We start from the raw sequence: 72,089 nt of genomic DNA on the forward strand, positions 1-72,089 counted from the left end.
TACTAAGAGTAGGCTTCATTGAGAAAGTGGCATTTGAGCAAAATTTGTAGGTAAGGAGGTAGTAAGCCATCAAAATATTTGGGGTAAAGCCTCTAGGCAGAGGGGAAAGTGATTGCCAAGACCCTAAGGTGATCGTGCAGCGGGCAAGTTAGACAACGGCAAGTAGGCCACAGAGATGAAGCAGAGGTGAAGGTTCATTTTACATGTTAATTTGAGTGGGCCGTAGGGCGGCCGATTAAATACTGTTTCTGGGTGTGACTGTGAGGGTGTTTCCGGATGCATTTGAATTGGTGGAGTCAGTAAAGTAGATTGCCCTCCCCAGTGTGGTTGGGCAACATCCAATCCATTGAAGGCCTGAATAAAATGAAAGGTGGAGAGAGAAGGAATTTGTCCATTTTTTCCCTGCCTCACTGCTTGAACTGGGGCATCTCATCTCATCTTCTCCTGCCGTTGGACTAGGATTGACATCGTCAGCTCCCTTTGTTCTCAGGCCTTTGGACTCAGTCTGAGTTATACCACCAGCTTTCCTGGACAGCAGATCATGGGACTTCTCAGGCTCCATAATTGAGTTAACCAATTCCTCCTAATAGTCTTCATATAATAGGATTTTATATACATACATTTCTCTGGTTCTCCAGAGAACTCTGACTAATACACAGAATGAGTGAAGGAAATAGGAATAAGATGTGAGGTCAGAGAAGTAATAGCCTTGTAGGTTATTGTAAAGTCTTCAGCTTTTCTTTCATGTGAGACAGGGAAACATTCAGAGGCTTTGAGCAGAGTTATGTGATGTGATTTGTTTTTAAAACGAACTTTTTAGCTGTTGGGTTTAGAACCAACTGTAGAGGGACAAGGTGTAGAAGCAGGGAGATAGTTAAGAGGCTATTGCAAAAATCTTCATAAAGACTAATAGTCATCTCTGGCTGCTATCATGTCAATTGCAATCTGAAATATGTTCTTTCTCTACTGTAGCTGGAAATGAAGATAGAAGGGGAAAGCTAAGTTAAAGATGAGTTCTTTGCAATTGTCCTGTCATAATACCTGATGTCATTTGTTGAGTGGTCACTACGTGCCAAGCATTCAGCTTGTCAGTTTTAATATTGGGAATTATCTTATTAAAATCTATAAGACACATATTTTTCACTATAATTTACAGAAAAGTCTGAGTCAGAACTCAAATCCAGATTAATCTGACCTCAAAACTCCTGCTTCTAACCACACCTCACACTTTCAGGAACTCTTCAAAACTCCTCAGCTCAAATTCTTTAAACATCCCAAATATACTCTTTTCTTAATTATTAAACAACCCATCCAAGCAAATCATGTAAATAAGACCCTTGAAGAAGTATAGCAGAAAGTGGCCAGGAATGATATATCCATGCTAGCCTCCTCTTGCCCTTGCTAATAAAAAATAGATTAATTACACACCAGATTTGTTTCATTTCCATTTCTTAAAAATTGGAAATATGACTTTTAGAAGAATATTCATTATAGTAAATGTCCAGTATGGCAAAACAATTTGGTAGTCTTCAAAAGGTGATGGGAACTTACACATAACTCAAAATACTCCTGGTTTAAAAGTTACCCTTGCCTAGGTCAACCAGTGTCACTAAAAGCTTTCTAAGTGGAGCTATGGCAATTACCTTCACTTCTCAGGTAATAAGGATGTCTCTACTTTAGCTTTCTATCTCACACATAGAAGGATAAAAGGAACAAGGTTAGGTTTGCTTATACAAGTGATAAATAGAAGGTATAGACTACTCAAACTGTTTTGTTTTTGGTGATTATGGCTGACCACGTGGCTTGGAGTGAGGACAATCTGGTTATATCTCAGTTTGTCTTATTAGTTTACAAGCTGTGAGTCCTTGGGCAAGATTCTCAATCACTGTAAGTTTCAGTTTTCTCATCTGTATTAGGGGCATAATATTCACCGTATATGATAGTTAAATGGGATAATATGAATGGCTCATGCAGGGGAGTATATAAATATATTGATGATAAGAGAACATTTTTTGCTTTGCATGGAGCAATATTATCTACAACAACAAAAGTAAGAAGCATCATTACACAAGGAAGAACATCTTAGTTGGCATGTTCTTGGCAGTATGATGATGATTCAAATGTTTCAGCTGATCTAAGTCCTTTCTCATGCTGGGAGCTTGTCCAAGCCAGTTGGAGTTGGCAGGGGCCACTTTAAGGAACACAGTTCCACTTCTCTCTGCAGCGTTGGCTCCATGGATAAACACTGAATATGGTATAATTCTGCAGAGCTATCAGCAAATTTGTGAACATTACTTTTCTCTGCATTTTCAGTAAAGTTTATTTTCTGTAATGGAATTTTTCATATCACACTGCCAAAAAGCCTCGTTGACAGCCATTATCAAAATTGAACAGTGTTTAACACCACATGACCATACTCTCCTGCCAAATTTTATACAAAATTAAAATTTAGGAGTATAATAATCCCATGAATTGCTGTCATACCTGTGGTCATTTTTTATTAGACCAAATTCATAATGAGGCTGCCGTGAGTCAGTAATAACTCATCATTTGTGTCTCAGTCTCTAGAAAGTGCTGGGATGTGGTCTTGGTCAGGATCTTGTGTACTCAGATATGGTCATGAGTTTTCTTATCAAAAATTAAATCATTAAATAAAAATCTTGGCTCTGATGACAAAACAAATAAACAAAAATAAAACAACAACAAAATAACTACTGTTTACAAAACAAAACCTGGCAGAATGACAAATTTAACCTTTGCCTAATTTTCAAAACAAATTATAAACTTTCTTAACATAAAAATAAATGTTTCCTTTTATTTTTTTGTTTGTTTCCCTGCAGAGTGTTTTCACGTATTTGCTGACAAAGGCTGAGAAAGAGGAGAAATGTAAAAGTTGGCTTGTAAAAGAAACTATGACCTTATCAATGGCCTTCTTATCTTTGGACAATGATGACCAGAACTATGAAATTACTGATAAATATTATCATTATAGAGAATTGTGGAATTTAATACATAAACATAATAGAGAGCAGAAAAGTAACTGCCTCATTAAAGAATAAACAACATAATATAATAATTTAGAGCTGGAAGGAATTTCAAACAGTACAGTCCGTTCTCCCATTTTCCAACTGAAAAAAATCGAAGATTCTTGTAAATGATTGCAAAGGTTCAAGCAAGCTCTTAATAGAGTAGATCTTAAAATAATCTATTCTGACATCAATACTATTGCTTCTTTAAAGTATAGGCTTGTTGTTTTTTCTTTTAAATTTCTTAGCAGTTGAGATATTTTTGTGTTTGGACTTCTTATTTATCTTTCACATTTGCTTCTTCAACTACAAAAATAATGAGATAAGACTAGCATATGCTGAAAAATATATATAATTTGTATTTTGCTGTTTAATTTTTGTCGTTTAAATGTCCTTCTATCTCCAGTTTGTTCTCCTTCCACAGCGCTTTAGGTGACATTTTCAAATGTGGAAAAGAACCAACTGTTCAAGGGTGTCCATTCCTCTAGACACCATAATTTATCTGAGTGATTTAAGCTCTGCAGCGCTCCAAAATATCTACGAGTGACTGATGTCTCATCGCTCCTATTTGGTGCCAAATCAATGTGTATTCTCACTGGAGAACTTTGTGAATGGTTTATAAAATCCAGGGAGAAGGCAAACTATTCAGATGATACTCTGTTGCTTTCCCATGATCATTTTCCATGAGTGGTATCCTTATACATAACCCACTAAGGAGAAATTCTTCACTCTGTTTAATTTAATCACTCTTTTCCCCACACGGAGCATCCAGGCTGGCGTGGTGCTGGGGCATATTTGTGCTGAAGACCTGATTGACTTGGCCTTTCCACATGGTGTAAGTAAGTGATTTAAAAGATGGAAGGAAAACGGCTGGTTTTACAGATCTATAGGTATCTCTGTGGTTCTCAACTAGGCATAAATAAGTCAAACATAGGTGAAGATAATTGAATCTCTCTGATAATTGAGAATCTAGTAGTACCTGGAGGGCTCTCATTCTGAAACTAAATTCTCAACATTGTATTGTCCTGGAGAGATAGATGGAAAGATTAACACAATTTGACTGACTCCAGGATTGAACCAGAAAGCTTCAAATTTTCATGAAACACACACACACATACCTTTCTCTATATTTTATGACATCCTTCTAAAGTTAAAGACAAGTCAAATAATTTTTTACTAGTTGAGGATTCAGTTTAATTGAATTCTGTTGATTCAAGGCCCTCTATTGAAAAAAAGAAGTTATTTTTCAAACTTGAATTTAAAAAATTCTTCCCAGTTTCCCAGGGTGATGAAAAGCCTTGAGACTGTTGAACACCTGATAGCTACACAGTGGTTATATAATTTGTTTGTTACAACTGGGAGGTGCTACTGGCATCTAGTGGGTAGTGGCCAGGGATGCTACTAAATGTTCTACAGTGCACAGAGCAACCCTCTTACAACAAAGAATTCTCCTACCCCAAATGTCAATAGTGCCGAGGTGGAGAAATCATTATTATAACTTCAAATTGGAAACTTCCTCATCTCTATTACACATAAAATTTTGGTCTTTCAGAAAGCAGCTTACAGAAAGAAGCTTATGGGAACAGTCTTGGACAATTCTCAACTTTGTGGTATCTCAATGAAGGAAACTTTAAAAAGTCACCTGATTTTTCAAAATGAGCTTGTGAGGCTCATTGTGAGCTCACAGAGCACACTAGGGTCCTTCTTAAAGTCTAAAATTTCTACCCTCTTGCATATGTCTATCACAGAGCTAGAGAAAAAATTTCTGGAGAGCCTAAAGTATGCTAGATTACTATGCAGGTTTTTAAATAATTACTTTTCAAAGAAGCTATGTTTTTTGCATCAGGACAAAGAGTGAGAAAAGTTGGATCCCCTTTCGGCTACCCAGAGTTAGAAGAGAATTGGGAAGGAAGCCTATGGAATGTGTGATATTCTACCTGACTGTGTGGGCAGCTTTGTTTTCTCCATGCCGTTGTGTCTCAAGAGGCTGCCCTCCAGACAGTCATCAAGATTTGAGTTAATGGTGGGTTGTGATGCCCTCCAGCCAGCTTGACTAATGTTGTTTAAAAGCTACCTCCCTGTAAGAGCTAGTGACATGGCTCTGGTGAGGCCATCACTGAATCCAATTAAAAATCTTATTTCTTCCACGCTGTGAGAGAAATCAGGAATCCAGCCCTTTGTTCTGGTGTCGCTACACCACGGGGTTCTGGGAAGGTGCCTTTGACACTGTCTAGTCCTCAGGCAGGCTTGTATGCAGAAATCCCTCAATCCCTAAGGCCGGACATCGGTTATTGTTTTCATTCCAGATTCATAGGTAGGTTTTTCTCCTCCTAACAAATAATCAGATAACAAGAAATGAAAATGAAGAAAAATAGCACAGGTATTCATATCCAATTGTAGACACAAAGCTTTTTCTGCAAAAAGATATGCTCTACGTTAGCAAGAAAAATGACTGGTAAAGTAGGTTCATGCAGGAGTGAGGCTGTACAAATTACAGGAATGCCACACTTTGCAGTAATGTTTCTGATTTTAAAAGTAACTTTTGAAGAAGGGTCAAAGCAGAATTCACTGTGATAATATAATTAAAGACATTTTCAATAAGTCCGCACTTCTTTTAGTTTCGTTTTCCCCTTGGAATGAAAACTGTGTAGGCAATTAGTTTAAATTAGGGTACGTGGGGATATTATTTGTATAACAAAAATAAGTTTCTCTTTGTAATTAAATTTAATGGTGTTGCACTGGAGGGAAACTGAACAAGTTTCTAAGACTTGCGTGGCCCCAGTCAACCCAGAGTTCTGAGATCATTGTTATAACAAGTTATTTGGCTACTTCTCTGACGTGGGCTGCATTTTTAACATGCTAAGTAGATATTTCTAGCTGCAGAGGAATTTAAGTAAATCATTTTTCTCTGAAGTTCAGTTAAGTCCGAATGCTTCTTAGGTTGTTTCGAAGTTGCTAAAATCTTGCTTTTGTTTTAATCCTCCTAAAGAATGTGAAGAACAGCTCCTAATTATCATGTTATCTGCATATGCACATGAATGTAAGATAGAAACTTTGAGACTATTCCTTTTAAGCCCTTGTTTATGAACTGATTATCTATTATCAGGGCCTAGATGTATAACATGTTTATACACGCACACACACACACACACGCGTATTTACAAAATATGTATTACATGTATAGTACATTATTTTAAATTTTCCTAGTATGTATAACTTTTATAATCAGAAAACATAATAAAGGAAAAAATACTTGCTATTCCTTACGGCATACAAAATCTAGATTTTGTTTACTTTTTCTAGATATTTTCCTTGGAAGCAGAGTGAGTTGTTTTTCTAATATCAAAATCTCTTTCTATTGACATGAATAGGAACAAGTGATTTTATATTAATGAAGGCAAGATTTTGTGGCAGCTAGACAGCTTTAGATTCCTATCCCATTTTCTCCTTCACTAGCTCAATACTTCAGGAAAGTTGTTCACGTCGCAGTTCTTTCATCTATAAATTGAGGTCAACAACACCTCCACAATTGCTGTTTCAAAGATCAAATGAATGAATACACTAAAAGTACTAAGCATAGTCATAACAAGCAGTTAACAACTAGTACTAATGGTTATAATCATTGTTACTATTTTTGCTATTAATGATAGGAAAACTGGAGAGATCAGGTAGAAAGATGCCATTTAAGTTTATAAGTTGATACTACCCTATCGACTACTCTGGTCTCCAAAGTAATGGAAGTAAGGTTCATAAAGCAGTTCCGAAATGGAAAAAGCTGTTCTATTTCTGCCATGCCTCTTTATCCTCCTGTCCCCTAGGCCTGGAATATCCTTTCCCACCTGCTGCCTAGTAAATGGCTATTCATTCTAAGACCCTAATTTACTCTGCAAAGCTAGGGCTGACCGTAGCAACTCCTCACTGCACTTGGTGCTTTAAAAACATCATCAATAGACTTTATAACTTTGTGAAAGCATTTAGCACATTTACTGCTTCATTACTTACATGTTTGTCTCCCATCACAGGTTTGTCAACTTGAAGGCCAAAAGTACTCATTTTTCCTTTCCTGGTGCATAGCAATTTCAGGCATATCAATGCATGAACACATGCTTGCTAGAAGTATGAATGACCAAGTGAGTGAATGAAAGAGTATAGTTTTCCAGCGGGATTTGTTTGTTCATGTTATTACAAATCAATAGCAACTATATTTTTCCATTACTTCTAGTCTTGTTTCTGAAAAATATACTTTAGTTGTGTTTGAGTGAAGATTGTCTCAGTTGCTATATTTATCAGATAATTGACAAAACTTTCTCCTGTAATTATTTTTCTTTTTATTTCTCAGCAAGGTATTTTCTTTGTTGATTAAAATTTAAGGAAAAAAAAAGAAAAGAAAAGGAAACCAACAAATGATTTGCCTTCTTTCTAACCTGCTCTCCTTGTTCTGTCCATTCCCTTGTCACCCCATCTCGCTTGATCATTTCCACTGGGACTGTCCCTCCCACCACTTTCTAGAATTTACCCTAAAAATTGTTGCCAGTGACTCCCCAGCTCTGAATCCAGAGCTGTTTGCTTTGCTCCTATTTTCACTTTTTTTGAGGTGTGTTTGACCTCTTTGATCCTTCTCTCCTTGCCTTTTTTAACAGTCTATTTCTTTTTCCCTCTCTCAAAATGTAAGCATTGCAAAGAAGAACATAGAAAAGTTCAAAAATATAGAGTAATTTGTTCATTATGAAATTTTTTTCCACAGAACAAGATAGAGGGGGCTGGTAGTGTTGGTGAGTATTGATATTAAGAAGGAGATTCTGGGATGGCTGCATTAATGGAAGCTAGGAAACATCTGGAGTATATATCCAGGGTAATGATGATAAATTTCACAATTGAAGGCAAAATTTTAGAAGGTTGTTTAGAAGTGTAAATCGGCACAAGTGGAGAAATTTTGAGAAGAATGTTAGGACATATATAACTAAAAAATTATAAGATTTTATTTGTAATTTGTATAAGACATTAAGTCCTAATATAGTTACAGCAAACCATGGATTATTGCCTAAAATCTAGATATTCTCGGAGAACTCAAAATATTTCTTTAATTTACAGTACCATGTCTGTTCAGGTGCTTAATGGGATTATAACATACTAATGAGACCAACTCCACCAACCATCCACAAACATTAACTCTATTTATTAACCACATCTTGTGTAATGTGTGATTCTGCATTTTTTTTTAATCCAAGAAAATATAACTGCTTTTTTGGGTATTCTAATTAACTCATATTTATATGACCATGAAGAGAGTAATCTGTGTCTCTGAAAATAATTGAAGAAAAAAGTATAGACGAAAGAGTTGATAAAAATATAAATGTGATTAATATTGATTAATCTGTTGATTAAGCTCAGTTGATTAAGCCATGAAGTTGAGAGGAAAAAATAAACGTTTCCTCAAAACTGTAAAATTTACAGATAAAGACTATGGAAGCAAGCAAGGTAGAAACAAACACACCCTCAGAAACTGTTTTAAAAAAGCAAATTAAAATACAAAGAGGAAAAGACACAAAGAGAGAAGGAGAGAGAAAGAGAGAGAGAAATATGTGATTTGAGGCAGTTCTGAAGCAAAGCAGGATTTAGGAAAGAACTCTTGGGGCACCAGCATATGAGACAATCCTGATAGAGACGCAAATTTGGAGGTGAGAGAAAAATGACTCAGCAAAACCGATTTCTACTGGTAGAGAAGGGAGTAAACATACAGGAAAGAAATAGAAAACTCCGGAAGTTCATGAGAAATGACAAGTACTCTGCAAATAAACCTGGAGCAAAAGAACACAGTTTGAAACATATTTCAGGTAGTGTTAGAATGGGCTACTGGAGGTATTTGTTAGTGCTCTCAGACTGTGGAAGGACACGCACCTTTAGGAATGCTAATCTGGGGTTTGCTTCATAGAGCTCTATTTAAAAGGATTTGTAATTTTTATAAAAATAAATGGTTTTCTCTTTCTTCTACCTCTGTGAGCAAGGTCCCTTTGGGATTCACCAAACACAGGTGCTTTTTTTTGTTTGTTTTTTTGTGAGGAAAATTGGCCCTGAGCTAACATCTGTGTCAATCTTCCTCTATTTTGTATGTGGGATGCTGCCACAACATGGTTTGATGAGTGGTGTGTAAATCTGCGACTGGGATCTGAACCTAGCTGGATCTGAAACCGCCAATCCAGGGCTGCCAAAATGGACCACGTGAACCCAACCACTACACCACCAGGCCGGCTCCTAAACACAGGTGCTTTTGAGCTCAGTTTTCCTTGAGCTGGAGAGGAATATTTGGGTAGTTCCGTGTGGGAAGCTAAGACTGGCAGTGATTGTGAAATTCTCAGAAAGGCTATGGACCTTAGATTTTTTGCAAGAATAATTACTGAATATTAAAAGAGAAAAGAAAAGGAAAACCAGGAAATGGTCTAAATCCTGAGAGTTTGTTACAACTTCAATGGGTTAGTTTAAATCTGGATAAAGGACATTCAGCCTTTCAAACTTTGGTTCATGTAATCTGAAAATTTTGGCAGATAGTTTTATCAATGACTGACATTTTGTATTTAGGATATAACTTGTTGAGTGTTTATTAGGGGAAGCTAGGACACAAGGTTATATTTAAAAGGAAGTATCATAAAGTTCATATGAACACAACAAACATGGAAAATGTTACTCTAGTTTGTTCATGACATGAAAAATAGCAGTTCATTTTCCAGTGTCCTATATATAAAACATCTTCCATTAGGAAATTTTTAAAAATTGTGTTATGTCAAACCCATTTATATTGATTTGCTGTTTGTCAGAAGCATAACAACCAGGAATCACAGCTCCTGCAATTGTTCAGAAAATAGTAAGTTGTACTATTATTTGCTATCATCCATAAACAAACAAACACACAAACAAATAATAAAATCCAAGTAGACTACATGTGAACCAACATACTTTCCTTAAGAGAACTAAAATTGAAAATTATGAAAATGCTAATATTTTATAGTAAAAAGTTTCATTTATTGAAACATTCATTTAACATACATTTTGTTTTATTCAATATTGATATATTTAATAGATAATGTATTTAATCCAAGCTGAGCATATAAATGTAGTGTCTTAATTAACAGATGGTAGATATTACTAAGTGAATAATGTATCCGATTTAATAGAGACTGAACTATATCTGGTTCTGAAAGTGGTTGGTCTTTTTATTGAGAGATTACTCCATATCAAAAGGTGATGCATCTCTTTCAGCATGAGCTAACTCAAATCTATAATGAACTTTTTAGTTTGCAAAAGTAAGACAAGGAACAAGTTTGCCCTCAAGTGGACTTCAAAGGCAGATCAGAGTTTCTAAAAAGGAAGAGAGGGAAAAAGTGTTGGGATCACTGATTTATGTATTCAGATTAATAGGCAGAAGGCTAAACAACATGCACCATTCCTTACAGAATCTTTTTCCCTTTGGGAGCATTTTATAGTTTTGTAGTGCTGTATTATGCATTGAATTACTGAAAAGCCATCCAATAATGTTAGTCATGCTTTAAAATATTCAAATGTTATTTAGCATCCATTAGTTATTTTGTTAAATTTTTTGATGTTTTAAGGCAGCAACTTCTGCCCTAAATTGAGATAAAACAAGTTTGAGAATCTTAATAGTTCCCTCTCCAATAGACATTCACTATGCCAAGAAATCTTCACCAAATCTATAAGTAAAGCTAGATGGCAGTGTCCTAAATTGGTTTTTGATTTTAAAATGCATCAAATTACATTATTCTTATAACTTCAGTAGCATTTGGCTTGTCTCCAGCAGATCAGTTTTAATTTCTCCTAACAGTACAAGTCCAGACCATGTGCTTAATAAATGTAGCCCAGGACTTAGTTTTATCAATAAATAATTTGTAACTGCAGTTAAACATTTGCAATTTATTCTGAAAGAACCCTAACTTTTAGGCTAAATTTTTTTCCTCAGTGTTAAGCAAATAAGCATAGCATCTGCAGTTTCTGGCAAATAGCACTTGTCCAATAAATTTGTAATGGATGAATATCTTTCCTTTGTTATGCTAATGATCTGGAATATTGTTTTTCTCATCCTCTGCGTTCTATGGTTTTCGTGTTGTGGAAAAAATAGTGAAAATTTAATAGAAATCAAATATCATATTCTTTATCAGAGAATCTATTTATGTGTTGACATAAAGTAAATTTTATTTTGATTATCAGTGGTTAAGAAATAGCTTTTGAAAATGTGTTCCCTCCCTATTTTAATGTAATTGGGGAAACTTGACTTCACAGGTATATACTAAATGAGTATAAATCATAAAAAAAAAAAAAGAAGATATGTTTACAGAGGATTTTTCTTAACTGAAATCAACATTCTTTAGAACTAAAAATAAACAATTTACATATTAGTACTGGCTAGCTTGTGCTGCAGTAAGAAACCATCTTAAAGATTTATCTGTCAGAGGTCATCAGAGGTTTTGATCCACCTCATTCTTATTCAGGAACCCAGGCAGCATAACCACCCTTCACTGTGGCAGGCAGAAGAAAAGATGGAGAATCATTCATTAAATTTTAATGCTTTCACCAAGAAGTGCGCATGTCACTTTCTGGTCAGCCCATGTCACATGGCAATACCTAAATTCAAGAGGGTGTCAAGTGTAAAACTCCCATACACTCAACAGTATGGGAAAACCAGAAATAGCAAAGGGTGGCAATGTCTATCATAGCTTGCAAGGAAATGATAACAATTTAAAGGATTCCGATTCTTTGTTTTTACGTGACGGAGTTAAATTAAAAATAAAAAGATCACAGCAGAAGAAACATGCAGTGAAAAAGTGTAGTTTTACTTAAGAAATGCATGTAACTGTAAGTGATTCACATGAAAGAGCTCACATACTAATTAGACTTCTGCTCTATCTTTTCTGGTTTATCTTTAAGGCATTTATCTGATTTATCTTTACAGATTCATAGCACTTAGTGAATATAGCATGAACAGTACTTATCACATAGTAGGTTTTCAGTACATGTTTGTTACACAAGAATGAGTCAGCAGTAATGACTGTAGCACCATGTCTAAAATCTCAGGAAGCTAACATTCTAAACTCTGTCGGACTGTGATAGGCAAGAGGAGGATAAGGTAGAGAGCAACCCTGAGGATGGATAATGAGGGTCTGACCTTCTGGAGTCTGGAATGTCCAGGGAATCAGTGTGAGTGCCGTGAGTCAACAGTGAGAACTCCGGAGAAGATGGTCACTGAATTGAAAGATGATAGAATTTGACCTAATAAGACAGAATTGAAATCTTCAGAGGAGTGTAAACACCTAGAAATCTGTATTTCATATAAACTAACAACAAACCAACACAAGACAGTTCTTATGCACAGCAAGATTTCAAAACGAATTGACTGAAATTTTCAGAGGTCTTCTAATCCTGGGAATCTAAGATCCACTTACAAATTTTCCCGCAGTTCTAATTCTCACTGATCTGTCTACTTCTCTGAATGTCTTGCTGCATTATACAACTAAGCACCTTAAATCTATGCTGACTGTTATTATTTCACTCCATAAGAAATTTGAGCTCAAAATCCATGGTCTACATTTTATAATGAATTTAGACATAATGGAATTTAACACAGGGTGTTATTACAGTGACACCCTGATTAACCAGAATTTGTTCTGGTTAATTGCATTTTCTAATAATTACATTTAACATGTGAATTCTACCCCTTTAAAATGTTGTCAAAATTCTTTTCTTTCTCAAATGCATTAGTTCATTTATTACTTTAATAAGTAAAACATAGGTGAAGATAACTGAATCTCTGTTATAATTGAGAATCTGGTAGTGCCTGGAAGGGTCTCATTCTGAAACTAAATTCTCAACATTGTATTGTCCTGAAGAGATACAGGTAAAGATCAACAAAATTTGACTGACTTCAGGATTGAGCCAGAAACCTTCAAATTTTCATGAAACACACACACACACACCTTTCCCTATATTTTATGATATCCTTCTAAAGTTCAAGACAAGCCAAATAATTTCTAACTAGTTGAGGATTCAGTTTAATTGAATTCTGTTGATTCAGGTCTTGTTATGTTGAAAAAAGGGTTATTTTTCAAACTTGAATTTAAAAAATTCTTCCCAATTTCCCAGGGTTAAGAAAAACCTTGAGACTATTGAACATCTGATAGCTACCTAAAAGTTACATAATTATGTATGTGTACATGCATGAAATTTATTTGTGCGATTATGGAATATTTCAAACACAGAAAAGTGTAGAGAAAAGTATAACAAACGCTAATTAATACATCCATCGCTCAGGATAAAATTTTACTTTTTGCCACATATGTTAAAGTTTTTAAAAAGAATATTACCTTCCCTCCCTGAAGATGTCTACACTAAATTTACTGTTAATCATTCTATGTTTTTATATATTTACTATACATATGTACTTTTCTAATTTTAGCATTTAATATATGCATTTTGTATTTTATATTTTATATACTTCCTATATTTACATACTTTCAGAAATACTTTCTATATATTCTTATGTATGTATATAAAAATATATACTTGTACCATATATAACCTATGTACTTTATATATGGAATATGCATATTTAATGCTATTTACATGATATCAAACTTTATGTACACTGTAAGTATTGATTTACAACTTTTTTATTTTTGCACAAAATTAGGATTTTATAATTTATTCATTTGATTCGTAGCTCATTTATTATGTTGCCAAATGATTTTTAATTATATGACTCTACAATTATTTATTCTCCAGTAGATAAACATTTTAATTACTAACAAATTCTTGCTATTGCAAACAATGATGTAGTAAATGTTCTTATACATGTCTCCTTGTATACATATAAGAAAGTTTCTCAAGGGGTTGGCCCAGTGGCGCAAGCAGTTAAGTGCACGCACTTGGCTTCACGGCCCGGGGTTCTCAGGTTCAGATCCCAGGCACACACCGACGCACTGTTTGTCAAGCCATGCTGTGGTGGGGTCCCATATAAAGTGGAGGAAGATGGGCAAGGATGTTAACTCGGCCAATCTTCCTCAGCAAAAAGAAAAAAAAAAAAGAGGAGTATTGGCATTGGATGTTAGCTCAGGGCTGATCCTCCTCACAGACACACACACAAAAAAATTTCGAGGCAAAAAGAAAAAGAAAGTCGCTAGAGGCATCTTCACTTGACTACATATGGCCAATAGTTCTTCAAGTGAACAGAAAATGTCTACACACGTAGCAACAAGGTTCTGTAGCCCCACAGCTTTGCAGTACTTGTTTTGGGGAGAATTGTAAATTTTGCTCATGTGATAAATTTATAAAAGTACTGCTTTGTAGTTGTGACATACATTTCTCTGTTTATTATTGATCAGCTTTTTAAATATTTGTTTCTCTATTTAGTGTTCCTGTTCTGTAAATTGTCTGTTCACATCTTTTCCCCAATTTTCTTGGGCAAAGACATTAATTAGTAGTTTGATGGCATATTCTATTAGCAAGTCTATTGGGGAATAGTCACTGTCATCCATTGCTGGTGGAAATGCAAAATGGCACAGCTTCAGTGGAGGAGAATTCACAATGAATACCAAAATCACATGTGTTTCTACCCTTTAACTGATCCCATTGCTAGGAGTCTATCCTGAAGATACACTGGTATAACTACAAAAAAGTGGTTCACGGTCTGTTTTTTATAGACTATTTTTGTAACAGATTTTGGAAATAATTCAAACATCCATCTGGCTGAATAAATGCCATCTACAGAATGGAGTACTGTGAAGCTACAAAAATAATAAGAAATAAACTTATATACTACTATGAAATTATTAGGTTAAAAAAAAGGTGAAGAAGAGTATATAACATGCTATCACATTATCATTTATACATCATTTAGATGTATGTGTATATGTATACATGTATATACTTCTTTCATATATATGTCTGTATATATATGTGTGTGTGTATATATATATGCTAAGCTTCTTTGAATATACCTTGTTTTATAGATTTGAGTTTATATTTATATTTCAAATAAAACATTTTCAAAATAATTCTTAAAAATTTAAAGCAGTAAAATAAAATACATTTAAACTATTAGCTTTACTATGTATTGAGTTGGTGGTATAACCAGAGTGAATGATTTCAAATACTTATAAATATAATAATTTGACTATATATGTCCCTAGCAATATAACCTAAGATTAAAAAGAAATCTGAAAAAATTAAGCTATTTTAATTAAGCTGTTGTTAGTAATAATATTGGTATTATTATGCTGAAAATTTGATATAATTTTATATAATTAAATATAAATTCAAATATATTTCTAAAAATACCTAAATATAAATAATATAAATATAAATTTATACAATTAATTATGCTATGTCGTTAGGTCACACTTTTTATTTGTTGTTTAATATTGTTCCAAGTAAAGAAAAACAAATTTTTGTAATTATTAGCATGGACTTTAACATCCATCTTTATATGTGTAATGTCAGTTTTAAATGCAAATGTAAAAGCACTTAACTTGTATGTTGAATCACCACAATTACACAATTTGTATTTTGTTGCTTGCACATGCCTGTGTGTTTCATTCTTAGCACAATAGTGGAAATGCTACACAAAAGGGTTCAACTGTTTTTATTTTATGTTTTGGTACATGTATAATGCATGTTCTATCAAAATCTTCTACCAGTGGCTTACTATTGAGTAATAAAGGAAGAAAAGGAAAAGGAAGTATTATTCTATCTTTCTCTTTCCTTCTCTCGCATCGATGTCAGTCTAAGCATTTGGCTAATACAGAGAAGTAACATGAGTAAGAAAGAATATGATAGAGTTCATTGGTCATGCATATTTCTTAGAATGCCTTTGCTGTCTTTCTGCATTTGAAGCAAATTCTTGTTCAAATGGAAAGTGTGACTTCTTGGGGCTGTTGTCTTTCCCACTTACCTAGTCACTTACCTAGTGTATTACCACTTACAAAGGTAACACACTTAATTTGTATTCATTTTCAGTCTTGCAGAACTTCCATGCATCATGGAGCCACCAGAATTCTTAGATCTTTGTGGGACATTGGAACCACTATATGCAAATGAGGTGACAAAGAATAGCAGTGGACAGGCATAGTACATATCTCCTTTGCTCAAATGCATGTTTCTTTGTCCCATCAGACTTCACTTACAAAACACAAATTCAAAGATAACTTTATTAAGAATTTTAAGGCAGTGACAATGAGGCATTACACTAAGCACAAAGCCCTTGTAAGCACAGAGCCCTGTGCAACTACCCAGGTTGGATGCCCATGAAGCCTGCTTGTGCACATTCTCATCCTGCCTGAGACCCAGAAATTCCACTGTAAAATGTGGTTAATGATTTTATCTACTTGTAAGAATTAAGTGAAAAACTGCTAAGAAAATTCTTATAAAATGCCTACAGATGTATCTTATTATTAGATTCTTTCTATAGCCAAAGAGGAAGCAATGTAGTATAAAATAGGGTCTCATGAGACTGACTTAGGTAGAGATTAAAAGTAGATTTCAATGAAAAATAAGAAATTGTAAGTAGTAAAAAGAAAGGCAGTGATTGATGGAGAAAGATTCAAGAAGATCAGAAGGGGTTGATTCCATGAAAATTAGTATGAGATTGGCCTTTGGAATGAGAAATGCCACATTGTCCTTCAAGAGGAATTACAGTGACCACTAGTGGCATCTGATCATTTTTTATTTCAATGTATCTTGCATTCTCCTCAATTGCTAAAAAAATTCTTACCAGTCAGGAGTCCAAGGATTATAAAAACCACCAAGGATTGAAGCCATGAAGATATTTAAAAAACAGATAAGACTTACTCAAATTTTGTAAGGTTAGATTTACACTTGATTTTAAGACTGATTTGTGGATTAAATTCCTAATGTATTTATTTTGTTTCTTACTAAATTGTATGTGTATATCCTCCTGTATAAACATCTCCTTTATAATTTTCTGCATTTTGCTGTCAAGAAAAGTTCTCCTATGTATATTGCAAGAGGTATTTAATTAAGATATTTTAGTATAAAACGGACCACTGCAAAATTTGGCATAATTTGATTACCAGATTGAGTAAATCTTAATATAACATATTGTAGGAGGACTTGCATGCCCCTAGAATCCTGGTAACAAGGAGAAAATAATTTATGAGAAAAACTGAAAAACATTCTAGCTCATTTGACATTTTTATTTCTGAAATTTGAGTCTTTTTTTTTCTTTATAACTCTTTTATGCCACGGTGGAATGATTAAGAAATAGTTGTCTTTCCCCCCATCCTTTGGATGTCAGTTATAAAATTGCCCGTATTCCCTGCATATTTGCCCTGTAGAACATCTAAAATGAGAAGATGATATTGTTTGAAGGCAGAGATACAGATGACTAAAGCATAATAGGGTTTAGAAGGCAGTGTAAGGGTACAATACGATAAGGGAGGAAGGCCTGTGGCAGCAGTTAGGAAAGAGCTGAAATGAGTCATGTCCAAAACAGAAAGCGTTGGGATGAAGCAATTGAAAGTGATATAAAATTGTAGCACTAATAGAAAAGAGAAAGTCATAGAACTAAGGAAATTAAAACAGGAAGGATTTTAGATGTTATTTCACACAAAGTCCTCGTGTCTCTAAAGATCTTAATCGGTCTTCTATGACAAAAAGTTGTTCCGTTGTGAAATAACGTTGCGTAAAGTTATTTTAAACAAAGTTGATCAGTTTACTGCAAGACTGGTAAGAGATTATAATACAAATGTGTATCAGGACTTTTCAAATATGGCAACAAGGAATATTTTCCACACTTGTTAGGCCTCCATGTCCCCTATATTTCTACTAGAAAGACACATTAAAATTTTGAAGAACCCCTCCTCCTTGATATATTTGGCAAAAACACTGACTATTGCATGTGATCTTGAGGTGAGTCAGTACTTTTCTAAAATCACACGAATGATTAAAGTCAGTGAGAGATGGGCAAAGAATGTTAATATTATAGGACACACCATCTATACTTTGAGCATTTGATGCACACCTTATTTAATCTTCATGACAACTCTAAATGGTGGGCTTTTTTGTCCCGATTATAGATGAAGAAAGAGGTTTCAAAAAGGGAAGTAATTTAGTCATAAGGCTACTAAAGAGAACAACCCTGATTTTAGGTCCAAAGCTGGTAACGTACCCTTTCCTCTATAAAACAAAAAACAAGGTTTTAATTCAACTTTTAATCTAAAAGGTATATTTGGATATGACTGAATAATGTTTATTGAAAAGCAATAGCTAATAATTAATAGTTATATAGTACTTACTAACTGCCGGGCACTATTCTAATAATTCTAATAATATATGTTCTATATGATTTAATACAACAACTCAGTGAAGTAAGTACTACAAAAGACAGGTTGAGTAACTTGTCCAAGGTTCACAGTTCATAAATTTTGGAGCTGTTATCTGAACCCAGATGTTGTGTTCCAAAATTCCAAATATATACTGTGTCCTAGGGAAACAAAACAAAAAAATTTTGAAAAATGAATTGGCATACTTTAAGTTAAATAACCAAAATAACTATTCCATAATTTTTTAGAGCACGTTGAAAATGCTAGAGATATAGTGCTGAACTCGACTAAGTTCCTTTTTCTCATAGAGACTACATTTTCATAAGGGAAAGACTAACTTTTAAACAAAATAAATATATTTTGAAATAGTAATAATGACTAAGAAAAATTAAAATAGGTCAATAGAATAAAAAGGGCATGTGCCAGTATGGAATTGGTGGCTCCTGTAGTTCATTAGGGTAGGTAGGAGATGCTTCACTGACAAAGTGTTATGGGAGCTGAGTCCTGAAGGATGAGGAGTCCTTGACGTAAAGGTCTGGAAGAAAAGCAAGGGCAGAAAGCCAGCTTCAGGAAAGCCCTGCAGTGGGTGATCTTGGCTTATAAAAGAACCAGCAAGCTCTCCATTAGACTATGGTGAGGAGCTGGTGTTTTTTCCTAAATGAAATAAGAAGGCTTTGCAGGGTTTCAAGAATGAGAAATTTGGCTTATGGGCCCTGCCCATATCCACTGGGCCTGACCACATAAATATTCTTCAACTGACTTTCAACTGTGTGTATCTGCATTTCTTTTCCTGGGGCTTTCTCTGAAGCTGTGGAAGGCTGGTCTGTTCTCACACAAGTAGGCAAAAGTGCTGGAAATTCACCCTCTGGACGCAGCTCTCAGGCAGTGACTGCTGTATAAAAGTCCCAGCTCCCTCCCTCTTCTGGTGGGATAACTAGAAGGAGCCATTATCCGGAGTTTCTTTGGGAGATTAAGCTTTAAGAAGCCAAGGTGGTGGCTGGCTTAATAACATATCCTTTATTGGCTGTCCTTTCTTTTTTCACTTCTTCCCTCCCATCCCATATATTGTTTTTCTTCCAAAATAAGTTTCTCACCATGAATCTTTGTCTAGCATCTGCTGCTGGTGGGAACCAAAGCAAAACAACATTGATTTACTTTCTAAAATGATTGCTTTGGCTGTTGTGTGAAGAATGGACTGAAAGCAAGGAAAGAAATGGTGGACTATTTCAATGGTCCACGTGAGGGATGATAGTGGCTTAAATTAAAAAATAGAGATGGAGGAAAGTGAATATATTGAGAATATACATTGAGGGTAGGGTTGACAAAAATTGCTGGTATATTGTCTATGTATGTGGTAGAAGAAAAGATTCATGAAACACTCCTAAATTTTTGGCTTGAGTAACTTTGTTGATGGTGATACAATGTACTGAGGTGGGAGATTGGAGGCTAGATAGTCAGCGGAATGAATTAATATTCTCTTTGGGAAATGTTAATTGTGAGTAGACTGTTACACATTCAAACAGTGGTATCAAGTAGACAGATCTTTGAGTTTGCCAGTGTTGGGGAGGAAGAAAGATCATGGTGGGAGATGTTGTTCTAGAAGTCATCAATACCTAACAATTATTTAACTTCATGGAACTGGATGAGACCAACTAGAAAGAGTATAATAACTAGAGGAGGTTTTTGAGAACAGAGTTCTGCTGCATAAACTTTTAAAAGTATGGCCAAAAAGCAAAAGGGAGGTAACAAAAAGATTGTAAAAACATCCAAGGAGTTAAAGGAAAGATAGGTAAGAGCAGGGACTGCAAGAAAATTTGAACAAAATGATTCAAAAAGATTACAATCCTGTGTCATGTAGTGCTGACAATTCAAGGAACATAAGATAGACAATTGTCTATCTTTGATGAGACAGAAGTCATCGGTGACTTGACAAGTGTCATTTTGGTAAGCTGGTAAGAACAAAACTTTAATGAAAGGAGCAAAGAAAAGTGAAGGCGAGAAGATTGATAAATAAGTTATAGACAAGTAGGAGATTGTTAAGAGGTTTTTTGAGATAAGCTGAAAAATGTGTCAGTACTTGGACACAAAATTTTCATCCCAGTCCACCTTCCCATTCCCAATGATATTAAAACATGCTTGTATGCTGATAGAATGGAATCATCTGGAGAAGAGATTTTGATTATTTTTTAGCAGTTTTTTCAACACACACACACTCGCACTCACACATTAACAATATGACTAAGAAGTAGAAGTGTCTTGAACACGCATTTTGGCTGAATGCTGCAAGGCTGAGTACTCAAGTTAGCATTGGGCTAAAGCTGAGCTTGAAGCCCAATATCTCTCTTGTTTAAGAACATCTATGATTCAAGAGTAAATAACAAATTATGCTTAAAGTTAAGAATTAATCCTATTTCATTTAAAAAATTGTAACAGCCAAATTTAAGTTTGAAAATATAGTGTAGAACAATTATTTCTCAGCACTGTCAGCAGCTAATTGCTTTTGTGGTCATTAAACTACTCATTGCAATACTAAATATACTCTCACTAAGAATATCACTCACCCTTTGCTGCAAAGTCAAATATTTTAATTCAGAAAAAATGTTATTCCATTAACACGCTTTTTAAAAGGAATTTTACTTGAAGGATTCACAGCTTGAGCATTTCTCAAAAATCTTTTGTCTTCAACTAATATAAACGGTTGGCAGATTATAAAAATCATGCCAACAAGCTTTTATTTAAATTTTTAGCCTCTATAAATTCAAAACTAAAAAGGATTGTCCTTTTAGAGCATTCTTGTAAAGTCTGTTGTTTTGAAATTTGATTAGTGAGAACAATACATGTTTTGAGTACCTCAATTTTCTCTAACATTCTCTTTTGTTCGTGTTTCTAAGGTAATTATAACACGTGTCTCAGATAATTTTTCATGGATATTGCCTTGTGGTACATAATTTTGTAGTTTTTCCTATTTGTGAGATGAAATGTTGTGGTGACAAAATAGGTATTCTGATTTTAATTCAACCTCACAAGGTCTAAAAAATTCCCAAACAAGACTTTTTCACGGGGAAAAAAATGTATAACATAAACGGAATTGAATACTTCCTAAAATTTCATTTTGTTCAACGTTATAAATGCAAGTATACCAAATGACTCTACAAGATTAAGATTATAATATAATGTAATATCTATAGTTTTTCCTTGAATTATTATTTAAGCTTTATAAAGCTTATTTTGACCCAAAAAAAGATATAATCTTCTTTCTAAATTTAGCAAATGAACCTACTTTTACTACTTACATTAACTCACAATCTATTTCCTTTTTTGTGTAACTACTTGAGAGTTCTTAATAATTAATTTCATATATGTGTGTGTGTGTGTATACATATTTAAGTTGCAAGTTACTTTGCACATTTCTAGCTCCAGATCAGCTCTCACCATGAAAACATACATGTTGACCACCTGCGCAATCATGTTTTCCAGCATCGGAGCTACCCAACAACAAACTCAAATACTTTTTCCTTTATAATATGCGGTCACAGAACTTTGGTCCTGAGGATCTTTGAAGAATTCCTCTTGTCATTCTACTTTGCAGTTTTTTTTAAGGAAATGAAACAAAAAAAAGCTATAATGTAAACAAGGAGCTTATAAAATTCTAATGGAAGAAAAACTGAACGGAATGGCTCAACAACTTCATCAATTGATTCATCAATCTCCCTAGCACAGGCAAGGAGGTAGAAATAAGGGCAAATGGTTGCTTTCTTTCTCCCCGGGGATTTTTGAGATTATGTATATATTTGGTAGGCTGAAAAATGTTCCTCCAAGGATATCAGGTCCTTACTCCCTGAAACCTGTTAATGTTACCTTATATGAAAACAGAGTCTTTGAAGATATCATTAGGTTAAGAATCTTGAAATAGAGAGTATTAATTAATTCATTCATTCATTGATATAAAAGGAGATTTATTATGAGGAATTGGCTCAGGTGATTATGGAGTCTGAGAAGTTCCACGAACTGCTGTCTGCAGGCTGGAGACCCAGCAAAGCCAGTGCTATAGTTCCAGTCTGTGTCCAAAGGCCTGAAAACTAGGGGAGTCAATAGTGTAAATCCTAGCCCAAGGGCAGGAGAAAACTGATGTCCCAGCTTAACAGGCAAGCGGGACGAGGGCAAATCCTCCCTTCCTCCACTCTTTGTTCTAGCTAGTCGGATCTATAATGGCTATGATGATGGCCACCTACATTGGGGAGGGCAATCTACTTTACTGGGTCTACTGATTCAAATGCTAATCTCATCCAGAAACACCCGATGAGACACGATTCAGAAATAATGTTTCATATGGGCGCCCACGGCGCAGTCACGTGAATGCAGAAAATAAACCATCACAATGGCCTTGAGCTTTGGAGCGATGAGACCTCAAGCCGAGGAATACTGGAAGCCACAGAACCTGGGAAAAACAAGGAATGAATCCTCCCCTAGATCCTCCAGAGGGAGGGAGGCCCTACTGACACCTGGATTTCATCCCCGTGACACTTATTTCAGACTTCTGGCCTCTAGGACTGTGGAAGAATACATTTCTATTGTCTTAAGCCAAACAGTTTGTAGTAATTTATTACAGCAGCCATAGGAAAGTCATCTATGTATATATTTACTTCTCTCCTTTTCTGTTCTTTCCCAAGTCCATTTTAATTTAATTTCTACTTCCAACAGATAAATGTTCCAAAAGCTCCTGAGAAAACGTGGAGGAATTTGAATCTTTTATTGATTCAACACGTTCTTAGACGTGAAATACTATTCTATTAAGATGGCACTCTCTGAACATTTCCAGCACATCTCTTTCAAGTCTTTTTTTTTTTTTTTTTAAAGATTTTATTTATTTATTTTTCCCCCAAAGCCCCAGTAGATAGTTGTGTGTCACAGCTGCACATCCTTCTAGTTGCTGTATGTGGGATGCGGCCTCAGCATGGCCGGACAAGCAGCGCGTCGGTGTGAGCCCGGGATCCGAACCCGGGTCGCCAGCGGTGGAGCGCGCTCACCTAACCACTAAGCCACGGGGCCGGCCCTCTTTCAAGTCTTTTGTACCTGTTTTTTCTCAAACTTCTCCACCCTAAACGTTCGTACTTCATGTGTTCTCCTGGCTCTCTTACTCACTGATTTCACGGTTGTACTCAAATGTCTCCATCTTAGTCAGGTCTTCTCAGATCATCTTTTTCTAAATATAATTTTTATTGGCATATAAGATATTATGAATTTTGTTTGTTTAAGTTATTATCTACCTTGTATAGGAAATTTAGCTCCAGGAGGTCAGGAAATGTTTTGTTTTCTTCATTGCTATATCCCAGTACTAACACATAGTTAAGTACATAATGAAATATGTGTTGAGTGAATGAATGGAAGAAAATGAAAGTGAATGAATGAATGAATGAAGACCTATATATTTACCACCCTTGTGACTTTTCACTTGATTTATACGTGTGTTAACTAATTAATTAATTATTTTGCTTTGGCTACTGGATTTTAAACTTCTTTCATAGGAATGAAGAAAATAAGTTAAGAGACAAGTCTATTAATAAGATCAGGAAGAAGTCATTTGTAAAATAGAATTAACACATATCTCCAAGTAGGAAGTCTATACATTAAGATTATAACGGCATAAATTATAAAGCTTTCACAATTTCTAAATAAATTAGAACTAAAAACAATGTCTTAGAATATTAAACTAATGGATATTTTGCTATATGTAAAAAAAAAAATGAAGATATCTTGTTTATGAGCCTAAAGTCTGGCAATATTTAGAATAATGATGTAGTCTAATTTGTGCTTTAATTCCTCTTGTCTAATTAAATAAGCTCATGTTCTACCCAAATGACTCTCTCTTTTAAGCTCATTAGATGTTTTCTTGAGCTACCTTCTCTAATTTAATTTTAAATAATGTATTCTTACTTTTTCTAGCATTTATAAGAAGATCATTTTTAAATCTTAAGACCTCTCTTCTGCGTACCAATTCCATAATCTCTGCTGTTCTTCTCTACTTACATTTCCAAAACTATTTCCTAATTATGACCAAATTATTTTTTTGTTATCTCTAAAGTGCTATTTATCTTCCTATTCTAAATGCTAGCATTTGTTCCTCTCAAATCTTTGCCTTGCTCATGTTATCATCATCATCATCATCATCACCATCATCATCATCATCATCAGTATCTTCAACATTCCACCTATGGATTAGCAACTGGGTAGCCTAAATAAACTAAGAACTTACTGTGGAATATTTTAGGAAGTGAAATTTGATTTATTTCCAAATGGCCAGCACATTATTATTCTTTATTTCTTGCTGAGAACATGAAAGTAAAAATATAATATCTTATATTTTCACAGTATATATGGTGGTTTAAATGACTTCACAACTATCTATTTTTATCTTCCCAACAATAATGGGAATCATTTAGTTAGAACATGTATGGCGTTGTGGAAAGTATGAAGAATTAGGAGCAAGCATGTCCAAATTCTCAATTCATAACTACCACTGGCGTGACCATGTAGAATTCAAATATGTTGTCACTTAATTTCTTCATTTATTGTAAAAGAAAATACAATAGTGTCTAGTATCGATATTTTACTGTACTATTGTCACGCTGAAGTGAAGCATTCTATGAAAGAGTACTTTGAAAATTATAAGATCATATTAAAATGCAAGAAAGCATTTAGACAGAACAGATATTATAAAGCTGTCTTATAGATTTTAAAAATTAGGAACAAGAAGATTTAGCTGGAAATAGAATCCAGATCTCTTTAATCATAAAGCTTTAGAACTATACTACCCTAATTACAATACAGACACTTAGAAATTATCCAAATATTACATTGCTTCTAAGATAGTAAGAACAGAACTGAAAATGGCAACTAAATATTAAGGTTTTTTGTAAGTGTATTTTATAATGTATTTTATAATTTATAATGTATATAAATAATGTGACATCAGTGCAAGGCTAGACAATTTGATTAATGGAACAGAATAGTATTCTTTGAAACAGACATATATACATATATATGTACATATACAAACTTGTTATTGACAAAGGCAACAAAAAATATTGTCTATACCTGACATCATAGACAAAAAAAATATAAATGGATTACGGACTTAAATGACTAAAGAATGATTTCAAAACTTTAAAAATACAGAGATGATTATCTTTACAACCTTAAGATAAATTTATTAAACAAATTAGAAAAAAATGCTAACCATGGAAAAAAAAGATTGATAAATTCAGCTATATTAAAATTAAGATCTGGTGTTTGTTTATTAAAAGATGCCTGAAATAAAGGGAAAGACAAGCCAAAAAGAAGAAGATATTTTAACACATATAACTGTCAAAAGATCAGTGTGGGGCCGCCCCCGTGGCATAGATGTTAAGTGCGCACGCTCTGCTGCTGACCGCCTGGGTTCAGATCCCAGGCACACACCGATGCACCACTTGTCAGGCCATGCTGTGGCAGCGTCCCATATAAACTGGAGGAAGATAGGCACAGATGTTAGCCCAGGGCCAGTCTTCCTCAGCAAAAAAGAGGAGGATTGGCATGGATGTTAGCTCAGGGCTGATCTTCCTCACACACACACACAAAAAAGATCAGAGTGAAGAATATAAACAGAATTCTTACAATCAATAAGCAAGAGAAACAACCCAGGAGCAAAACCTAAGCATGTCACAGTACGGGAAATAAAAGGCAAAAAAAAAAAAAAAAAAAGGTCAGAGGTGCACTTGCATTTGGAAATGAAAGTGAAAGTAAAGACCACAAAGGGGAACCATGTATCACATAGTCAACTGGTCAAAATAAATACGTCTGATCTGACATCGGAGAGAATAACATACATTATACATACATTATACAATATATACATTATATGTAGTCATTCACACATTTTATGATAATGGGAATTGTTACAATCACATAAAAAAATAACTTGGCAAGTCTTATAAAGCTGAGCATCAACTTTCCCAATGACTCAGCAGTGACATCCTCAGCAGGAGACACACACAAGTACATTTATACACTGTTCTTAATAGCAGAATGCTGGAAACAAGCCAAATGCCCATCCAGAGAGAAAGAAACAAATCAATTGTTACATATTCACACACTGGAATACTACATTGCTACATAAATGAGCTAGCGTCACATGCATCAATATGTATAAATCTTACTAACATAATGTTGAGTGAGAAATGAAAGTCATAGTAAACTACGTAGAGTATGATGGAGTATTTAATTCGAGGGTTGGGAATGGTTTATAAGTATTTCTCATAGTATGCAAAATAAATAAATAAATAAATGAAATGAAAGAGAACAGCACAAGAACCAACAAACATGTGTCTTTAATCAAGGAATATGATTAATTCAATTAATCCACCTGGATAAAAAAATATAAAAGTCGTGAGTGATAAGTAGATTTAAATTAATAGGAATCCACATAATTACATAAGTCTACCAGTTATCAGATTTAAAGAAACCTCCATTTTCCCATCATTAACAAAGGAATAATCATATTATCCACTTGACTAGGGTGTTGTGAAAATTAAAATAACATAAATAATATGATTAAATACAATACTTAATAAAATGAAATAATAATCAAATTAAATAATAATAAAACACATTTAACTCTGCTTGTGTTTTCTCTGGAGCTTTAGGCCTCTGCTTTTCACTTTTTTATTTTTTATTTTTTAGATCCCATCTTGAAGATCATTTTTTCTTTTTTGTTTTGATGAGGAATATTACTCTGAGCTAACATCTGTTGCCAATCCTCCTCTTTTTTGCTAAGGAAGATTGGCCCTAGGCTAACATCTGTGCCCACCTTCCTCTACTGTATATGTGGGATGCCGCCACAGCATGGCTTGATAAGTGGTGAATAGGTCCATGCCCAGGATCTGAACCCTCAAAACCCGGGCTGCCAAAGTGGAGTGGGTGAACTTAACCACTACGCCACCGGACCAGACCCTTGAAGATCTTTTCTGATGATTGCATCTAATTATTCAGAGATTCAGCTAAAATTTCTTCAAGGGTAATCTACAAAAAAAGTTTCTCTATTTTAACATCCACTCTAATGTTTCTGGATTCATTTTTTTCATCAATTCACATATGGATTAAGTAGACATGTATTGGATACCACTACAGAGGCAATAGGTGTGGTAGAAAGAACCCTAGCTTTAAAATCAGACAAAGCTGAGTTTGAAATATCTTATTTATTTGTAACGACATTCGAGCATGTATATTTGCCATGTTTTCTCTCAATTTCATTTATTATTAAATGGGAATACAATGCTCACCTTTGCTGATTGTTTTGAGAATTAAATAAGATAATGCAAGTAAATCAGCAACAGGTACTGTGTCTGAATGTAATAAGCATGCAATTAATGGGCATTCATTTTTCCCCTCCCTAAACCTATCACAGGATGAAGATGAATCTCTGTATGTTCTTGTCAACAGAAAAAATAAATAAGACCTGGTTATTACCATTAGACATCCTGTAAAGAATATAAAAAACAAAACTTACCAATAACTTACAATGCAAGTCAATACCTATTTACTTGTCACGACGAGCTACAGATGACTTCCTATGTGATGCACAGGCTAAATTTCAATACCACATTTCTAATCATATAGGATATTATTATCCTGTGTGTTGGATATTCATTATTTGCCCCTCCATATCTGCTTTCTTCTTTTTTCTGACCTCCTCTGTGTCCTGGAAGACCGACCTTTAGCCACAGTATTGACTGGGCTTCTTTGCCCTCTGGTTTCTGTTTGGATTTGGCTTATAAAAAGCACTGGGTGGCCAGCCCCATGGATTAGTGGTTAAGTGCACGTGCTCAGCTGCTGGTGGCCCGGATACGATCCCCGGCTCGCACCAACGCACCGCTTTTCCAGCCATGCTGAGGTCGTGTCCCACATACAGCAACTAGAAGGACGTGCAGCTATGACATAAAACTATCTACTGGGGCTTTGGGGGAAAAAAAAAGGAGGAGGATTGGCAATAGATGTTAGCTCAGAGCCAGTCTTCCTCAGCAAAAAGAGGAGGATTAGCATGGATGTTAGCTCAGGGCTGATCTTCCTCACACACACACACACAAAAAAAAAGCACTGGGAAGAGACAGGCAAGTGGAAGGAGGGAGAAGACGGACTATTTAGTCCCGCTGCCGATTCTCAGGTTGATAGTGATGATATTTTCTATAAAAGTCCATAGCTCTTGTCAGATAGTACCTCGTATGAGCATTGGTTTAAATAGGTTCCTAAATCCACTCCCTCATATCAGGCCCAGAAATAATAACTCTTCACTCTGGCTTTTCTTGGGGAGCTTCACCAACCTTTGCTGATTTCCTTTAACATACCCAAATTTTATATATCGTCTCCCTTTAGACTTTCTTTAATCACACCATTTAAATGTGCCATCTCTTTTCTGCCAAGATTCTGACTGATACAGTAATTGGTGTTAGGAATGGCCAGAGGAAATTGTTCTTCAAAATATGATTCTGGGATGGGCCTGGTGAAAGCATAATACCAGTAATTTAAGGCATGCAGTAGCATAAAAATTACTCAAAATTTCTTGAGTACTGGCATGGGATGATGTGCAGGTAGAAGGCAGGGCATTGGAAGAAAAAATGGTTTGGTGAAAACAAATAGAGTGGTGAGACACTGATTTCCAGAAATATAAGATGCCACTGTTCTCCTCCAATCAGAGTGAACATGCATAGAAGTTGAGTGATAGATAAAGTATTATCCTCAGGTTGCCTAAAGTCGGGTCAGTGGGATCTCAAATCATTCTGTTTATTTCTTCAGTCACAGAATGTCGAGTTTTAATAGATGGCTGAATTGCAGCAGTGGTACTTTGATCCATGAAGCGAGGACCATTATTATTGAAAGGCTAAGTGAAGCCCTTGGAGCTTCACACCTGCCATCTCCTCCCCCATCAAAATAGTTAAACACCACAACACCCCTTGAAGGATTTCAGACATTAATGCCATTAGCAAAGACTTGAAAGACGCAGGCTGGTGTTATTGCCACATTCCTATTTAACTCTCCTTTCTGCCAGTGTATGAGCCAGCTGGGTTTTTTATTATTATTATTATTTTTGAAATGTACCATTCTTCATTTAATTGAATTTGAACTCAAGTAAGCCATCATGGCTCTCTATGAGGTCTTCAGCCTGAAGCCAGTAAAGAAGATGAAGAGCCAACTAGGTTTTGAAGAATGACTTTGGGTTATTGACAATTTATCGGGTAATTATGCCAATTGCAGTTCTGTAAGTGGTATCTTTCTTGTATCAAATCAACAGAATCTGTGGAACCTGGTATGAAGCTATTGATACAGCAAACACCCCTCCTCCCAATTCCTACCTGCAAAAATGATTCAATTGCCTTAACATACCATGAACAACAGAACACTTTCACAACCTTAAGTCAAGGATAGATTAAACTCTTCTGCAACATGTCATAATGTAGTCCATAAGCGACTATTTGATTACCTTGATATCTTAGAAAACATTCAACTAGTCCATTACGTTGATGACTTTCTCTGAAAGTGACTGTTGCCCAGCCAATGGATTTACCTCCACTTAGATGGCAATGCCTCTTAGAAAAATGCACACATTCTACACATATGTTTGAGAACTACATATTTGACTTACTGTTTTAAGTCAGAATAATTTCTGACCCCAGAAACTGTTGGCCTCCAGTTCTCAAAAGAGCCTAATTCCCTCTTCTCCTTTTTCTAATTATTTTGGCTGAAATCCCACATTGTTTGACACACAAAGCTAGAAACCAGATAGAGAGTAACTCTGTCTTAAATCAGTCTCTTCTATCTTAATTTTTACATATCTTATTCTAAATTCATCTCTATCTAGATGCAGAGGGAATTTGAACAGTGGAGCAGGAAATGACCTTAATTGAATGTAAATCTTGCTTGAAATACTTCAACTCACAATAATACTAGTAACAATACTTAACACTTATCTAGTGCTTAAAATTTGCTGGGCATGGTTCTATGTGTTTGTTTATATATTGTATTTTATCCTCATAACAAAGCTAGAAGATTAATATTCTCAGGACCCACTTTTGTATAGATGGCAAAACTGAGACATAAAATAACTTTTATGGGTTGAATTGTGTCCCCCTCCAAATTCATATGTCGAAGTCCCACCTGGCAGTATCTCAGAAAGTGATTGTATTTGGAAATAGCTAATTGCCTTTAAAGAGGTAATTAAGGTTAAATGAGGTCATTTGTATGGGCCTTAATTCAATATGACTGGTGTCCTTATGAGGTGAGGAGATTAGGACACAGACATACACAGAGAGAAGATTATATGAAAACAGTGGAAGAAGATGGCAGTCTACAAGCCAAGGAGAGAGGCTTTAGAAGAAATTAACCCTGCCGTGCCTTGATCTTGGACCTCTAGCCTCCGTAAATGTGAGGAAGTAAATTTCTTTTGTTTCAGCCATCAGTCTGTGGTACTTTGTTATGTCCGCTCTAGCCAACTAATACAGAGACTTTCCCAAGTTCATCTAGCTAGTAAATGGTGGAGGTGGGATATAAATCAGGAAATTAATTCGAGTTTACGTTATAAGAAACTCCTCTGTAACCTTTCACCGGTATGAGTTGGCTCCATCCAGCCAAGAAGGTCTGAAATTAGAAAGTTCCCTGAGCCTTGCTGAGGCTTTAGATGACATGTTCCTTCTCACAGTCTTACATTATCACAGATTAATTTATTTACAAATCCATTTTTCTATAATGAACAATTTGCTTAAATATTTTACATGCTTCAAATTATCTTGCCTTCTGTATATGTTTCTTTCCTTTCTGTATGTGTTTCTTTCTTCTTGTCTTAAGGCTACTATAACAAAATATCACAAGCTCGGTGGCTTAAAACAACAGAAATGTATTCTCTCACAGTTCTAGGGGCAATAAAACTGAAATCAAGGTGTAGACATAGTTGTGCCATCTCCGAAGCCTCTAGGGAAGGACCTTTCCTCGCCTCTTCCTAGCTTCTGATGGTTGCTGGCAACTCTTGGTGTTCCTTGGCTTGTGGCAGCATGACTTCAGTCTCTGTCTCCATTTTCATGTGGCTGCCATCCCTCTAGCATATCTCTGTACCCAAATTTCCATCTTCTTATAAGGACACTAATCATTGGATTTATGGCCCACCCTAATCCAGTATGACTTCATCTTAGTTGCATCTACAAAGATTCTGTTTCCAAATAAGGTCACATTCACAAGTACTGGAGATTAGGACTTGAACATGTTTTTAGGGGGACACAATTCAATCCACAACACCCCTATGGACTATATTTACCATATAGCTAGAAGAATCTAAAATAAAATCATATTCAATCTGAATAGACCAAAATGTTTATAATATGTATAGCCTAGTCCTAATTTTTTATTATTAATATCACGTGAGATCATGAGTATACTTGATCTCCTGTATGATATGAAGTAAAAGACTATGTCCCAATAGATATTTAATAAATTATTAGTTAATGGAAACAAGAAAAATCACCAAGTTCTATTCTTTCTGTTTTAGGTTACATACTTAGCCCATCTTCTTTATCTGCCATTGAGTTTGGGAATATAATTCTAGACCATGGGGAAGAGAGAAGACTAGGGACCAAACAATGACTGGCAAAGTTTATTACTTTAACTAGTTTATAAGCTTCTTGAAGACTAGTGCCATATTTTATGCCTCTGTGGGACATATTTTATCTATCTCCCCCAGGTATTTCATACACTCGTATAATAGAAGATCAATGATGGAATGATTGCTCCCTCTCAGTTTAGATCAGGTTTCTTCTTCTTGTCCATCTTCATCTATTAATTTCATCAATATTTATTGATTTCCAGTTATGTGCCAAACACAATACAATGAAGATAAAAAATGAATACAAAAATATCTATACCTTGGAATTTCTGATCATTTTCATATTTGTTATGATTTTTTTGAATTAAAAAGATAATTTCTTCTACATTATTGTGTCCTTTTACTTATTTTATGTATGTTAAATTTATTGTTCTTGCTCTAGCAGCAAATAAAATAGCAATAAATAAAATACAAACTCCTTGAAGACAGATTTCCTTGGCTATTTTGTGAGTATCCCTTGAAGATCCTATAATGTATAATGTGTTGCAATAAAGCACGTTTACCTAATGAAATAATACAGACGTAAAAAAGAAAATTAAATTGTAACCTTAAAAAGAAGCTTTTGTGTTATAGGGAATAGAAGTTGATATCGTAGTTTTCTGCAGCAGCATTTAAATCACTGTATTTGATAATACCGTACACATCATCACCTTCCACCTGGATCCCTCAATATACACCAATTGCCGAAAGAGGAATTAACAATACTTTGATCAATAGGGTAGATTCACCACTCAATTTGAGAAGTAATTAAGAATGTGAAAGACACACCAAGGCCTTTGCTACTATGGACACCAAATAAAATGCCATTCAAAGAATTTAAACTACCATTACTTTTTCTGAAAAGAAAGTGTGCAGATTTTATTCCAGGTCAAATAAAAACTTATATGATGCCTAAGAAAGTAGAACATTGCCACAGCCTTTTATGTTACCTTGGAAAAAGGTTATTTCAACATTATCATTAATTTATTAGTACAAAACTGGCTAATTTCCCCAAGGTTCTTAAAATTTGAGAGCACATCTTTGAGGCTTCTGAAGTGCAATTATTGGAAAATGAATAAAAAGCTTAAATTGGAATAAATGTAATAATCTTTGTTTGACTTCTCCTAATATCACAATCAATCCAAAGAGAGTAGTTTTACCCTGTGTAGAGCTTGAAATAAAAATATGCCTCTCTCCCAGCTCAGTGTTTTAATATGTGTGTATGTAATTTAATTAAAAAAAAAAAAACATAAAGATACTTATGAAATACATTTATCATACTTCAATAAAAAGACAAATAATTAGCACCTAAAATTCCTAAATCATCGATAAATCATACTAGATTTCTGAGGAGTGCACAAAGGCAGATACACTTTCAGACAATTCTCTCTTTATTTCTATCTGTGACTTTGGCCGCAAACCCCACATACTCTCCAAACCCGATGGACTAAGCTGGATTGTAAGGACACCTTGAAGATTCTTTGGTCTCTAAAATGCGTGTGCCTCAGTGCCTACGTAAGATGACCCAGAGCAACACTGCGTTTATAAAAGCAGGTTTGCCCAGGAGTCATATGTGAAATTTTGTGTCTTTTTCACATGCCTCAGGGAAGGGGGAGGGTTTGGAGGTAGGGGACTGGGCAGTCTAGACAGGGGAAGCAGCTGAGTGGGCACAACCCAAATGCCCTTTGGTAACAGAATGACAGGAAAATTGTGAACACCATATTTTAATACATTTTGTCTTATCTAACATCACTCCTCAATTCTAGAAAACCAGAGCCAGGCCTAGACAGTTCGCTTGCTTCTGTTTGTTTTCCTCCCTTCCTCTGACTCACGCAGTGGACGTGATTTAACTCCCCGAGACAAGAGGCGCCTCCCAGATAGAAATTCTTTCTCAGGTATGTGATTCCATACACTTTGCTAGGAAGTGAGTGAAGTGTGGATGTAACTAAATGAAATCATTAGGAGAGGAGCTGTTGTTGTGCTGCTTGCCTCCATTTCTGTCCATTTGCAATTTATTTATTCTTCACAAAACTCCATCTGCTGATACAGTGTCTGAAACGTAAGCTCCCAGACATTACACATATTATTCCTTGACCCATTTCAGAATTAATCCTCTTTGGTGGCCTCGGGGTAAATCTTTTTTACCCTGATGCTTAGAATGTACCACTGACAAAATACATCTCCATTAACATCAAGACCCGAGTTAAGGAAATCTACTTAGATATATTTGAAAAATTCAGTATTTTCACTTCTTTATCATGAATATAGAATTGCATTATTGAATTATGTTACTTGTAGCTCATTGTAGGAAAAACGATGTCATTCTTTATCGTTGCTTAACTAGGAAGCTTTGAGAAACTTTCTGTGCTCATTCTCTTCAGACTGAAGATATAATATTCTTAACATTACAGAAAATACCATCATATAAACTTTCATTTAATTGTATTTTTATTCAGCAAGCTTTATCTAATTTGAAATTCTAGAATTTATAACTTGAATATATAGATTAGTTTTAATAAAAAAGAAAATCAAGTTAAGTATCATAAACCAAAACATTTACTTTAAGAAATTAATGAGAGATTTTATAAGGAAAGACATTTCATTGTTAATAATTTCTTAGCTAAGAAAAAAATACAGCTGTATTCTTCTACTGTTCACTTTAGTTATTCAATTTTCTTGAATTTGGCATCTACAAAAATGACCTGAACTATAAGAGGTTATGCACAATAGAATTACTGAAATGCTTGGAAATTAGGGATTTCAAAATCAAGCTAATGTCTTCTAGACAATGTTCCTACAAATATTTGAGCCACAATATTAAAAAATACCAAGTACCATGTATATTCTTCTCTAAATTTAGATTAAAAGATGAATCTCTTAAAGTTTACTTTTGATGCATTGTTGTTATATTAAATTTGAAAATAAACATCTCAAACTATACAAAAGGAAAAACAGATTCATAGCCAAATTACCCATTTAAGTGAAAAATGGCTTGGCTAAACAGTAAACCTGATTAAAATCAAGCTGTATTGCAATTTAGAGCCAATTGACAAAATAATTATCAATGAGTGGCTGTTTTACAGAAGCGCTTTTACCCTCCAAAAATTATGTTCTCCTGAAACATTGTTCATGTACTAAACTCAATATACCAACATTTTTTCCTGTCAGCGTTGTGAATGGTATCCACTAACTTCCTAGTTGTCAAGCCTATTTTATTTTCTCTTTATACTCTCTTATTTTCAAGTCTCTCTTTTCCCAGGAAACTCAACTAGACCATTTTAAAATCAGTAGTAAATAAATGTTTGATTTGGTCTAATTTGCTATGACCTAACAAATGACAGTAATTCTTAAACTGTCGGTAGTTGACCTCAAAACAGTAACTTTTATCTGTCAGAGGTTTTCCAAACAAGCAATGGAAAACAAACTATCAGAATTATTCATTCACATTCATTTTGGGAACTCTTGGTAAATGGATCTAAAAATGAATGAGGGGCGGCCCCATGGCCTAGTGGTTAAGTTCTGCATGCTCTGCTTTGGCGGCCTGGGTTCGGTTCCCAGGTGCGAACCTACACCATTCTCAGTGGCCATGCAGCGGTGGCAACCCACATACAAAATAGAAAAAGATTGGCACAGATGTTAGCTCAGGGCAAATCTTCCTCAGAAAAAAACAAACAAACAAAGAGAACTAATGAATGCACAAGTCCTTCAAATTTTTTAACTTCCTTTATCATATTCAGTATTTGCTCAGTTACCTTTGGATAATGAACATTATGCTCCTGATAAATCCAGGCAAAATAGGCCTCTTCCTCTCATAAAGTTCACATCTATTTGTAAATTGCAAAACAAAGCAAAAATATTTGCAAATCTATTCTGCTAATGTGGAACACAGTGAAATAAATAGTGAAATAAATGGATAGGAGCATTCATTCATTAATTTTTACTTGTTTAAAAATTCTCCCTTCAAAACTTTTATGCATGTCTATGTGCTAAATTATTGTATTATGGAAAAAAAAAAGACACATAGCCTGCATCTAGGAGCTTAAAGTCTAAAATGCACATGCAAGCACATAATTACCATATATCAAGCTTTGCATTCATCAAATGTTTATTGAAGAACTCCTGTGAGCCTTCTCCATGTCAGGCAGCAGAGATACAGTTGTGTGCAAAACTGTCACGGTCCTGCCTTCCTGGATTTTTACAATCTTGAGAGGTTGTAGGGCTGGGGGAGACATCAGGTTATAAAAATCATACAAATAAACACTAAATTTAAACTGTGGAAAGTATTATGAAAAATAGATAAATAGTATATAGGAATAGGACATAACGTAGTTTAGACTAAGGGTGAAGTTTTCCATAAAGAAGTGCCTTCAGTTAAAAGCTGAGATTTTATAAGGGGTAAATGAAGTGAGGAGAAGGAAGAGAAAATGAACAATAGCTTTAATGGAAAGCTGGCTAAAGCCGTATTCTTGCTACTGCTGCTAAGTGAAAATAAAGGATTTACAAGGAAAAAAGCTGAATATGTCACCCTTACTCACTTCATGCAAGGAGTCTTTATTTCTAGGGTCTTCTGATTTTTTAAGCAAACAGGTCCTTATTTTCACTTCAGTATTTAGAATGTTGAATAGTTAGTGCCCACTTTAATAATTAGAAGAGATAAATGAAATCAATTAACAAAATGTTTCTAAAATATTTTAATAGTAATCTCATAAAAGTTTAACGAACTTATCCAAATAAAAGGATATATACAATTCATGAAAGATTACATACTATTCACGAAGACGCTACGAAGTTTTCCCAGATTGCCCAAGGCTTTGTTACTTAAAACTCATGACAAAAGTTAAAAATCTAATATAAAATCACACCAAAATAAAAAGGAGGGAAGAGCAGGAAAATCAGTGTGTAGAAAGACCTAGTCCTACTAAATTCCTATAATCCATCCTCAGAGAATGTGTTCTCCTGGAGAACATTGACTATGATTGGACTGCAAGCCATGTACAGAGAGTCAATAGTGGACTTTCAGTAAATCATTCACTCTTTTTCCCTTAACTAGAATGTATACAACTGTCCTGTGGAACACTAGTGTTTCTCAAACTATTAATATATATTTCATGAAAAGGAAACAATTATATTTTCAAGTAACTATGAGATACATTGGGCTAAAAAAAATTAAAAAGATTTTGTACCAAAGGATTTCTCAGAATCCTTAATATATTAGACCTAGCATGTATAATTGCCTCAGTTAATTTGACCTCACAATCATTCCTTTTGTAATGAAAAACTTTAAATATCTTAAGGGATTCTAAGAGTCTTAAGGACACACTGTTTGGGAAATTAAATTGTTTCTTCTTATGATGAAGTTTTCTTCTAGAAAGCACCTGTCTGGAACTGTAAATAAAATTTGTGCTATACATTCACGCTGTTCACCAAATATTTCCCCCTCTTCACTTTCCAGAAAGATCATAAGATTGTCCTTTTTGGCCCCCTTGTGGTAGTGTGTGGTCAAGTAAAAAGTTCTGCACAATGGTTCATGAGTGGAAGTGATAGTTTCAACTCCAATTTGAAGAATTTAATTGTCATTTTAAGGTTCCACAAAGATTTTTTTTCCCCTTCTAACACATTGGCCAGCAACATTTGAGATGACGAATGCTCTGCTGTCCTGAGGCCTTGAGTGACTGTGACGAGCAGAGCTTCCCTCCTGACTAAGGATGAAGACAAGAGCAAAAACTAAACCTTCTTTCTTTTAACCCGCTGAGATGTGGAGGCTCTTACTGCAGCATAATCTAGTCTTTCCTGACTGATAGAGAACTTGAAGTGAAATGCTAAACACTAATATTGCCAATATTTTTTAAATGTAACAATTGGTTACAAACTAAGAAAGGAATGCAGAACATCAGTGTTCAATTTGTTTTTATAACATCAAAATCTACCATTAAAATTTTATGGCATTTTCCCACCTGAAGAATTGTGATATGTCTATCCACTGACCACACAACATTCAGTCAGTGATAACTGATTGAGTATAACTATATGCCAAGCTTACCAGTTAACTTAAATGAGCAGTTTCTCTAACCTCTAAAGTATAAAATATCCTGCAGAAATCATTGGTTAAGAACAGAACATTTAAATCACACATACATAGGATGGCTTTTGGCACTCTTTCTTAACTGTATGACCTTGTACTCTCTCTATGAATTAGCTTTCGAATTCAGAAATAGGGAAAAATATCACCTAGTTTATAGCTATATTTTATACATTAAATAAAATAATAGGGCTGTGAGCATAAAACTCATATTAAAGAGTGCTAAATAAATGGCATTATTTTCATGAGAGTAACTTGATAGTAATCGTTAGGAACATTCAGAAGTGGAATATATGTTCAATAAGAATCAGATTTTATTTCTTTTGTAAAATTGTATTTCATTCTATCATTTATATCTTTTAGGAGATTCTAGTCCCCTCAATCACATTTCAAGAATTATTATCTCATACGTGTAATAATAAAAGAAAAGATTAATATGTACTCTTTTAAATTATTTTAATAGTTATCTATTACCACCAATAGAGTTTTAGTTTTGACCCATGTTTATTATTGATGACAAAAGTCCTTTTTCTATTTTACTTATGCAGACTTCTGTACAAAAAAAAATTATATCGATACCAAAATATGGTGTCATTTTATGAAGATAGCAGAAGACTGACTACGTTTTACAGAACAGTTTGTTATCAATTATGAAAACTGTATTAGTAGGGTTCTGCAGAGAAACAGAACCAATAGGATGAGTGTGTATATACAGAGAGAGAGATCTATTTTGGGGAATTGGGTCACATGATTGTGGGGTCTGGTAAGTCTGAAATTTGCAGAGCAGGCTGGCAAGCTGGAGACCTAGGGAAGAGTTGATGTTGAAGTCTTGAGTCCAAAAGCAGTCTGGGGGCAGAATTCCTTCTTCCTCAAGGGATCCTCAGCTTTTTCTCTTAAGGCCTTCAACTGATCAGATGAGGTCCACCCACATTGTAGTGGTAAATCTGCTTTATTTAAAGTCTACTGATTTAAATGTGAATCATATCTAAAAAATACTTTCACAGCACTACGTAGAATGGTGTTTAATCAAACACCTGGGCACAATAACTAGCCAATTTGGTACGTAAAATTAATTATCACAAAAACAAAAGATCTCATGTGATTTGTAGTGCAGAAAGCAAGTCTACTTTCTAGTAATAAGTTAACTTTCAACCAATCACAACGACAGATGAAAACTCATCCTTGAAGACTCAGCTAGATGGAGCATACTTTCTTTGATCACTTGAGCTCAAGAGTTCAAAAGTTGCTTACAGTTTGGGAATTGAAAGTAGCAAAAACATTTTTTAAGCGATTACATATGGGCCATTATCCAGGGCCCATAGAAGTGTTTCATAAAGGAATTTCATACACAAATATATTTTTATACAACTTCAGATAGAGAAAATAGAAGTAGTTTTCTGCTTTGTCAAAAAATCTAAAGATTCTTTTCAATGAGAACTAAAAATGCAAGATAATACATAACTACAGAAACCAAGCTTCTTCCTTTATGCCTTCACTGCACCTTACACCACACCTCTAACATAACACATTTGACATAGAGTAGCCTTGATTTATTTGTTTATATGCTTGTCTCTTCTGTTAAAATATTAGCTCTTTGAGACCAGGGTTGATGTCTTGTTTTTCTTTGTACCCTGGTACATATCAGAGTGTTCAGTAGCTCTTAACAAATGTTTATGGAATTGAATCCATACTTTGAAGTTTGAAAAATGTTTTCATATACAGTTAATATTTACTGCAACACAGATTGCATTAGTTTCTATTGCTCTTGTAACAAATGAACACAACTTTAGTGGATTAAGACAACAAAAATGTATTATCTTATAGTTCTGCAAGGTATGAGCAGGCTGCATTCCTTTCTGGAGGCTATTTCTCATTCATTTGTTGGGAGAATTCAGTTCCTTTTGGTTCTACAACTGAGGTCCCCATTTACTCGCTGGCTATCAGCGGGGAGCTGTTCTCGGCCTCTAGAGGCTGTCTACATTTCTTGACACAGTTCCCTTCCTCTGTCTCCAAAGCCAGTAACAATGTATTGAGCTTCTCTTATGCTTTGAATCTCTGCTGCCTCCTCTGTCATCAGATCTCTGACCATTGTGACTTATTCTCCAGCTTTAGGGACCCACGCAATTACATTGGACCCACCCAGATAATCTCCCTATTTTAAGGTTCCAAGTTTTAATTCCATCTACGAAGTCCTTTTTATGACATAAAGTAACATGTTCACAGGTTCCAGGGATTAGGGTATGGGCACTTTGGGGGGCCATTATCCAGTCTGTCATGTGAAGTATCATTATAAGTATTCCTATATTATTTTATTTTTTATTATTATTATTACTTTTGCTGAGGACGTTTTGCCCTGAGCTAACATCTGTGCCAATCTTCCTCTATTTTGTATGTGGGTCACCGCCACAGCATGGCCACCAATGAGTAGTGTAGGTCCATGCCTGGGAACTGAACCTGGGACACCAAAGTGGAGTATGCTGAACTTAACCACTAGGCCACAGGGTTGGCCCCAAGAATTCCTATTTTATAGGTGAAGAAACTGAGAGAAGACCGTGATATGGTATCCCACAGTCCACAAATGGTAATCACAGAGCTTTAACCCCAATCAGACCATCTGTCATCAACGTTAGATCTTTCCACTCTACTAAACTGTCATTTTTATCTCCTAAAATAATAACTAGGAGACTGTCTGGATTTAGCATTGAAATTAGAGTCATTAAGTAAAAACAAACACAGCCCATTGTGGCTTTTGAGATAAATGGGTTAAGTTTATATTTATTTTATAAATAGTAAATAAGTAAATATATACCAAGTGTATATACATTCAAAATACAGGCGAATAATGACTAGAAAGAAAAGCAAAGGAGCAGGAAGCATATATATTAACAAACCCTAGTCTTTGTCTATTTCCTTCTTCATGGTTAGGCCACAAACTTTAGGACCTAAAGCAAAATTGCTGTTTGCAGAGTATAAACAGAGACAAATTCCTATCCGCTGGGCTAGTAGTATAAGGCCAGGTAGAAACATAAGCCCTGCAGCCGATGGAATGGATGGAAGATGTGTATAGATGGGCAATAGCTACCTTATGGTTTCAACAGTCGCTTTATAGAGCCACTTACCTCACGATGAGACTTGGCATAGCTACACACCTTAATAAATTTATATCGGATGAAGCTGAGCCTTTTCAGAGATAGATGGACAATTTCTTGACGTACTCTGAAGCTTCCAGATTATATTTTGGGCATGAAAATATAAAATCTAATAGCTATGTTTCACAGTTAGCATGTGGTTTGCTGCTGTTGCCATTAAAAAGAGGGAAAAACTCCATCAGCACATTATCAATACCTTGTCCAATGAGGTACTTTAAGAACTACACGAAGCAAAAACTTATGAGTTATTCATTTTAAATGTGGCGCCCTCAGTAGAAGCAGCTCAGTGTCTATCTACAGCACAACCCCAAAGAGGAACACATGCACGCAATCATATTCCTCTATGTGTAACGAGAAAGTAGCCTCAACTGAATAAAACTCATCTAAAACTGTAACAATTAAACATTGTAAATGCTACCTCCGTGTTAAATAAAATTATAACTATATTGTAATGGTAAATCAAAACTACCGGCCAATTCACTTTTCCCACGTAAAGTCTAGTGAATGTTTTGCAAACCAGTAAGAAAAAAATTCAATTTTGTTTTGTTTTGTTTGATTTCTGTTTCTTTCTTAGATTAAAAAATTGAAGTGAATAAATGTGCAAATTTAAAACTATACACTCAACACTTGATTATACACATTAATGAGAGATCAAAGCTTTGGTATTCAAAAATAAGAGATAATCTCCAAAACATTTGTGTTTATTATTGGAATATGGTCATAGATACGATTGAAAACACACTCAGGCTCTGTCCTCATAATAAAATCAACTGGTTAAACAGTGACCAATTTAGGTAGACAATGCTTTGTTTACATGATGCCAAGCGTTTGATATTTCGTTTGTATATAATGTGGACAATTCTATTGCTTTAATTAATATAAGCCACTAGATAGTTTAATATATTCTAGACAAAGCCACATTCATATGAAAATACTCCCATATGCAGCTCCTCTGTGTCTAGATTTTGCTGCCATCAGAATCATGATAGATACAGCATAATGAAAGGGGAAAGTCAAGAAATATGCATGAAACAAATCATCTTTTCTCATTGCAGTAGATACGCATGTGTGTGTATGTGTGTGTGCATGTATATGCATGTATATACATGCACACACAAATATTCATAGGTAAAACTTTACCTCTGATTACAAACATTGTGGTGAGGGCTGATGTTATTTTTATTATTATTATTTTTCTTTAATTCAAGAGTGGTAATATGAATAGTCACAGGAGGTAGCATGGATAAGAGGAGCAGAAGTGTTTGGGAATTAGGATACCTGGGCCTTTGGTCATCTAAAGATAGCCTTTTCATGCTATTGGGCAAATCACTTAACCTCTCTAGATCTTGGATTCCTCATCCTTAAAAAGAGTCTTAAATAAGTTTATTATCTCTAAGAAATTGATTCATTCCTGGCAGACAGTGTGTATACTTTCAGATAACGTCAGATCTGTCTGGTTTCTCTGCTATAGCCAGCCTAGACTATGCCACAAATAGCAGCTCCGACCATCTGGGAGCTAGGAAATAAACCTGCTTTTCATATATGACTTAGATCAGAGTTTGTTAAACTTCTATGTGCATAAACATCACCTAGAGGCCTTCTTTAAAGATGCCGACTTTCTTGTCCTAGCATCACTGACTCTAATTCAATAGATATGAGACAGACCTAAAAATCTGCATGTTAACTGTCATCCAAAATGATTCTGATGCAGGTGATTCTCAGACTATATTTTGAGAATTACCTACCCACACATAACAGAAGCCATAACAGCATGGTGAACATCATACGCATTGTGAGGAGTTAACATTTGTCCTTGGATTATGGCTATAATTCTCATTGAGTTGCTGGTATCATCCTGATTGTTCAGCAGATGGTTTAGTCTGATTTCCCCAGAAGAGAACATTGAAAGTAGAATTTGTGTACAAGTGTTCTCAGGAGAAACCAGAACAGGAGTGCGGAAAGCAGGATAGCTTAAGGCCAAGACACCAAGCAAGGTGAAATTACAGGTGCAGAGGTCTCTGGAGTGCAAATTACATTGCAGTTTGTAAGGTAAGGCAGCTGGGCCTTTAAACGATGCCTCATTGGCTACTGCATGTCCTGTGGGAATTTAAACTCCCAGGCACTTTCCTTTCTGGGACAAGTAGCTCCAGCACCAAAAGGATAGTCCTCTGAAGATGACTGCAGACTCCAACCCTTAGGAGAGGAGCATGCAGAAGTGGAGAGTGGATTTTACAAGCATATCTAATTGGCCAGGAATCAGAGTTTCCACTCAGCTGGCTATCTCACATTCTATCTTCCCTTGATAACTCTGCTTAAATACTTAATACTTGCAAGCTAGACATTTCCAGCTTGTGACATTCAGCTGGACTGAGAACTCTGAAAGTGGAAATTGAATAGTGAAGGAGTTCAGAATATGTCACCCCAAAATATGCTGCATTGGCGTATTGATTATTTGGGTTAAAGGCAATTCAGAAACAGCAGGTGCAAGTAGGGGACTCTGATCTTTTTTTCTTCTTGAAAGCAGGAGATAAATCTCCATGTGAAAGGTGCCCTCCCAGTACTAGGAGGAAGGAAGACATTCTCATCACCAGAGACATGGGATTGAGGCTGAAAAATCTGTGTAAACAAACCTTGTTAAACTAACTCTTATCTTCCTGGTCATTTCTCCACAATTGCCTGCCCTAGCCCACACCCCTTTGACTTATTCATTTCTTTGTCTAAAAGGTATAAAAGCTTTCTGCTCTGGTCACTTCTTTGGGTCTTCATTCTCTTATGAAGGCTCCCAGGTAAAAATGAAATCAAATGTGTATCCTTTGCTCCTGTTAATCTGTTTTATGTCAGTTTAATTCTAAGGCCCCATCAGAGACTCTGAGAGAGTAGAAGAGAATATTTCCTTCTCTAAAATAGCCAATTCACTTGGACTTTTTCCTGTATGTTCTTCTGCTTCATTTGTATTTCTTAATTCTGACCTTGGTGTGCTTTCTCAGAACTCCTTCCCAGTGTATCATCTATTCGTTGCCGCAGAACATTAAAGCTCAAAATGTAACGTTGCTTCTTGTCTTTAGTGAACCCTCATGAATTCTCACCTCCAATCCTCAGGCCGCTGCCTGCCGGCACACATAGTCTTGCTGAACTTTCTATTCGACCTTTCGTCTCAGTCATTCACTGGTCTAGGAGCACCACCCATCCAAACAAGTCCGGTTTGATTCACTTCAAATTAACCAAGATTAACTGGAATCCATGGACCAGCTCAGAATTAGATGTAGGAAAAAGAAGTCTTTGTGATTGCATAATGATTAGAAAGATATGCTTAAGTAACAGTTTAACACTGAAGTTAGAATGTCTTAAAATTCCTTATTTAGTTAATTTAATCCAATGCACAAAACAGACTGTTCTCGAAGTCCTAGCCAAATACAAAATGCTAGTTAGGACTATATAATAAAGATAGTAAAAAATGATCATTGGATATTTTTAAAAAATCAAGTTGGAAATGATCTCACAAGCTTTCAATGTCTTACTATTGGGGCTGCTGAATTGCATATAAATCTAAAAGTAGCTGCAAAGTTGTTTTTTTCATTGGAAACGTGTAGAGATTTTTTCTGTCTGTTTTGCCATGTCAAGTGATGATGTTGCTGTTATGTCAAAGTACTAGAAACACATTTCTGGCAGTTGTACTGCACTTCTAGTGATTAGGAATGAAGAGAGCTAACTGGATATATTGACCTAAAATACATATCTGGAGGAAAATTAGAAATAAAAATATTGAGAATTTTTTTCTACAAGATGACAAATTTATTTGGAGGCAGTTGCCTATTTACATAATGTTTACATTTCTTACAAAATACTTATCTACCTATCAGATGCAGAAAGCTGCATCGTGAGGGTGTACGTGCATGCAGCTGAAAATTTCTTCAATATTGGAGAATGCGTAGAATCAATCAATCAGTTCCATCTTTTCTAGAAACATAATGATTAGGTTAGTCATCACAATTATGCACAACCGGGATTTTTACTGTTTTTTTAAAATCTATTTTAGTGCAATTACTAGTTTGAATATTTTCTTTCCATATATTTGACTAGATATTAGGCTAAGATTAACTGGTTGCTTTGGTTCATCTAGCGATTTAACACATACTAGCACTTAACAAAATAACTTTTGGGCATCTCCAAGCATTTTTTGAAATGGTGTGAATTGGCCAACAATTAGAGTTCAGAATCAACAATTACAGTGTCTAGATTCCAAAACAATACAAGTTGAAAACTCAGTTTCTGTGAATGGAAAACAATGTAGGTACAGAATCTTTCCAGGAAAGCAGAAGATGGGAGGTGAGTATTGCAGGGATTCTGTGGATTTTGGAAAAGCAGAGTATAAGGCAAGGAGAATCTTATTTGTAAGAGAAAAGAGTGGTCATATTGATAGACTTTAAAGTATTTTAGGTTTCATCTGGGTATATTTAACAACTATTTTTATGCTTAGAATTTTAGGCATTATCTATGAGATCATTGTGAATAGGGCATAGAATTCTTTCCCATACTGTTGTGTGGCGTGCCTGTGTCCACAAACTCAAGTTAATAGCCTGAGATGTTTTGCCGCATAGACAAGCAAAGGTGAACCACAGGGATTGTATTTTGTAATACTAATTAAATTTATTTTTTTCACTGCTCAAAGCCAGTGATAATAATCATAAAAATCTAACTTTTCCTATTTTGGATAAGGCCGATCTTTTATGCCAAAAGCTCTAATAGTTTAATGTTAGAGATTCCACTTGAATGATTTACAATAACTCATGTAGACTGAAGTGCTATTAAATGCTAGGATAGGTTAATAAAGACTGTTGAAGATAGAAATAGACGAGACAACTTAAAGGGAGAAGTATTGAGCCTGCCCTGATGGCATAGTGGTTAAAGTTTGGCACACTCTGCTTCAGTGGCCTGGGCCTGGTTCCCAGAGCACAAAACCACACCACTCGTCTATCAGTAGCCATGCTATGGCGGTGGCTCACTTAGAAGAACGAGAAGGACTTACAACTAGCATATACAACTAGGTACTGAGGCTTTGGGGAGGGGGAAAAAAAAGAGAGGAAGATTGGCAACAGATGTCAGCTCAGGGTGAATCTTTCCCAGCAAAAAATAGTAATAAAGGGAGAAGTATCTATCTACCTACATAGTAATACTTATAGCTATAGACACACACACACAAAGGAAAAGTGAACTGAATTTCTTTTTGGCTAAGAAGTATTTGCCCTGAGCAAACATCTGTGCCAATCTTCCTCTATTTTGTATGTGGATTGCCGCCACAGCATGGCCACTGACAAGTGGTGCAGGTCTGCACCCAGGAATCAAAAACGGGCCTCCAAAGCAGAGTGTGCCGAACATAACCAGTAGGCCACGGGCCCAGCCCATGAACTGAATTTTTTAAATCATAAAGGCATGTAACGGTATAGTTTGGGACCGTCATTATTTCTAGTCACTTGGTTGGCTTTAAATAAGTCAAGGTTTCTCTCATTCACTTGAATTTACTAAGTTTATTTTTACCTAAGAATTAATGTATATGGGCTAAAATTTTCCAAGAAAATTTTCTTCAAAACTAGAATTCTATTTTCATTTATTTCAGAAAATAGACCTGTATTATGAGTTCATATGCTTTATTACATTAACAGTAATATCCAAGTCTAAAATAGCAATAAAGAATTTGAGCCGCTTAGAAATTGACATCCCTTTCAATCAAATAACCAATGATGTTGCAGAAATTACCGCAGCTCCAATGCTCATTTAAATCTAGAGTTACAAGAACTATTTAGGTATGGCTTGTGATGAAAGCATATGGAAAGGAAAGGAGCAGAAAGCTGCTCCTCCTTGTCAAACTACTTCATGGTAAGAATAAGTCTCCTTAGACCTATCCTGCAGGGAAATAATTTAAAGAAATATCATAGCTTGACAACTGACCTCATAATTTCAGTTTCCTTATTAATTCCAAGATTCAGAAATGAGAAATAGAATTTAAATCTAAATCAAAATTTGTTCTTTAAAGGAATTTCAAATGGTGAAATGATCTGTTAAAATGTGAAGTTCTTCATTATCTTTTAAGAATTTTTCTGCTTTCTACAGAAATATATTTTACAAGTGATTTCAAATTGGTATATCCTTTAACCTCTAAAATGGCTGTTTAAGCAAATCATTAGGTTATATAAGAGACAAAAAAATAATATGATCATAATAACAAAAGATGATATAATCTAGAAAATTAAAAATGTAAATTCAATTTTTGTTTTGCATTATCCTTTTAGGTTTGTTTGAAAAATTCATATTTCAATGGTCTGAGATCTATAACTATTAAAAAAATGTATTCTATAATTATAGCTAATAAATTTGATGTATATTAAATATTATAGTTAGTGAGAATATATTCATCACTTACTAGATATCAACATCAGCTCGATAATAATTAGTTATGCCAAAAAGTCATATCAAATGATTTTCAGAAAGAAGCACAAGGTATTGATTCAACGTATATTCAAAAATGAAAATAAGTATAGTGTGCTTATGAAAACAGATGTATGTATAAAACAAATGAAAGATTATTTCAGTTGACGATCTGTTTAATGATTCAGTAGTGTCGTGTGATTCCCTCCAAAACGTTTATATTATTTTAGTCCACACTGAAAATATGGGTATATAATGTTTAGAAAGTAGTCCCAAACCTTCTTTTTTTCCTTTTTTTGGTCAAATTGTACCTACAGTATAGGGTTCTCTACTATATATGTGTGGTGGAATGATGGCTGTAATTTTTTTGTCATTTCTTCCATTAAAACATAAAGTCTATTTCCCTTCCCTTTCAACCTGAGCTAACCCTCTAAGTTGCTTTAATCAAGAGAATGAAGCAGAAATGTCACTGTGTGTCTTCGAGGCTGAGTCTTAGATTTGCAGATTCTGCTTTGGCACACCTAAAACACTTCATCTTGGAAACCAGCTGCCATGTTGTGAGAAGGCCTCACTGTGCAAAGGCCATGTGGAGGGGAACTAAGGCACTCTTGTTGATAGACCCAGCTGAGCTCCAGAGGGCCAGCATCAGCTACCAGTCAGGAGAGTAAGCCCAGTTGGATACTCCAGGCCAGTAGAGCTCCTGTTGACTGTAGTCCCAGCTGACACCACATGGAGCAGAATAACCATGTTCATCTTTAACCAGTTCATCTTTAACCACAGAATCAGGAGAGACAAAAAATGGTTGTTTTCTTTGTCACTAATGTCTTTTTAGTGACAAGTAATTGATTTTCAATTATCTGTTATCAGTTTGTTACATGGTAATAAATAATTGAAGCAATCTTTACAAAATGGAGTCTGTTTAGAAAAGAGGTCGAAGTCTTTGACATGCTCACGACTCATAAACATTAGCATGAGCTCTGAGATTAGTGCTCCTGCTCTCAGCTTGGTGTCAAATGTGGCAGGTGTCCTTAGCTTCCCTCTGAGCCTTGTTGCTTCAGTCAAGTCTTTGCAGCCCTGTCTTTGCATCAGTTTATGATCAGCACTCTAAGGCTCTTCTGAGACTTCAGTTCTATTCTGAATCCAAGAAAGTGGTTGGAGCCTGGACAACCCATCAAATACTTTTCAGATCCTGTTTCTGTGATCTGACCTGATTTCCTACATTTGCTTGATTAAATGGTGGTCTAGAACAAATGGAATAAGTCAGCAGAATCCATAACCCTTTCATTCAATTGACTTTGAAGTCACATGGTTCTCAGTTCCATCAAAGACTCATGAAAATTTCACCTCTCTAGAGGCTTCTTGTGGTATAAACAAATGGTTTTATTATAAATGGTAAGAGGAGGCTGAATTATTTCAAAGTGTGTTTTGTAACCATCAAGGTCTCATTGGAATTTCCTGATAACATAATAAGGAGCAGTGGAACTTGATGATGTAAAGAAACAAAGAAGAAATATATTAGTAACTCTAATTTAAACATTTTATGATTATTGGTTCCTGTATTTATCAACTAGGTTCTATGAAATTTACACACGAATAATGTTAGTACATTTATAATCTAGTTATGATGACAGACATGCAAACAGTTAACTGTAGTGTAACTCAGGGTATAATGAATTCTAAAAAAGAGGTGTACGGGGCCGGCCCAGTGGCTCAAGTGGTTGGGTGTGCAGGTTCTGCTTCGGCGGCCTGGGGTTTGCAGGTTCGGATCCCGGGCGTGCACCCACGCACCGCTAATTAAGCCATGCTGTGGCGGCGTCCCGTATAGAGAAAGGTGAGCACAGATGTTAGCTCAGGGCCAATCTTCCTCAGGAAAAAAAAAGGGGGGAGGATTGGTATCAGATGTTAGCTCAGGGCTAGTCCTCCTCACACACACACAAAAAAAGAAAGAGCTATAAGCAACATCCTATGTGAGTTCAGAGAAAGGAAAGGTTAATTCTGACTTTAGAAATTGGAGAGAAGAGAATAGAGTTTGAGGAAAGCTTCTTGAAAAAGGAAACATGGGAGTTAGTATGAGAGGTTAGGACAAGAAGGTGTTGCTAGGCAATGAGGAAGGTAACTGAATTCCAGATTGAGGGAATGCATGGACAAAAGACTAGCAAGCGAAGGGAATTTGGGAAGTTTGATGTGACTAACACAATAGGAAGATAAATATGAAACAGGAGTTTGGAGCCAGGTTTCATCAGCTCTTACTACCAAGTTTGGACATTTTGGGGGCAATATGGGGCTAGGGAATGCTTTTGGGGGACAGTTGGATGATATGACCAAACTGATATTATCAAAAAATAGCTGGTGGCAGAACGGAGGATGCTCTGAGGAGTGGATGTGTAATATGTAGAATATTTAGGAGGCTTCTGCAATAGTTCAGTAGAGAAAAGACGGAAATACGTAAGAGTAAATGGGAATGAAAAAGAGTTTGGCTATCAAAGATCATCTTAACAAAACTTGTGGTTGATTTTGAGAGTGAGGATAGAAAGAAACAACTTTGAAGTTTCCAAACTGGGTGGCTGGGCAGACAGTGCTGTACTTATCCTGGTCCTGAGGAGGACAGGAGTCTCTTAGTACAAAAAAAGAGAAGAGAAGCATAATAAGAACATGCTGGTCTTACGTGGAGATAACAAGGAAGCATTTGCAATTCTTCTGTAAAACACATAAGAAAAAAATGCAAAAGTGACATCAATAGAGATATATCAGTTGTAGAAAGAAACTGAAGCCATGAGAAGAGAGGAAATGTGCAGAAGAGAATAGAGTAAAACCTCTGGGAATCCTGATGATTCAGAAGAATATGAATAAAGAGATGCTAGTGAAGCAGAATGAGAAAATCGTGAGAGAGCAGTCTTATTGAATCAAGGGAGGACAAGTTCACGGAGATGGTAGATCCATGGGGCCAAATCTTCAGAAAGATTAAGGATGATGAAGAACGAAAACCAAAAATTGGATCCCATAATGAGAAGAGAGTGGTAAGAAAATTGAGAAAGCAAGCACAAACCAATATCTTGAGACAATTAGCAGAGAAAGGAAGAGAACATTACAAAAATGATACCTGAGGTAAACATATTATCAACATTTATAACAGTTTCTTGGAAGAGATCAGTTATAAATGATCCAAAAATGCATCTGTGTGTAGAATAATGAATTTTAGATTAGTGATTTACAACATAAAGTATTTCATTTAAGGAATATGCTATTATAAATTCCTAAACGATATTGGCACTGCTAGAACAGAGAACACGTGGACAATTTAGAAGCCACATCTGGGTAGTTTTCATTTATTTTCATCTAAAGTTATAACCAAATTCATCTTAAATATTTTGTTGTATAATTTTATATAATTTGAATACATATTGGATACATCCAAGGGAAATGTATAATTAAAACTTGATTATGGTTTCATTTAAAACTATATTTCTTAAAAAAAAAACAGAAACTAATTCATTATATGAATACATACACAATTGTTAGTGATCGTAAAATACAATTTTCAAGCTTTTCATTCTACCTGAGTAGTCTTAAGATGAAGAGTAAATGGAATATGTTGTTCATATTAATATTTGATTCTATTTGTTAATCAAGAATTGTTTGACCTCCGCAGAAGGATCACAATGTTCCAGTTTACAAACAATAGGGAAATTCCACAGTACTTTGACTTTTTTCTTGGAAGAAAGAGCTATAGAATCTCTATGTTTATAAAGAAGAGAAAACATGAAACTGAGCAATACAAGGCAACTTGCTTTCAAAAATAGTTTGTGAAATTCTTTGTAGATTACTTTCAGTCTAATTAGAAGTGCCTCTTCTGCAGATTCACTTCTGCTAACAGTATTTTCACTAAATTCAATGTGAATAGCAGTTTCATTTTATGTAATAAAGGTTTTGATGTGAAACCCTCTACTTTTACAGTCAGGTAGTTCCTGGAGAATCGTGACTAGATTTCCCAGCAGGTATTCTAGGAGATCAAATCTGTGAATGTGAGAAACTAGGGAAGGTTTCAACTACCTGTCTTGTTTAAATAGAGTTGGAAAACTTGGGGAAAAACCTCAAGGGAATCTGGATGTTTTTCATTTGTTTGTGATTAAAAACAAACAACAAAAGAATTCTTCTTTAACTGAAGACACTTAATTACAGCTAAAGGAGAAAGCTAACCACTTAACAGCAGGGGTACCCATGGATACAAATGCTTCATTAATTGGATAAAAGAGGAGGAGAAAAACCTTTCCAAAAATATTACTGTGTGTTTCTGAACACATTTCATTAAGTGCATTTTTTAATCAGTGATCAGAATAGACTATGGTGAGGCCTCCCATGGGCATGGCTTCAAAACACTTTTAGATAACATCAAAACAAAGGGGCAGGATGGAAATGAGAATAAACCATTATTTTTTGCTGTAAAGATAGAGGTAGGGATCGGCCCCGTGGTGCAGCGGTTAAGTGCGCATGCTCCGCTTCAGTGGCCGGTTGTTCGCAGGTTCAGATCCCAGGTGTGCACCAATGCACCGCTTGTCAAGCCATGCTGTGGCGGGGTCCCATATAAAGTAGAGGAAGATGGGCGCGGATGTTAGCCCAGAGCCAATTTTCCTCAGCAAAAAGAGGAGGATTGGTGACGGATTTTAGCTCAGGGCTACTCTTCCTCACACACAAAAAAGATAGAGCTAAAAGACCATTATCTGCTCATGTGTATAACGTATATTCTACTACAAAGCAAAGACCATTCATTCATTCAATGAATCAACAATGATTTCCTACCTACAATGCCTGTGGTCCTGTGCCAGGTGCTAAGTACAGAGTAGTGAACAATAAGGTCCCTCAACGACAGGGAGCTCCAGATCCATGTGATAAGAGCTGTAACACAGATGAACACAAAGTGCTCTGGGAAGACCTAGGTAATACAATTAACTCAGTCTTGGGAGAACAAAGAACATTTTTCTGAGGAAGTTACTTCTGTGCTTACACCTAGGAATGAAAAGGAATTAACCAGCCAAAGAAAGAGGGAAAAGAATGTCGTAGGCAATGTTAAAAGATAAACTGAGGCATATCAAAAATTTTAACAGTTTATTTGAGCAAAAATCTATTTGAATCAGGCAGTGCCTAACCCAGAAGTGGTCAGGAGCACTCCACTGACAGGAGCTAGGGGCAAGACTTTCATAGGGAAAACACTGAAGCAGAGCAAGGAAATTATTTGATTGGCTGTAGTTAAGGAGTTGCCTCATTTGGGATTTGGGAAAGCCTAGTTGGCTATTTGTGATTGGTTGTCCTTAGATTTTGATTTCTTCCTTTTTTTTTCTTTTTTGTGAGGAAAATTGGCCCTAACATCTGTGTCCATCTTCCTCTATTTTGTTTGTGGGACACCGCCACAGCATGGCTTGATGAGCGGCGCGTCAGTCCTTGCCGGGATTCGAAACTGCGAACCCCAGGGCCCCGAAGGGGAGCGTGCGAACTTAACCACTATGCCTTAACCTTAAGGCATTTCAGGCTTAGAATTTGGTTTGCTTAGGTAGGCTGATACAGCATTAGAACCACCTCAGTCTCATGGCCTCCTTGTTTAGTTAATCTAACAGCAGAAAGAATGGTATCCACAGACACCAGAGAGTAGCAGGAACCTGAGACTTCTGGAACTACAAGTGACTCCATGTGGCTAGACAGCAGCAGAGCAAGGAGCGTGGAGTGAAGACAAGAGCAGAGACCAAAGGGAGAAGCAGGGACCAGCTAATGATGGGCCTTGTAAGCTATGTTCCTGAGAGTGGATTTTACTTGAAAAATAATGATGTGTGTAATCCATGTTAACAATTGTAAAGTTTTGGAAAATGTAATATATTTTTAGAATATCTCTATACAAACTGTATAAGAAACACAGCTAAGTGTACAAAATCCGTTTTTTACATCTATCCAAAGAAAGAATGGACTGGAAATATCAGCAATGATATCCTCATACAAGCTGACTTAACAACATCACAAAATTCATGCTATGATTGTTTTTAGCTGATATTACTTATCACCCTGGGCACAGTCCTGCTATTTAACCCTAATAATAAAATTTTGAAAGGCTAAAATTTATTAATAATAAAATCAAACACACCAGAACAAAGTATTTTCAAGATTGAAAGTCAGTTTTGTCTAAAGAACACAATCTTACCACGTATGTGAGGGAACTCTTGAAGTACATGATGGCAGAGACTGCCTTTCATTCAAAAGTGGCATAATGATATGCCCTGCCCCCCAAACAGATATGGCAGTGGTGATAATGATGGCATTAACAACGTCGTATGTATTGTATAATTTAAATGATATTTTGGCAAAGCATGGCTTTGCCTACTTAGCCAAGAAATAAACAAAAGGTGCAAATTCTCATTCACCTATTTTTGAAGAAAAGAACAGTAAGAAAATGAAGAGAAACTTTCCTTTTGACTCACTCACCAAGCTGTTTTAGGAGAAATTCTAATCTAAGCATTAATGCGGGGAAATTTTGCAATAGCAGCTAGCACATTAGCTTGATGAAATGAAGGCAGTCAGTACACTGATAATACTAAAAGAAAAGGGTGAAATAATAATAAGCTAATAGTAACTGAACGAATTCTTTATGGCATAAAAGGTGTAATTTCTGGAGCACTAACCACTAATGGAAGCGATGACAATTCCCCCTAACAAGATATGCCATAAATATCACCTGATAAGCCTCAAACTACATTTTAACTTTAAGAGCTGGATTTTTCCCAGAGATACTCACCCCGTAATACGATGGATCCGTTAGGATCGGTTATTGCCCATGTGCCACGGAAGATATTACAAGATTTGTATCAAAAGCAGTTATGCTTTGGAGATAAGAATCCTGCTTTCAAAGGCAGCAAAGTTGCTTCAATGTTCTCGGCTTATTCTTTTTGAAAAAGTTGTAAATATTTTTCTCTTATGGACTAGACTAATACTGATTTCGTATATTTCATAACCACTACTTATGACATAATCCAAATCTTAGAGACATGTTACAAGTTTCATAGCTTTCCGTTACTGGTTATTTCTATTAGCTGGAAATTGAGCACAATCTTTGCATGGCCTCTTTCTGTGAGTATTCCGATTACTGTGTAAGGCCAGGAGGCGTTCCCTTTTGGGTTTTGCCTCATAGAGTTCCCTTTTCTTCCTAATCCTTTTCTACACTGCATCACAATCATGCAAAGACAAGGGAAATTTTCTGTTGTGACATCAAGACAAACTACATTCAGTTTAAACATACTCCTGGCTAGAAAAATGCAATAAACCATGGTACCTGTGGAAATACATTAAGCATTTCTTGAAGTTAAATTGAGGAATTTTACATGGAGACAAACAGAGCATTTGCATGAGTGAGTGGATTTTTTCCTCTGAGAATGATAACAGTATATCAAAATTTTTCAGACCAACTCCCTGAAGTTGGGAAACATAATTTCAGTAAATCTATTACAGCCTAGACAAAAAGAGAATTAATAAAAAATGCAAATCAATCTATACATGAAGCATGACCTTAGAATAAATTTTGATAAGCAAAGTGCTCTGCTTTCAAGCTTTTGTAAGAAAATATCTGAAGCCCAAAATATGATTTTAAAAGGAAGCAATTAATTGTTGGTATTAATTATCCTAGGCATCAAAATTTGTTTTCATGTTCATAATATCAGAATGTCTTTTATTTTGTTTCTGATATAAATTATTCATCATTTGATCATTAAGTCTATCATCTATTATCATCAGTATTTCTCATGATATTAATGACATAAGGAAGTTAAAGAGTGATTTCTCTTTTCTTTGCAATAGTTATAATGAATGATATGACTATTTATGGCAGAAATATCAAGGCATCTCTGGACATGGGGAGAAAGGAAGGTGTGAAGAAAGACAGACAGAAAACTATTTTGGAAGATATATATATCTGTGGCTAATAAAAAGTATCCCAGTTGGCAAAGCAAAGTAGTCACGCTCAAGATCTAGTAAAAAAATAAAGCGCTAGATAAAAAATCCAAAAAGCATTAATTACATTAAGGAAAATATAGCAAAAGAAAGAAAGACTTCTCTACCAAACAGATATACTCCTGTTAAACATGTGATGGTTAGTTTTATGTATCAACTTGGCTAGGCTATAGTATCTAGTTATTCAACCAAACACTATTCTAGATGTCGCTTTGAAGGTGTGTAGATGTGGTTAGGATCTATAATCAATCGACTTTAAGTAAAGGAGATTAGTCTTGATAATGTGGGTGGGTCTCATCCAATCAGTTGAAGGTCTTAGAAACAAAAACTGAGGTTTCCTGGAGAAGAAGAAATTCTGGCTCAAGACTCCAGCATTAACTACTACTTGCCAGCTGCCCTACTAATTATGGACTTGTCAGTCCCCATGATCACTTGAGCCAATTCCTTAAAATAAACAATAAATCTCTTTTTCTCTCTTTCTCCCTCTCCCTCTCTCTCTCATATATACATATATATAGTTAGTTTTGTTTCTCTGGAGAACTCTGGTGAATGCAGAAGTTAACCCTCTTCCTGCATGCTCTCCTTCTGTTGAGAAAACATTTCCCTGATGTCACCATCTGACGAAGAAGGCTCACTCACAAGTTTTGTTAAAAAGAGGAATTTCTGCTAACATGTGATAACCAGGTGTTTCTGAATGAGAATGTCTCATCTTTCACAGTTGCATCCTCAGTAATTTATTTATTTTATTTTATTTTCCAAAATACCTGAAAAGTGCTTGTGCAACTACTTTAGAACATTATTTATTACACATTTTTACAAAACATATTGGGGTTCAACGCTATACTCTTGGGCCTCCCACTTTTCTGTTCAGAGATCAAGAGGGTGGAGCTTATATTGATTGTTACTCTTATGGTACCATCCCACTCAGGTGTATGATGAGAACAGAAATAATTACCATTATTTTCCACTACCTAAGAGAACTGAACTGAGTGTGTCTATGTAGTGTAGTTACAGACTACAATTGGTATGTAAGTGCACCATGCTCTGTACAAACTCCTGTTACTGAAAATATTTATGTGTGGTATATTTATATAGGTACACATCAAAACACGAACAGCTCTTAGGGTATCATATCCTAAATCTCAAATGATATACGAGTGCTCTGGCACTTGTAAAGTACCCTACAGATGTTAAGTTTAGCTGGGTAGTTAGAGGAAGTGTCATGTAGGTGACTGGACTTGAGACAGGCCCTAGAGAACAGATAAGACTTAGCCAACCATACAAGAGATTCAGGGACACACTACATCTGGGACAAGTTATAAGCTATGGTTCAGAACTTGTTACAAACCTTAGGATGTTGGGGACCACTACCAAGGAGGGTAAAGTAAAAGAAAGTTTCACATCTTGCTGTTTTAAATGTAAAAAAACAAAACACAACTTTGTGCTCCCAATTCAGGCTCTCTGGGTGATTACGCAGCTGCCAATAAAGAAATGTTTACTTAAAAAAAAGAAGTTGATATAAATTGCAATAAACCGTAACACTTTAAAATAATTGCCTAATCAATATTAATTCCTCTGGTATCTATTTAACAGCATTAATCACAGTGAACTCATTTAGTATTAATGTGAATGTCACAAGTAATTCAATGGGATTTCCTCTGTAACTCAACGTTAATTACCTTAACTGGGCTATTATTTTAAAATGTTACCCAGTAAACATGAAAATGAAAGCAAAAAAATAAAATAACGCATTAAAGAATTACAATGCCATGCTATACATTTTATCTATATATAATAAACTATTTGATTCCTTTGAAATATTTTCTTTGAAGAGTTTAATTTATTAGTAGAATAGACACACTCACACATGCCCACACAATTATGACACATCCCTCGTCCATATTTATAAGAAAAAGTGTTGAATCTTGTAAATGAATTTTTCAAATATTGAGATTTCCCATTAAGTTCAACACTTAGTAAAACATATTAACTGTTGACTCCCTATCTGCGACAGGAGATATGTATGTATTTTGCCACACAACATGATTCAAGGCAACTATGTTTTATAGTACTTATGCTAGTTTGTCAAAGCTTTTTTCAGCTTTCTCATTATCAGATTATCAGCTCCCGTATGTCACTTGTATACAGGCATGTAATTTAGCTGTCTTCTCCCCACTTTTAATTTTATCTTTCTAATATACTGAAAGCTAAAAAAAAAAAAGAAAAAAGAAGAAGGAAGGAAGGAAAGAAGGGAAGAAAGAAGGATGGAAGGAAAGAAGGAAGGAAGGAAATAGGAGTAGAAATAAGGACCACTATTATTTTGTGGTGTTATTGTTTATTATTCATTCATTCAAACAATATTCATTTATATATATCTGAGGGAATATTATTAGCCATAAAAAAGAAGGAAATTTTGCCATTTGTGACAACACGGATGGACCTTGAGGACATAAGACTAATTGAAATAAGTCAGAGAAAAACAAATACGATATCGTAGGTCTCATTTATGTGTGGAATCTAAAAAAAAAACCAAAAAACAAAAAACTGAGCTGATATATACAGAGAACAGATTGGTGGTTGCCAGAGGTGGAGGGTGACGGGGGGAGGGAATGGATGAAGGAGGTCAAAGGTACAAACTTCCAGTTATAAAATAAATAAGCCATGGGGATGTAATGTGATGCATGGCAACTATAGTTAATAATACTGAATTATATGTTTAAAAGTTGCTAAGAGAGTAGATCTTAAAAGTTCTCATCACAGGAAAAAAATTTGTAACTATGTGTGGTGATGGATGTTACCTAGACTTACTGTGGTGATCTTTTTGCAATAAACACAAATATCAAGTCATAATGTTGTACACCTGAAACTAACATATTGTTACATGTCAATTATATCTCACTAAAAAAAATTATTCATTTAATGCCCACTTTGTTCCAAGCATAATAGGTGCTGGGGATAAAGCAGTGAACAGAACAGCCCGAGGCCCTGCCTGCATGGAGCTTATATTCTAGTGGTGGAGGTTGATCCTAAACAGATAAATGATATATCATTCAGAGAATTTTAAGTAAAATAAATAAAAAACAGGGTAGAGAGACAGTTGTTTTCATTTGTCTAGCATTTAGATAGGGTGCTCAGGAAAGATTTAGGATAAAGTACGGGAGAAACCCATGTGGACATGAGGAGGGAGAGAATTCTTGGTAGAGGGAATGGTGATTATAAAGGTCTTGAGGTGGAGAATTCTTGATATTTTGGAGGAACACGGAGGAGGCCAGTGTCAGTGTCTCTGGAGAGGACCAAGTGATAGGAAATGAGGTCACAACATTATCAGGGACTCTGATCATATAAAACTTTAGACCATTTTAAAAACTTTAGATTTGACTCTGAGTTAGATGTGAAGATGTTGGATGATTTTCAATAGAGATATGAGTGGACTCACAAGTTAAAGGAATCGCTCTGACTGCTATATGGGAAACAGACTGAAAGGGGAGACAGCATGCGTGAAGGACAGAGTTCCAGGAGGCTCTGATCATCAGGGGTGATGGATGGTGCCTTGGACTAGGGTGCTAGTGATGGAGCTGGAGAAATGTTTAGTTGGAATTGGGAGGTATATATATTTTGGGTTTTATTACATGATGAATTATGGATCATGACATAGTACACACACACACACACTTTGAAATAGAACAACATTCTATTTGTATTCCTGTTTGTATTGATGCAGAATTAAAGCTTTAGAAAATGCTTCATCTTTCCATTTTCCTCCTATGGCTTTGCTTTCCCACTGGCATCCTTCCTCAGAAGTGTGCACTCCTCCTCCAGTATCAGAAGCATAATTTAACTGGCTAAGCGTTCCTTGTTTTCTTTGTAAAATGCTCAGCTTTGCTAAGTTAAGAGTGAATCTAATGAGAGACATAGAAACGCTTTGAAGACTGTGAAAGTGTCCACGGTTGTCAGGTGCAATCAATGTATTATAACCTATTAAATTATATTATGTTTTATAGTTACATAAACTGATCTTATGATTTTTGTGGTCCTTTACTAACATCACCATTTCTACTTTTTTCAATGTGGTGTTTCTTTTTCAGTACATGTCTGTAGATGAAAAAGAATGCTGTTTGAGTTCTCATGTACTTCTTGACCCCAGGAGAACGTGTTGTGGGGCAGGTTGTCAATACATCTGCTGAGGGAGCCCCCTCCAAATCCAGAATAACTACGACACTGCTACATGACATAACACACCCCAGATGGGATAGTGTTATTGTCTTTCATGCATATAAGTATGTTGGAAAATATGTTTCTTCATTGTATTTTATAGCTTGCCAGTAGCAGCTACACTCTTTTTTTTTTTTTTTTTGTCTGGAGGTGGTGCTATACAATTAAACTTTCTGGGCTGGCTCCGTGGCTTAGCGGTTAAGTGCGCGCGCTCTGATGCTGGCGGCCCGGGTTCGGATCCTGGGAGCGCCCCGAGGCACCACTTCTCCGTCCAACGCGAGGCCGAGTCCCACGTACAGCAACTAGAAGGATGTGAACCTATGACATACAACTATCTACTGGGGCTTTGGGGGGGAAAAAAATGAATTAAAAAAAAAAAAAATTTTCTAATTATTTCTTTTGTATTTCCTACAGCTTTCCCACTTACATCATCTTATCTGTTTTATTGGCCAGCCCTGGTGGTCTAGTGGTTAAGATTCGGTGCTCTTACTGCTTCAGCCCCGATTTGTGTCCTGGTCAGGGAACCACACCACCTGTCTGTCATTGTCATGCTGTGGTGGCTGTGTGTTGCTGTGATGCTGAAAGCTATGCCACCCTTATTTGAAGTACCAGCAGAGCCACCTCTGGTGGACAGGTTTCAGTGGAGCTTTCAGACTAGGCAGACTGGGAAGAAGGAGCTGGCCACCCACTTCCCAAAAACTTGGCCATGTAAACCTTATGAATTGCAGGGGAGCATTGTCTGATTCAGGGCCGAAGGTGAGAGGAGGAAGCAAAAAGATGGAGCAGGGTTCCGCTGTGCTGTACGCTGGGTCGCTAGGAGTCAGAATCAACTGGAGGACACTAATAACAACAATCTGTTTTATTGCTCTACTTTTCTAACTGGTTTTGCTCTTTGACCCGTGAATTCCATCGTTTCCCAGTGTGCTGTATATTGCATGTTAAGATGACTTCTGTGATCCAGTCAGCAAGCCGTGACATTTGAACTGTTTCTACAAATGTAATAGATTTTTTTTTTAAGTCTTCTGAATAATTTGGCCAGCTCTATTGATGGTTAATGAGAAATTTATGAACACTAGCTAAAGTTGATTAATGTCAGTACAAAACTGTTTTCTTGGTTGTTTTTTGTGTTTTGGTTTTTTTTTGATGAGGAAGGTTAGCCTTGCGCTAACATCCGTGGCCAATCCTCCTGTTTTTGCTGAGGAAGATTGGCCCTGGGCTAACATCCATGCCCATCTTCCTCTGCTTTTATATGTGGGACGCCTGCCACAGCATGGCTTGATAAGTGGTGTGTAGGTCTGCGCCCAAATCTGAACCCGTGAACCCTGGCCAACCAAAGCAGAGCTCGCAAACTTAACCACTATGCCACCAAGCTGGTCCCTTTTTCGTGTTTTTTATTTTATTTATTTATTTCTTTTGGTGAGGAAGATCAGCCCTGAGCTAACATCCATGCCAATCCTCCTCCTTTTGCTGAGGAAGAACAGTGCGGGGCTAACATCTGTGCCCATCTTCCTCCACTTTACATGGGACACTGCCACAGCATGGCCTGACAAGCGGTGCGTCGGTGTGCGCCCGGGATCCGAACCTGGGCTGCCAGCAGCAGAGCACGCGCACTCAACCGCTATGCCACGGGGCCGGCCCCCCTGTTTTAGTTTTTTTAATTATAAACCTGCTTAATAAAGAGGGATCAAGTAACATGTTAGAGTACATTTCTTTTTGATATGTGTGCAAACATTTCCTGGAACAATTCAGTTGTAATTACATTTCTCTTTCTAGACTAATACCTTTTCTAATCTTTTTATACTTTGCCTTTGGTCTTGCTCATACAAAAGAGACTATTCAAAATGTCAATGAAATATCTATAGCTCTTATTTATACTTTTTTTATTTTTTAATTTTTTTGGTGAGGAAGATTAGCCCTGAGCCAACATCCGTGCCCATCTTCCTCTATTTTGTATATGGGACGCTCCCAGAGCATGGCTTGAAGAGTGGGATCTGAACCCGCAAACCCTGGGCCTCCAAAGCAAGGCAGATGCACTCAACCACTCTGCCCCTAGGCAGGCCCCTATACTGTTTTATTTTTTAACAGCATAACTGAGATATAATTCACATACCATACATTTGAAGTGTCCAATTCAGTGGTTTTTGGTATATTCACAGTTGTGCAATCATCACCATAATCAACTTAGAACATTTTCATCGTTCCAAGAAGAAGCCCCATACCCTTTAGCTTCAGTCTCTCCACTTCTCTCCAATACTAGGCAAATCCTTATTTACTATCTGTTTCCATAGATTTGCCTATTCTGGACATTTCTTATAAATGGAATCATACAACATGCAGTCTTTTCTGATGGCTTTTTTCACCTAATGTAAAGTTTTCAAGATTCATTCACATTGCAATATGGACCAATACTTCATTCCTTTCTATTACCAAATAATATTTCACTGCGTGGATATAGTACATTGTATATATCCATTCATCAGTTCACAGATATTTGGGTTTTTATCACTTTTTTTGGCTATTATGAATATTGGTGCTATGAACATTTGTGTTCAAGTTTTTGTGTGGACATACGTTTTCATTCCCTTGTGTATGTACCTGGGAGTGGAATTGCTGGTAACTCTATGTTTAATATTCTGAGGAACCTCTAGATAGCTCTGCAAAGCAGCTGCACCATTTTACATTTCCACCAGCAGTGCATGAGGGCTAGAATTTCTCCACATCTTTGACAAGACTTGCTATTATCTGTCTTTTTAATTTTAGCCATCCTAATGAGTGTAAAGTGGTATCTTATTGTGGTTTTGATTTGCATTTCCCTGGTGGCTAATGACGTTAGGCATCTTTTCATATTTTTATTGGCCATTTGCGAGAAGTGCGTATTCAGATGCTTTCCCTTTTTAAAAATTGTGTTGTCTTTTTATTATTGAATTGCAATCCTTCTTTATATATTCTAGATAAACAGACACTTTATTTACAAAATTTTTCTCCCATTCTGTGGATTGTGTTTTCACTTTTGCCATGGTGTCTTTTGAAGCACAAAAGATTTAATTTTGATTGAGTCCCTTTTATCTATATTTTTCTTATGTTACTTGCGCTTTTGGTGTCATATCTAAGAATTCATTGCCTAATCCAAGGTCATTAAGAATTACATCAATTTTTTTAAGAATTTTATACTTTTAGCTCTTACATTTAGGTCTTTGACCTATTTTGAGTAACCTTTTGTATATAGTGTGAAGTAGGTATACAACCTAATTCTTTTGCATATGGGTATCCAGTTGTTCCAACACCATTTGTTGAAAATAATGTTGTATCCCAAGAAATTTTTATCTGAGTGTAAAGATAACTAGATTTGCAAGGATTTAAGCAACCATTAGTATCCCCATTTTATTCAACGAGCAATTAACTAATTACCTACTTTATCTATTTTGTCTTGGATTTTATGCTAGGAATCACTAGAGTCTCTCTTCTTGGGCAATTACAACCCCGTTAGTTCCTATATGAATTATTAGGCTTAAATAAGATATTTTCTATACCACATATTGTAAGTTTCTTCTCTTTTCTTTTCTTTCTCTCTCTCTCTCTCATATATGTGTGTATGAATGTGGAAAGAGAAGACAATGATATATATTTTGATATATATATGTGAAGATATTTATATATCATATTAATTATATGTCAGTGTCTTCCATTCCAACACCTAGGGTCCTCCACATTCATGCCATTTTGCTTTTCTCTTTCTAATAACTTGACAGATTGGCTTTATCCAAATGTGAATAACAAGCTATTTTGTGTTTACAGGTTCTTTTATTCTATCTTTTCTCTTTCTATTCTGGTTTTTTAAGTGCCTTCTTTCCTATTTCTTGTTAAGTTATTTTTACTAAGGAATAGACAGAAAACATTTTCTATTTTCCTATTTTCCATGTCCTCCTAAAAAAAAACTTTAGTGTTCATAGAAGCTACTCAAACTGTCAAGTGCAGTTATTTTTGTCAGATTAGGAATACTGGAACTGACCTCTACAATATTTTATTGTGTCTGGCTCCTTATCTAACTATGAGCTGAGTAGGACAGGTGTGATACTTGAAACTATAAGCACGAGGTTAAGTTTGCAGTAGGTACATTGTTATATTATTTTTCACATCATCTTCAAGGTACTCTGGGCACTTGTGGCTCTATAGGAATAGTGGCAATAACAATAAGTGGGATGGATAAGGACAGCCCCAGAACACTTGTGCGCACTGCTCTCTGCACTAATAACCACGTATTTAAATTCCCATCTTCAACTCTCACAGATTGGTTTGGTCAATGCCTGCAGTTGTTATGGAAGTATCTTTGTGATTTCCTGGAAACTATAAAAGTCTTTGCCTGGATCAGCAGCTGTTGGTCGCATGGCATATCTACCTCTAACAGCAGCTTTCATGAATGCAGGAGCAATCCCCACTGGAGATCTAAAATGCTAAATCAATTTCTGTTTTAAAATCTAAACCAAAATAACTGATGTTTGATGTTTCTGTTAAGAATTTTTAATTTTTGTAAAGCTCCTGGGGACTCTCTGAGAAAGCCACTCCAAATATAAGTGCAATTTATTGTCTGCATTGCGTTAAGTCAAACTCTCTACGTTCATTTTCCTTAAAGAGAAAGATATACTCTTAATGATGTATTTATTCTTCATTCCTGAGCAAATATGTGCTTTCAATTAAGATTTACCCATGTCACAGAATAGTTTCTGCTCAACCTAAAGGGAAATAGAAACTATACAAACATTACTAACAATGCTACTATTCTACCTGGGAGGTCTATTGGCTTTTTCAACTCTGTTGAGCAAGTAGGGAGGGGACTCTTGTCAAAATTGAAAAGAAATATATTCTTGTTCGATATTCATTCTTCTGTAGCCTTTCAAGGAGGTTCAGGAGAACCACACTCATAGAGTGAGAGTTCTGAGCACAGCTTCAGCTTTCTTGTATACCTCTCACTCTGGAAAGCAGGGACATGAAAGGAAACAGAGTAAGAACATTCTACTAGACACATGTAAAACGGGACTCTGGCATTTAAAGAAAACAGATGCTGGAAAACCAGCTAAGAAGAGTTTTCTTGAACTAACTTTAATGTGATATTAAGAACACTTCTTCCGTCTTCTGCAGCTACAATTGAAAATTAGGTTCTCTTTCCATTTCACCAGGCATTAAAAGAGACCAAAATATGGATGTACGGATGCATGGACGCATGGTAAGCACACTGGGGCCCCATGCTTGGTCATTGTGAGAGGAAGCTTTGAGGTCAGTGAGTTTTAGCTATTAACAAGAATGGTACTGTGAACACTCATGTCCAAGATTTTGTTGTCTAGAAACAATATTTATAGGATATATGACCTTGAATAATTATTTTGACAATTTCTCCACGTCTGCAAAAGAGGGGCCGTGATAATACATGTTTCTTAGGGTTGCTTTGAATATTAAATGAGATAATGGATCTATCCACACAGCATCATGTCTAGCATAATTCTAAGTTCACAGTAAAATGATATCTTGAATTACAGCTGTTACTGGTGGCTAAAAAGGCTCATAGCAAATTTATCAGATTCTTAAGGTGAAATAAAGAAGAACCAAATACAGCTGGTTTGCACATTGAAGAGCAGGAAAAACACTAACTTTTTTCTCCCATCCTGCATGAAGTTGTGTGGGATCTGTAAAAACACTACTTGACTATGTAAGAAGAAAATGTCTGTCATACTACAATACTGTTTGAAAAGTTCAAAAGAAAAAGGTCAAATAGTGTGCCGAACGCAAACGAAATGTTTTCATTTCTAGTTAGTTAATTAGTTATACACTAAACTGTTGTAGCCTTCAAAAGCCTTTAAATGCAAAAGGCATGATTGCACAGTTTCAAAGATTTGGAGAACGGATGATTGGCTTCCTTTAACAAGATTTAAATTGTACCTAGCTTCTGCAAGTCAGGCACATGTATTGATTTAATAATTAAACGCCATATTCTCATTCCCGGTTCTACCCATGCATTTTTCCTCAGGCAGTGAATATGAATGTTGAAGAATTTGAGAGCCTAGACTTTAGTAGGTAGTTAAAGCTGGTAAAAGAAATGTATTATATGTTAAGCCAAAATAAATCTAAAAGCATTTGTAGTTCTTTTAATCACAAGTTTAGCAAGACACGCAATCCTCACTGGACCCCTCAAATGTCACAGAAGTTTCTAAAGGGCAAGGGTATGTCTTTTTTTTCTCCCATTGTCTTAGCAATTGTTGAGATTTTTCTCATAGAGAAATCAAATTTCAAAGCCAGATATTTAGATCTTATGTTCCCATTCTCTCATTTTAGAGATGAGGAAATTAAAGCTCTGAGAATTTAAAGAAATCATTTTTATTACACATACATTGATCCAAAGACTATCTTCTAGGAAAAAACAAATGCATGGTGTTAGGAAAATATGAAAATCCATATACAATGTTACATTATACATTATATATTTATATAATATAAATATATATATATTCCTTCTGTGTATAAAGGCATATATGGCTAAAACCTACTCCATCTCAAATCTTATTAGTAATAAGAGGAAATAATATAGGTAAATTTCACCCCAAATATTTCCAGACATTCGTATTCATATCACATTCCGTGGATATAAATTAATCTATACTTAAAAAATAAACAAACAAAACAAAACAAGAAAACCCCACTTCATTCTACTCTCTACCCTATAGGACTCAAACCCAGCTAAAGAGACCAGATAAAGCATAAACATCATGCCATTTTCTCCTTCATCTTCATTCCTTCCGTTCTTCCCTAAGTCCCCCTCTCCAACAACAAATTATCCCCACATTACCCAGTTACTAAACTAAAGCGTTTAGTCACATATCATGAATGAAAACACATATATAGGGAAAGGAAGTGTCCACAAGCAGCATCTGTGCTTTAGTAGGCTGGTCAAAAGGATCCATTACATGTAGAAGTAAAATGCATAAAATACCTGTACACATACATTGTAACCACAAATACAAGGTGTGAGTTATATCCTGATGTCTAGATAGGAAGAATGATTTACGTTATTGTGACATCCTTGCCTTTTCCAAAATATCACTATTGCAATTAAGTCACTGAGAACAATCCTGATGAATTAAAAGTCAAGCTTATTTTGATAAAGGAGTACGCACAGTCAGAGTAAAAAGTACCGCGTAACTAGGAGTACAGGCCAAAAAGAAAGAGGGGATCCTGAGCTGGAATGGTAACTCATTTTAATGGGAATGGGTCTGGATATAGAATTAGAACACTAGGGTTCAAATCTCAGCTTAGACAATTACTAACTATGCAACTTGAGAGAAACCGTTCAATGCTCAGCAATGGAGGGTGCAAAGATAACTACAGTATACCTTTCAAACAGGCAGAGACAATCGTGAATAAATCATTACCTTACCAGAAAATGTGCAAGAGAGAAAAAAATAGTAAAGTAGGAATATGGAGAAGAAAACAACAAACTCTCTTTAGGAGTTGGATAACTTAAACACAAAGCGGACAACTTAAAGAGTAAGCAGGTGTTTACCAGATGGGAAACAGAAAGGGCATTCAAGACTAATAGAACTGCATGTAAAAGTACAGCAGTGAAGGAGCATGAGAAGAAAAGGAGAATAAGGTCACAGGTGCAGAGGCCACTGGTTATGGGGCAGTGGAGGGTATGGGCTCAGAAACTTGGGAAAGCTGGATGTTAGAGGACTTTGTTTGACATGCATTAGCCTTTGAACTCCATCTTATGGGCACACCAAATCATATGAAAGGTCTTTTAACAGAGAAATTACATAGTTCAATGTGTGTTTAGGAAGATAACCTTACCTATAGTGTGGAGTAACACTGGTCACTGTAAAATGAGGTGAGAGACCATCTGCAATAGCCTAGGCAAGACATGTGAGACATTTGCCTGAGACAGGCATTGTGTGATTGGACAGTAGAAGCCGAATTCAAGAAATATTTGTGAGTTGAAATCAACAAGCTTTGATAACCATTTAGAAGTTTGGGATGAGGGGTAAGGGAAAAGGAAGTCTAGAATTACATCAGTTTTTTTAGCTTAGGATTCAGAGTGAACAATGATGGCTTTTAAGAAAAATGTCATAAACATGCAAAAACTATCAAATTTGTGTTCAACTTATTGATTTATGTTTTGACTTATTGAATCTGGTCACCAGGTAGAGGACTCATATAAATTGTTGCAAGTATGATTTTTGAGTTTAAGAGAATCGCCAGTGTTGGTTATAAAGTTTTAGAAGCCAGCAGTTTATAAATAGTAATGGAGACTATGGCAGAAGGCTAGGATCTCCCAGGAAGAATGTAGAGAACAAAAAATTTGAAGAGATGAATTCAAAGGAATACCATCATTTAAAGGATAGGTAGAGGAAGAGAAAAGCCAGTGAGGGTTAATTAGCAGGAATAATCAGAGAGGTATTCAGATTTCAGGAGCTAGTTGTAGGCAAGAAGCCAAAAAGGAGAGATGTTTCCGGTAGTAGAGGGTCGTCAACAGAGCAAGTGTTGCAAAGACCAAGTCAGTTGAAGGCTCCAAAGAGATCACGTGGGAGAAAAATATCCAGAAAATAATGCTGAGGACATGCAAAAAGTACGTTATACTAGAAATGTGTCGTTTTATTTGAAATCAGTCAAAACGGTTCTATCTATGTTACAGTCATATTAAACATGATCTCAGTAATGACGGAGGTGTTAGGACTAGAAATCTAAGCACTGTGTCTATTGTTTCCAAGCATCTTTGGTGTCTTCATATGCAGCAAAATTCTCACACAGATGAGGTAACAAATTAATACATATAATCTACCCCAATTATGCATCATTTTTTCTTTCTTTGAAAGATTTGATTACCAACCATTAATTATCAATTTACTAATGCTATTTTTAACGTTAGTATTGGAATACTTAGCAGTCTTGTAGTATAAACAAAATGGATACAATGTTAACCATACTGTTAACCACTTCCATGAAACTGTAGTTCCGTGATGGACTCAAACGTAAACACTTGGTTTTTCTGTGCAACAGCATTTGCCATTGTGGCAGAGGTGAGATTGAAAGTTTTTTAAAAAAAATTCCCGTAAAATAACTTAGAAATGTGCTCATGTGTGAGTAAAGGAAGTTAGAGTATGAATTCCACAGTGTAAGAAAAACCTCACATTTCTCTGCATTTAGTATTAAATGGTTGAACATATGATCTCTATATTCATATGTATATTCACTGTTACACATTTAGTGGAACCTTACCGAAAATAATTCTTTGCATCTTAACTCTAAAATCCAGTTTGCTTAAATTTTATCACAAGTCGAAGATATTTTATGAACAAACTTGATCAGTGTGTGGAAAATACAACTATATATGGTATATGCTGAAGCTACCTAAATACATAATACATTTTTATTCCATGGCTTTGTTTTCCCCTTATTTTGGAAAACAATATAATCACTCAGTCTAGTGGTTATTTTCTAATGAATATCCACATAACCTCCTCAACTTTCTGTGTCGCCTCTGGAAACGCACCATCGGGGTGCATTGGAAACATACCTCTGCTAGTTTGTCTGTGGTTTTCTGGGGAGCTTTGAGGTTTTAACTTTGATCTCTCGCCTCACACACTGAGATTTTCCCCTGACTCCACTAGCCCAGACAGAATTTCTACCCTTGATCTCTAAGGGAATCTTAAACATACTCTTGACACCAGCATCGCTCCATGGTAGAGTTTCCCTCTTAACTATGGTGTATTTACTCTCCACTGTCTATGTTGTTCTTTGCCTATCAAGACACTAAAGTGGCTTCTTTAAACTTTCCAACCCAGGAAGAATTTCTCAGTCATTTAGTTCATATGTTTCCTCCCTTGACGAAAGTGTTTTGAGGTTCCATTTTTGTTTCTTCAACTCTTTAAACTCCTTTATACTGAGGAAACGAGAGTTTCTCTTTGATCTGTCGAAGAATTTATAACAACGTTTGACCACAGGGTGAACTCCACTTAAAGTGACTTCATACTTTTGCAGAGCTTTCATTCATCCTTTTTTTTATTTTGCTTCTCTTCCAAGGCACCCTGCACCTCAGATATTGAGGTTTGGTTTTATTTTGTTTTACTATTTAACCCATTCCTATCAAACCTGACCTCACAAATTAATCTGCTATCAGTCACTTCTAGCATCATATGCCGTTAATATAATGTGTTACCTCAACTAGGAATATTTGTAATTGAGCCCTATCTTTCACAAGAGGAAAAAAAGGTGTTTGATGTAAAATATAATAAATTAACAAACTATTGGCACTTTTGGCAGAGAATGCTTCTCCAAATCCTGCCAGCCTATAGAATCATTTTTATCTTGTCATCTAACAGAAAGAAACAGGTCATGTACAAGGGAAGAAGATATCCAGTAATCTACACCGGTGTCAGTCTTTCATGATAAAGTATGTGCAACATATAACTAATACTTTCCTGCACTTTAACCACTACAAAGAACTTTTATAGATATTATCTAGTAGTTCATCACATCAAAAAAAGTCTGAGTTAGATGTATCATTTTTATCCCAATTTAATAAATAAACTCAAATTCAGAAAGGTTAACGTTTGCCAAAGGCCCTCATCTAGCAGCGAGTGGATCTGGAACTCCATCCCAGGTCTTTCTTCTTACATCTTGTTTACTCCCCCCAACACCACAGCTGTCATAGTTATGATTTCATCATTTCTCAAAACCTACCATTTTCGCAGTTACTTCTTTTTAACCAATGCTTTCCTTTCACCATATGGATCTCAGACAGCATTAAATGTGTTTAATACCAATTGCAGATGGAATTCAGACTTAAATATTTTAAATGCATGTCTCAAATAAGTTGAAATCGTTTACTTGGCATTTATCCTAACCAAGATATAGTTCTGGACCTGAGAGGTAGTGCCAGGCCATAATTATACAAATGTCAATGTTAATGTTCTTAAATTATTATTCCTCAAGCACTGCTATTTGACTATTAATGCTAGCTCTCTCGTCACATTTGCCTCCCTTCTGTAGCTCTTTTTGAAGCCATTCCTTTCATTAGCTACAGAATTTTCCCTTAGATCGTCTGAACACCCCTACAGTTGATGGGGGTTCCTCTGTCCCCAACAGTCCATTTATAGAATCTCTCATTACTGTAGCTCCAAACAAGAAGGTACCAATTTCTGAATTGAAGTAAATTCGATTTCAAAGATCTCTAAGAGTTATCAGTTATCATGACCTCCAAGTGATTAAATACAGAATTTCCACTACTAATATCTAAGCTAGTCCCGTTCAACTGTTTATTCATTCTGAAAACATTTATTGTACTAAGTTCTTCCAGTTTTCAAAATCACCTCTGAGAAATTTATTCTTGGATATTTCATTTGTTTCTATGGAAGATCCATTACAAAAAAGAGGGGGCCGGCCCCGTGGCTTGGCGGTTGAGTACTGGTGGCCCGGGTTCGGATCCCGGGTGCGCATCGACACACCGCTTCTCTGGCCATGCTGAGGCCGCATCCCACATACAGCAACTAGAAGGATGTGCAACTATGACATACAACTATCTACTGGGGCTTTGGGGAGAAAAAGGAGGAGAATTGGCAATAGATGTTAGCTCAGGGCCAGTCTTCCTCGGCAAAAAGAGGAGGATTAGCATGGATGTTAGCTCAGGGCTGATCTTCCTCACGAAAACAAACAAACAAACAAACAAGGAATATTACAATGTGAAATTTTAAGCATGCTTGTTTTTCAGAGGGATAAAGAGGAACTATTATGAAGGTATAATCCCCTGCTGAAATTATACTTCTGAGATTGGCTTAATTTTGTACATCGTTTATCTATTTTTTTATAATTCTTTGTCCGAAGTTAACATGGACAGGATAAACGATGCTCAGCTAAATCCAGTGCTGGGGTCTGAATATACTCTTTGCTCTACTAGACTCACCAGGATGTCTCTGACCTTCTCTGTTGCCCTGAGTCCTGAGCAAAGGCCTAGTTTTCACTGACAAAAAATAGTTTTAACAGACAAGTAGTAATTAATTCTCGGCTCTTGCTATACTAACAATCTGCCTGATTTATACTACTGCCCAGGCCAGAAGGATCTTGGGAATCCACTATGCTCCCAATTACTGTCTGCTCCCCCAGGCACCCTCACACCCTAGACCAGTTGTTCCACAGTTCTGTGCACACCGGTCACTCTACACCACCAAATTGATG

This window comes from Ceratotherium simum, chromosome 2, assembly GCF_057802395.1.
Source record: "Ceratotherium simum simum isolate JZ-2026a chromosome 2, ASM5780239v1, whole genome shotgun sequence".
Taxonomy (NCBI): domain Eukaryota; kingdom Metazoa; phylum Chordata; class Mammalia; order Perissodactyla; family Rhinocerotidae; genus Ceratotherium; species Ceratotherium simum.